Source organism: Sus scrofa, chromosome 15 (assembly GCF_000003025.6).
Source record: "Sus scrofa isolate TJ Tabasco breed Duroc chromosome 15, Sscrofa11.1, whole genome shotgun sequence".
Lineage (NCBI taxonomy): Eukaryota > Metazoa > Chordata > Mammalia > Artiodactyla > Suidae > Sus > Sus scrofa.
Window position 1 is genome coordinate 107,048,795 of NC_010457.5, and position 72,089 is coordinate 107,120,883.

The 72,089-nt window shown below is 40.6% G+C and overlaps 1 long non-coding RNA gene across 1 annotated transcript; it reads left to right on the plus strand.

The window, feature by feature from the left end:
- LOC106506328 lies at positions 2,673-17,793 on the plus strand. The gene is made up of 3 exons (XR_001301566.2): positions 2,673-2,768; positions 3,335-3,394; positions 17,332-17,793. It is a non-coding gene; the product is annotated as an uncharacterized LOC106506328 (long non-coding RNA).

A 72,089-nucleotide genomic window follows, 5' to 3' on the forward strand; every position in this document is an offset into this window, starting at 1 on the left:
TCTTTGGATTTTGGTATCCATGGGAATCCTGGAACCAATCCCTTGAGGATATTTAGGGGTGACTGTATTCATACTTACCTCCCCTATTCAACCTTTGACAGGTGAGGAATATGAACACACACACACAAAGATTCCTTTGGGCCCAAAAGTTGAGGTCAAGCTGTCCCAAAGTTAGGGGTATTGTGAGAACAAGAGAACTGAGAATGTAGGAGGGGATGATTAGTTCTTAAAAAGATGTAATATTGATTCTAGGTGGAGTGAGTGGCAAGTCCTGACTGGGACAGTGTTTGGTTCAGTTCAATGCAAACTTGGAGGAATTAGAGGCTGGAAGAAGTCGGAAAGTATCTCCTTTTAGAGGAGAAGCAAAGTGGATATCAATTACAAATTTTCATCCTCTGATGGTTAGTAGAAACAGAGTAACCATTAAAAAAATTTAAAGACTTTTTTTAGAGCAGTTTCAGGTTTACAGCAAAATTGAGTGGAAGAGACAGAGATTTCTTATACACCCCAGCCTCCCACATTCATAACCTCTCCCATTATCAACATAACCATTTGAATTTGAAAAAAGAAAAAAAAACCCTCAAAGTGTAACTACTTTTATAAATGCAAGACTGTGTTTCCTTTTGGAAACACAATGGATTAATTAATCCTTGCATAAGAATCTTACTGTAACAATTTGGGAAAGGAGAGCCTTTCTCTTCCTCTCATTGTGTTAGGTACAAAGTTATGGCACTAATACTCAGTTAAAAAAAAAGGGTGTGACCACAAAAGTACCTGTTTTGCAAAACATAGTCCTGAAGGATTTCAATTCTAGTGCTTTAATGACATGATATGTGTGTGATTATATTTTTAATAGCTTAGATGCTTTTTCTGATTATATAATGCAACTCATTGCTATCTGCTAGAGCCACTATCTTCTTTTCATTACTGATGATCACTGACAGAAGCATGGAAGCATCATTGGGATATTTGATGCTGAAGTGAGGTAAGTTCAGTGTGAGAGGGTGACTTCTGTCACCTGAGTGCCCAGCAATAGGAACCCTCCACAAAATTGTGGGTGAATAAAGCATCTTCCTCCTAAGACTAGAATAACAATGACAGTAATCATCAACTATTGAATGATGCTACAAGGTGAGCAAAAGAAGAAACAATGTCTCTGTTTGAGATTAAGCCACCAGGGCTTCATGTAATACCTTCCGTGATGGTATTTAGTGAACATCATCTCTATTTCTGAGATCACAAAGCAGTGGAGTGTCCCTGGTTTTTGAAGAGTGATTATTTCTGCACCTGGGTCGGTAGAGATTTCTACTTCTGCCAAAAAAACTTGAAAAGCAAAGAGCTCCTGTGAAAGTTGCTGAGGACACTCTATGCACGTTGATCACTTTTAGAGCCTGGAAATAGAACCTCATGTAAAATTACTAGATGGGACTTTTCCGTGATCTCAGGTTGAGATGCCAAAGCAGAGCATAATTGGAGACAAAAACCTCCACATTCTATGAAGAGGAGTTACACCAACAGCAGGGCTTGCTAAGAGGTATCCCAAACTGTTTCTAAGATCTGTGGTCCCTCATCCAATTCCAACAAGAGAATTCTTGGGAGAATTGTTTTTAATAAAAACTTTGAGAGATAATTCACATATCAAATTCACCCTTTCAAAGTATACAGTTCAGTGGTTTTTAGTGTATTCACAGTTATGTAACCATCCCAGCAATCTAATTTTGGAACTTTTTTTTTTTTATCACCACCAAAAGAAACCTGTACCGTTATCAGTCACACCCCATCTCTTCTGGCTCCTGGTAATCGCTAATCTGCTTCCTGTCACAATGAATTGCCTATTCTGGATATTTCATTTAAATGGCTTCATATAATATGTGGTTTTGGTGTCTGGCTTCTTTTGCTGAGCATGTTTGTAAGCTTCATTCATGATGTAGCATGTGTCAGAACGTCACTCCTTGTTATGGCAGAATACCTTTGCCTTGTACCACATTTTGTTTATCCATTCATCTATTGATGGACATCTGGGTTGTTTCCACTTTGGGGCTTTTAAGAATAAGGCTGATATCAACATTCACATACACATTTTTGTGTGGGGTCTTGGGAGAATTTGGCCTCTGTTCCTGGAGTTTGTGAGTGCAGAGTATGGAGTCTGCTCCTTGCTTAAGACAGGGGGCTCAGCTGGGGCTGTCCCCATAACAAAGAGAAGAGAGGAAGCAGCAGTGGAAGTAAGCTACAATTCCATAGTCAGCGAGGTAGGATTGGGTCTTATAAGGACTAGAGTAGACACTATAGGAGCTGTAATTATCTTAAAAGGACACTTCTAAGAACACAGTCCTTGTGGAATTACTGCCTGAGCTAAAGGAGAATCATGCATGGTCAGCAGGAGACTATAGTGTCCATTCATGGGAACAGGAAAGTGTCAGAGATTCCCAGTAGGGTTTTCTGAAGAACACATGAAAGTTCTCCACTTACTTGAGGGATTCATGTGGCATTTGAATATCTGTCTCACAGAGAATACCAATGTACAAATAAAATGGCACCAGCTAAATAATGAAAATCTTCTTACTTCTTTACTTGTCCTTTCTCCTTCATACTTCAACTGGGAAGGAACAACAAACAAGATTGGGGCATGTTTGGAATAAGGACTGTGCCCCACTTCTCTTTTGCAGGTTACTGAGACTTATGAAGTCCTTCCCTAGAGTATTGGGGAGGAAGATTTGAGGAAGAGAAAAGAGTGAAGTTTGGATAGAGAAGATTGTACAACTACAGAGGTGATAAATTCATTTGAGTAATAAAAAAATAAAAAAAGAGAAGATTGAGCCTGTAAAATGCCTTGAAATAAGACTGTTATAAAAGTAAAAAGCCACTGGAGAAGTTATATAGTTTGCTCAAGATCATGTCCATGATCAGAGAGAGATCTGCCATAGCAGATTTGATGTACAAGAATGGGAGGAAAATAAAGTAAAACTGCTTCCTGATTGTACTCTATAGAGTCCAGCCTGATTAGCAAACACGTTTTTGTCAGAGGACAGTTATCTCTGAAAGTAGTGGCTTAGGACTTCTTTGGATTCCAGAACTGTGCTAGAAGTGCATTGCTGTCCTGATGGTCCTCTCTAGTGGGGCTATCAATCAAAGGGCCTTGCCTCACCTATCTCAAAGGTAGGTGCATGGACATGCTGACAGTTGCAATTATCTGTTTCCAGGTGACTGTGATAGTCCAGAGGTGACTCAAATGGGACCAAGCAGAGTCCTTGTCTAGAGAAGGGTAGGATTATTGGAAGTCTCTCTTCTTCTGAGATCATGTACTGTAAACACCATGTGGATCTCTTGCTTCCAGGATCAACTTTCCTTCCATGTGGAGAGAGCTTGCTGGAGAATGAAGCTGATCCAGAGAGAGGTGAGTTGAAAGAAACTATCTGACTAATGATTACATTGTTTGAAGAAAAAAATTTTTAAAAATTCTTGGACAGTAGAACATACATCTTGGCATACATCACTATTGGTCTGTAAAGGATGCCTCTCATTTAAAAAGTCACTGTTCTCCTTCATCCCCCATTCCTCCTCCTGTTCTCCTTCCGTTAAAAGTATATACTTAGATGTGTTTCTATATATTTCAAAGGTACACACATATCAAAGAATATGCATTGGTATGGTTTTGTGTATTTGTGTTTTTAATATAAATAAATGGTATTATATTATAGACTTCACCAATTCCCCCACCCCCTTTTGGTTTGTTTTCAACTTGGCACTGTGTTTTTATTTTTATTTTTAAATTCTAACTGCCTTACTGTCTGAAACTCATTGATCTGACTTGGTTAGGGATCCTAGGTTGACAAAAGCTGCCCACTTCCATGAACAATGCTGAAATTGTTATCTTCATACATGTATGGGGATATACCTAGGAATGGAATTGCCGAAACTAATTTCTGGATGTTTCAGTTACCACATAAACCACATATGTTATCTTTTTTTGATTTAACCCAGTTGGCAGTAGGTTTGTGTGACTTGCAGCCAAAGTCTTCCTACCTAGTCCTTGCCTGTTGGAGATGAGGAGCCTCTTGTCTCACCTCTTTGGCCTCATCTAAGTCCCTTGGAGAGACCATGGATAAAGCGGCAGTTTTAATGTCCTATGAGCATTCTCCATTCCTGCTTTCAGACTCAGGAATAGGCCTCTTCTTTGGAAAAAGTCTCATCAATTCTGTTTCACATGATGGATGATGTGAATCTGTAGGTGTTGTTTTATTGGAAAAGTATTCTAATTAAAAAAAAGCCCCATGTTAAATGCTCAGAACATAGAAAAATATTTTCAAACTTTGGAACTGCAATTATATTTGTTAACTCTCTAGAAACGGAAATGTCTATTAAGGCTAAAAATACTCTGCTAGATCAATCATCTTAATAATAAAATCTTTTTAAAACAATATTTTCTCACCACAGGAATGCTAGTTATGAGACCTTGGTTAGGGAGATTTCCTTCTGCGGTACATAGATCTTTCTCCAAGTGTTTTTGTTTACCGAACGAACATTTTGGGACTTCTCAGAAGTCTTCTGGTTACACCCTGCTACAGAAACCCCATCCAAAACATTGAGCTCAGTTGAAGGATCTAGAGAATAATGAAACAGCATTCTCTTCCTTGACCATGAGCTGATGCAAATGAGATGAAATTCAACAGAGATAAATTCACTGGACATAAATGTAAAGGTATTCATTGATGTTAACCTTAACATTAAATGAATTCAGCAAAAGGTAGACCTGGATCGACAGCAGTTCATGTGAAAAAGACAGAGAGGTGTTAGGTGACCTTAACTTAAGGTTTGGTGACAGTCTCAAGAGGCTGTTAGAAGCACTAATACAATCTAGGCAGCAGTCGTTGAAGTGTTGTCTTGTGCTCAATCTGGGAGACAGGGGAGGAAGCACTTCTTTCTTCTTTGCTGGTTTTACCATCTCTGGGGTATGATTCTGAGCACCACACTTAAAAGACACAATGATAAATAAACTTCTAGATGAGATCATTGAGTATGGAAAAGAAATCTAGAAACTATTAGAGCAGCAAATACCAAGGGAATACCAGCTGTCTTCAAATATTTGGAAAGCTCACATGTGAATAACAGTAACACCTTTCATGGTATTTAGCACCTCACAATTTTCATAGCTCTTTCATGTGCATTATTCAACTTGATTCTTACATTGGCCTGTGAGGTAGACCAGGCAGATACTGCTCTCATTTTGTAAAGGAGGAAACTGAGATTCGAAGAGGTAAACTTGACTTGCTCGAAGTAGAAAAGCAGTTGAGTGGAGGTTCTGGGACTAGAAAGCAGGTCTCTTGACTGGAGTTTATGCCCTTTCAATGACCTTAGTAGTTGAAAACTTAAGGCTTCTATAGTCTATGCCCTTGTGGAAGGCAAACGTAGGACCAATGGGAGTCAGTGAACTAGAAGGTAGTAAATGAAACATAAAGAAGATTTTTTAAGAAACCAGTTAAGTGTTTTTCAACAGTGGAAGGGGTGCCCCCTCTCCCCAGAGTTGTGGTGAACTCTGTCATGCATCTTATTCCAGTGGAGATTTGATAAAAGTCCTACAGGAATATTGCGGAAAAGAGTCCAATGTGGACAAAGACATTGGACAATCTTCTCTTTTTCCATAAGTGTTATTTTGTTTGTATTGGGCTGAGCAGCAAACAAACATAAAAATATTCTGGCAACCTGCTATGTTTTCATCTGTCAGTTTGCTAACTAGAGCTGAGTGAGGTTTGAAAATAAAATTCCATTTGAAAAATATTATTCAGGCTGGCCCAGATTAATGACTCACTGATATATTTATGTCACTCTTATTTCTGTTTACCCACCGATCATGAGCACATTGGTACTGACGCCTCTTACACTTCAGCCATTTCCCTTAACACCAGTTATACACGGAGATGAAAGCATAAGAGAAGAATCATGAGAAATCAGGCTCCAGGAACTGAATTGCTGGGCTGAGGCCTAAGGCCACGTCACTTCAGAGGCTCATGAAATCCGTTGTTTATGCAGCCTCAAGTCTCTTTAGTTCTACTGTGTGTCTGCAGCTCATGACAGCAGCGAGGTTAGTAACTATGGAGACTGGTGACTTATTTACCATTGAGAAGGTTTAGCACTGACAGAACCAGAGCAGGCATCCTCATGCAAGCAGAGTGTCTGCTCTTCCTGTCTTAAGGGGATCTGCCCAGAAAAGATGGATTCATGCAACTGAGGAACCTGAGGCAATGCTTTAAATGAGGAGACAAGAGCAAAAGGCAAAAAGAAGGGACTGATGCTCCCTCTCACCTCCGAGTCTCTGCGTGGCCCCTTTTCTCCTTCTGGAATTTCCTGCCCTGTCAGGAATGGTGACCTTCTCCTAGCTTATCCCCCACCTCAAAGCCCACCTGTGACACAAAGGCTTCTGAATCAAACTAACCGACATCGAGTTCACACTTTTCTGACTGTGTCAGTGGTTTCTGTACTATGTCTGTTTGCCGTGGGTTACATCAAGCTGAACCTTTTTATTATTGTCCCCAGTGTTGTCCCTCATGTCGCGTGCATTTTGTGATCTTCTCAAGGAATTGCGGAGGGGCCGACATCCAGCCCATGCTCCTTTCTCCATGCCAAAGGGGTGCCTTTTCAGATTCTCTCATCAAATGTGCTTGTGGTGGTCCTGATTGTCCCCTAAGCATCACCCTTGAGCTCACCACATCTCCCAGTGAGCAGTTTACCCTTTGAGGGCAGGGGCCTGTCAGATCTACTTCTGCACTCGCCATAGGGCCTAGCCTTAGATAAATGCTCTTTTGCTGCAGGAAGGGGAATGCTTTCCAGGGCCTGAGAGTGGGCTCTTGTCTAATACCAGGAAATGAATTGTCCAAGGAAACACACCCATTGTACTGGGAAGGGGTGCCTGGGTGGAGAGCAGGAGGGTAAGGGAACCCAGGAGAACACTCTGCCACATGGCTCACAGTCTCAGGTTTTATGGGAATGGGGTCAACTTCTGGGTTGTCTCTGACCAGTCGTCTTGCTCAGCTCATACTTGGTCTGGCTGGGGGTCTCAGCCAAGATGGCTTCCTGCACCAAGGATCCTGGGAGGTTGGCTGTCTCCTCCCCACTACGGGCCCCTCCCAAATCCTCCTGGTTAGTCTTCAGGGTGGGACCAAGTTCCTTATGGGGCCTCCTGCTGTGAGACAACTCATACAGGCGGCTAGTATGGTGCCTGGCCAAGGTGGGTGGTTTTGGTCAAGGGTTCATTCCCTAACGCTTTCACTTGACTTAAACAGAGACAAGGAACTAGAAGAAGCCTTAATGCAGGACGTGAAGCACAGAGAAGATGGTTGACAAGACAGAGAGAAGGAAAGAAAGTGGCAGCAAGAATTTGCAAGTGTGGAGGCCATTTCTTGATCATGCTGTTTTCCTTGTGCTTTGAGGGCAAACCGATTTTCCAGGCATTTCTGGCTCCTAATTTCTAGTTCTGTCCAAGGGCTGATTAATGTACAAACAAGGGCTCCCACAGGTTGAGGTGCTAGGCGTGCCGGACTCTGGGCTCTCTTGGCCATGTCTGGGTCTTGCTGGTTGCCAGAGCAGGGCTGGGGTCTGAGTAATGAGATCAAGGTGCAGCCCAGATTTGAAGCTACAAAAGGGCTCCAGTGGAGAGCTGCGGGAGATAACCTGATGTATTTCCCTGGCCCCTGTGGGACAACCCCAAGAAAATCCTTCCCATCCTTAACAACATTGCTCTTCACTTTTCAGAAAGCGGCTGCCCTTTGTCATCACTCAGGCACATCTGTGTCCTCTGCCAGCCAGGTTTTCTCCCTGTCAGGCCTGGCCAATCTCTTCACATTTAATTTCACTCTTTTCAGAATCAGTGTAAATTGTGCGCATGACTTCAGAAGAATTCACAGACTGCTTCACTGCTTCTTCTTCCAAACTTCTCTTACCTCAAACTCCAAACCCCAAATACCATCAACTCATCACTCTTGAGGAAACAAGAAAACCCTGAGGAGAGGCTGCGGCCAAATACTACTTGGAAAAAGAAAAAAAGGAAAAAAACACTCATCAAAAATATGGAGATTTAGGAGTTGCTTTTTTTTTTTTTTTTTGCAGTTTTGTAAGAAAACTGGAATCACTTACTATATGCAAGTTTCATCAGCTGGGACGGGTTTCCGACGATCAGAGGAAGTAGAAAGGGCTGTCATTGTTCTGAGGAATAAAGGAACCCCCTCTCTGATTTAAGCACAGACCGCATTAGCTAATGTCTTTCGCATCTGAGAGAAGTAACAGAAATAAAAACCATGGTATAATGCAGCATGAAAAGACTGGATTTTTACTGAACGTTAAAAAAAGAAAAGCAAAACATGAAACTTCTGTATCCTGAAATAGACCTTTTTGTTTAAATCTTCCCTGATCTTCATACACAATAAAAATGAAGAGCCTTGAAGTAGATGTGGCAGAAACCATTTAATGTGTACTCATTAGAAACAACCCAATTTTTGCTTTGTGATATAGGATGGCAAAGGGGTTCTTTCAGCTTCATAGCTTTCCTCTTTGTAGATCTGAATAAATGAAATCTCTGGGACTTTGGACAAATCACTCAACGTCTCCACTCTTCAGTTGCATCATCTGTGAAATGAGAACTAAGGTGCTATCATATGGGGCTACTGTGAGGATTAAATGGGAAAGTCCATGTAAAACAGGGGGTTAGAGCCATGCTTGGGATACAAGGCTTAATAAACATTTGCTGTCACTAGGGTTTAGGCACAGTGGTTAAGCACATAGGCTCCAGTGTCTACACGTCTGCCTTTATTTCTTATTGGTTATACAGCCTTTGGCAAGGCTCTCAAATTTTCTGCTCCTGTTTTCTCAACTGAAAAATGGGGAAAAGACTATTAAGGTAGTTGGTCCAGGTAGGGTGATTGTCAAGGTTAAATAAAGTAAGCCCTTGGAACACTGCCAAGCACCATATAAACTATTGATGGTTTTCATGACTTTGTAAAGAGAATGTTGTTGACTAGATGCTTCTCCTACCTGTTCCCCACTCCCTACCCCCAATCTTGGAATTCTCAGAGTACATAGCTGATCCTTTATTTTTAAATTTGAGCTATAGAAAAGTCTCAGTTCCCAAAACCTGTGGCGCACCATCCCCTTTCTCTTGGGGACTTGAGCAGGAACACATCAGTGGCGAGAATGTGGTAGAACCAGAAACCCTAGCTGTGGGAAACCCTGAGGGCTCCTGCTTGCCCTTCTTCCAGGCTCAGCCTGGATTCTCTGGGATGGGCCCAAGGATCTGGTGGTGGGAAGGGGGGGTGCTCTGTTGAAATTCCAGTGCCTCAGCAGAGCCCAGGTTCTCAGGAAAGACTCAGAGGCTCAGAGAGGATTTCAGATTTTAGAGCAGAGCAAGGCTCCCAGTTCCATCTGCTAACCACCTTGACCTTAGGTGGATGTCAAATCCTTGGAGATCCAAGGCTTGGGAAGGTCACTCAAGGCTGGATGAATTGAAGATTTCCAGCCTGGAGTTTCATGCAGGCCTAGAGAGACTTTAGCCATTTCCTGGAAGTGGTAGCAGGGTGATAGTGTCTAGATTTTCTAAGCTAAATTGCATCATCACCAGACAGCTTCTCTCTGCTATTTCTTCCACACAGAAATCCAGTCTTAAAAACCTTTCGTTCTTTCTGTTAACGGTCTATAGGAAAGCCAGCACTAGCCAGGAGGGAGAATCCAGTGCAAGAAAAAAAGTCATTTCCAGGCAGTACTGTAAATGTGCAAGAAGGAAAATGATCCTTCATGAGAGTCTTTCATATATCAGTCAGTGTGCTTTATATGTATCTCTTTGAAGCATCTTAAGAGCCCTAGAGAGTAGGTACCATAATTATCCCTATTTTATGAATGGGGACTTTGAGTTTCAGAGAGGTTACAAAGGGTTACACTGATGATATTGGGATTGAGTCTGGAATCAAACCCCTTTCTGTTTGATTTCAAAGCCTGTGCAACTGGCTGAAAGTTTCCAGTCTTCTCTCTTTGATTCTCTTCCTTTTCAGGTATATTCTATTCCTTATTCTACCTTTTTCAAAACCTCCACTGCAAAAGGAATTTACCATCAACATTTAAGTCTGAGTGAATTTAAATCAACATGTCACAATTCCAAGGAGATAGTCTCTCTCTCTCTCTTTTTTTTTTTTTTTTTTTTTTTTTTTTTGTCTTTTTGCCATTTCTTGGGCTGCTCCTGTGGCATATGGAGGTTCCCAGGCTAGGGGTCGAATCGGAGCTGTAGCCACCAGCCACAGCCACAGCAACACGGGATCTGAGCTGCGTCTGCAAACTACATCACAGCTCACGGCAACACCAGATCCTTAACCCACTGAGCAAGGCCAGGGATTGAACCTGCAACCTCGTGGTTCCTAGTTGGATTCGTTAACCACTGAGCCATGACAGGAGCTCTGAGATAGTCTCATTTAAAGAGCCTTCATTGATTCTAAAATAGAAGACGTTATATCACCAAAGACATTAGGGCATTATCCAGTATTTTGGGAGCACTACTCCTAAAGTAATATAATTCTCACTCTAAGGTTGGCCTTTGTCATAATAATTGCAACAACAATTATAATAACAAGACTGCAACAACCATCAGAATGGCCTGTGCCAGGGTACAGTGTTCTTGCTGTGCCCTTTATGTAACTCATTTCATTCAATCCTCACTACAACATTTGCAGGTAGGTATAATTATAATTATAATATCAATTTATAAATGAAGAAACTGAGGACCAGGGAGGTTAAGTAACCCGCAACCTTGTGGTTCCTAGTCTGATTTGTTAACCACTGAGCCACGACGGGAACTCCTGGAGAAACCTAACCTTTGAGAGGACCTTTTTGCAACAGGTCAGAGGTCTTAACGTTTTTTCTTTCTGTGGCTTTTCCTGCCCTTCTTGCACAGATGGCCAGACACCTGAGATTAGGGGAAGCAGACACCTGAACTGAATGTCCATCTCACAGAAATAGCAATGGGATGATTCTCTTTCTCGCATCCCAGTGTGAGGATTGCCAAATTCTGTGATGACCAAAGCGCTAGCTTAGCCAGATTCTACACTGATAAGTCTATACCTTGTCTCAGTGGGGTGATGTTCCCAGGGTGCTTTTCTATCTACCTGGCTTTTTCATTCCAAGAGACTTTTCTGGGGAGATATTAGCATAGGGTCGCCTTTTGCACATTCTCAACTAAATGACTCCAAAATGGGGTTGACACAGTTCAGGGATTTTTTTATAGGATGAATCTTCCCTGTTTTAGGTCAAGCCCCCAAGATCAATGTAAAATGATTATTCATGCTCTCCTGGAAGTAGTCAAAGTTTGTAAAACATAAGGGAAGACCTAAAGACAATGCTGTGTACTTCACTGCCAGTTATGATGTGCCCTGGGGGTTCTGTTGAAAGGCACAAGAGAAAGTCCATATGTAATGTACATTTGCCACACTACTTGTACATCTGACATTTGATTCTGTATATTCAGTTCTGCTGTAGATGATAGAAAGTAAATGAAAAGGATAAAGCTCACAAGAAATATTCAGAATACGTAGAAATTAGGCTAGCATCTTATGAGATATTGATGAAACTCCTAGGATGTTATACATAAATTGTGAGTAGAAATAGCTTGTGAGGTAGCAGAATTCATAAGGGTTAAATATAGATATTAAGTTAGCAATCTGTAAACATGTTAAAGAAGGATGGAATAAATGAAATATAGGTAGGAAGAGACAAGCCTGTTGCTTATAAATAGAAAGGGATGAAGAGGTCAGGCCATTATCATGCTACCTCTGAGATGCAGATATGTCATCCCTAAATTGGCCACCTGTTGGTGATACCCATTCTGGTCCTGCATGTCCTCTGCCCAAGAAATGAACATAAAACCCAGAGCTCCTCAGCAGCTATTGGGAAGCTATAGCCATGGCCAGGCGAACCTGCTCCTGTGTCTCTCTGAGATAACAAGTGAGTGTCATCAGCCCAGGGTTACCTTCTGTCTGTGGGTCCCCTTGCTACCTCTTCATCTTTGGTCATCATAATCCCACCATTGATGGGGAATGTTGATGTATCAGAGAGAGAGAAAGAGAGAGAGAGAGAGAGAGAGAGAGAGAGAGAGATGAGTGTGGTCCTTCCATTCACTTGCATCTTTTTCTAAGTATATTCACTTACCCCATTTCTTTCCCTTAGCTTCTCCTGGTGTCATTTTAATTGGTTTACTAAACCATGCATTTTGAACAGATTCAATTTTGAGGCTTTGAGACTTTCAGTTCTTGTGGCCTCAGGCATGATTTGTCTGGGACTGTTCTCAGAGGCTTCCTTTGTATCAAGGTGAATTCCCATAAAACGTCTATGTTAGATTGTTTCTGTTTGGATCTTTTCACTTGTATTATCTGTTTCCTTGGATAAGACTCCAACAGTGGATACTTTTACTCCATCAGAGGACCTAGGAAGGAGCTATGCCAGCAGGGTTTGGGATGGAGGCAAAACTAATTTTGGAGGGCTCCAATGTGTGTTGAAAAAGATAGCAATAATAAATACATAAATAAATGTGTCATGTCATATCCTGAATATGGTCTCAGGCACTCTGCCAGGTAGTCTTTTTTTTTTTATGAATCAGATTTTTTTTCCCATTAGGAAAATTATTGACGTTCTGAATTAACCAGAGCAGCCCAAGCATGATAGTGTGGCTCTGTGTCATTCATTCAGGACACGGTTAGGAGGAAGGAAGAGCAATGGTTTGTAAAAATGTGTCCATAAATAATGAATGATTTTAATAACCTGAGTGACTTCGATATTCACATTGACCTTCTCAATATATTATTTATGCCTTTTGTATTTTTTTCTAATATAATGTATTTTTTCCCTCTGGCCACAGTCTTCTGTTGTCCATTTACTGTGTTTTAAACCACAAACTTCTTGCCGCTATCAGTCACATGGCTCTAAAGTGAAATATAGATTATAAAAGGAAACACTTCCCACACATTTATGCAATGGCTTCCAGCTGGTCTTAAAAGTGTCTTCGATTCCCTCTGGATGTAAGTGTTTATCTGCTAATGCTTAGCATTTGGGAGTTTCCTTGCTCAGTTTCAAAAGTGGGAACATAGAGATAAAGTCAGTGTTTAAGAGATTAGTATTTAAGAAACATAAAGTTGGATGAAATAAATATTGCCCATGTAGAAGAAGAAAGTTTTGATCATTACGTAGTGAAATTATTCCTTCCCCCAAAGAATAAATGACAACAAAATTCTCACTGTGACAGAGTACAGGGCTTGACCACTTTTGATCAAGAGGAATGAAATCGTGTATGAGAAAGGTTAGGCCTAATTGAAGCAATAGACCAATCACTGCAGAGGACCTCAGGTCACTGGATGGAATTTCTGTGGGAAATTGTTTGGCTAAGAGAAAAGGACCTATCACGTAGGCTAGGCCACGCCGGATGCCCATATGTGCTGTGTTAGTGGCTCCAAAGGTTTTTGTGGTGCTACTCTGGCCTTGGATATGGCTTCTTGGGGCCTGGCTAAGAGGAAAGGAGATAGGGAGTCATCACTTCCAGGCCACTGTAAAAAACAGGGAGATCTCTGTTGATCTCCCTGAATTTATAGGGTTAGGTAGATGTTAATTTTCCTTCCTCTAATACAACTTTTTCTTCCTGCTGAAGTCTTTTTCAGTCACAGGGTTCATTTAAGGTGCTCCAACTTTGGATTTCAACAAGACAAATGGTGCCATCTACTCATGACATGGTGAGGAGATAACCCTCAAAATGATAAAGCCCTGTGGTATAAAGTGATAAAGTCCAGAGACACTCTCCAAGCTATAACTTTGCTCCTAAAATGCCTCTGACTTGAATGCATCCTCTTCAATCCAAGGCCCATTTTCCCTTCATTTTAGCTTTCTCTGGCTAAAATAGGTGGAGTGAGGCTCCCCTGTTTTCTATTAATGGGCAAAGCAGCAAGATTTATGTCAGGAAATCTTGCCAAAAATAATGGAGTGTCCTTCCATAGCAATAATCTTCCAACTGAAATCAGGGTAGCACTTCCTAAACAGGATTCCCCAGAACACTAGTTGCTTGAAGTGCTGATTTTTTATTTTATTTCTTAACCATTGTGAATGGTTTAAAAAAAAAGGTGTGAAGAATCCTGGGTTGAACACATTTCAAGGAATTGTTTTTCCTGCGAGGCATTAAAAATATTTCATGTGCTAATAGGAATTGCATGTCTTGGAATTAACGGTTCACAGAACACAGTTTGCAAATATCGAACAAGGGAGAAGACCTGGGGAGAAGTGGCCTAGGCTACGTTGCATGATTGTGGGCATTATTGACTTCTTTATTGCCAATGGTTAATCAATGCCATTGGATGCCCCCAGTTGTGACTAGGGTATAGATATGAAGAAGGGAGGAAAGAAAGCAGGATAAAACAGCTGTAACGAGGTGGCAGAGTGATGCTAATTGACTTAGATTTCTGACCCCTATGTGTGTATAACTGGGGGCCCTTTTGGTTAAGAACCCTTCCCGCCTTCTTGCCATGCAGTGAAACTGACATGTGTCTCCTGGGGAAGATGGTGTGGAATGGTACAGCCGTCTGTATTTTTATCAGATTCAGGTTCCTTCTTCAAGCTGGTTGCTCTTTTTCCAGTTATTATACTATAAAAATGTATATGTGATAGAATCACCATATTTTATTTTGGTCATATTTTACTTGGCTACTAAGTTAACTTGAGGATAGCACATACAGTCATGGGTATTTGAATGTAAAATCCATAACAGAAACTCACTGAGAAGCTTTCTGTTTGGGTTCTATCATTGCTACCCATGTGGCATCCCTTTTAATGTGACCTCAGGCAGACAGATCTGCATCTGTTTCCTGATTTACATACACATTTCATCTATTGCATTATTTCTCAGACTAAACTCTATCCTGCTACCAGTCACTACAGCTTTCTCAAATGCGAGTCAAGTGTGAGTTAGGAGGGGGTGTTTTGTACTCTGAACTGCAGGAAGAACATACCAATCTTTTAAGTATTATTATTTTTTTCAATTTTGTTACTTCTTTTTTTCTTCCAGTTTTATTGAGATATAATTGACATACAACATTATATAAGTTAAGGTGTATGGCATAACGATTTGGTTTATATACATCATGAAATGATTACCACTGTAAGTTTAGTGAACAAAGTCATTTCATATAGATACAAAATTAAATAGAAAAAATTGTTTTCCTGGTGATGGGAACTCATAGGATTTACTCTCTTAACAACTTTCATGTATAACATACAGCAGTATTAATTGTATTTATCATGTTGTACATTACATCCCTAGAATTTAATCTTATAGCTGGTAGTTTGTACCTTTTGATTGCCTTCCTCTAATTCCCCCTCCTTCAACTCCCACTATACAAAGATATTATATAATTATTAACTATTTCCTCACATTGTACATTCATATCTGTGACTCACTTATTTTGCAACTGGAAGTTGGCACCTCTTAATCTCTCTCATTTATTTCTCTCTTCACCCTTCCCCTCCCCCTTGGCAAACACCTGTTATTCTCCATATCTATGACTCTGTATCTGTTTTGTTATGTTTAGTGAAAAGCTGAAAGCATTTCCTCTCAGATCAGGAATAAGATAAGAACGCCCACTCTCATCACTTTTATTCAACATAGTATTGGAGACCTAGCCATAGCAATCAGACAAGAAAAACAAATAAAAGGAATCAAATTGGAAAGGAAGATAGTTATATTTACATAGCATTGAGCATGTGCCAGGCCCTGTCTTAGCTATATTAACATGTATTAATTTACTTTAGACCTCACACCAACTCTTTGAAGAGGTCCTATTATTATTCCTGTTTTATAGATGAAGACTGTTAATTAACTTACTCAGCTAGTAAATGGCGCAGCTGAAAGTTGAATGCATGCCATCGGCTGCACTCCATGTATCTAACCATTGCATGGAAGCATCTCTTGCACTAAACAAAACACTAACTATTGAGATTGTCCTCAGAGGTTTTCTTCCATGAAGAAGATTGGAAACATTCTTAGAACTAACCTGATTTCCAGGGATGACAAACCTGAATGTGCAAAAGAGAATGGGAGAGTTGGGTGGGTACTTGAAGGTATCTGGCTTTGTTTCTCTTCCCTTTTATGGGGAAATGGAGCCCACAGCTTGAAACAAAATAGATGCTTAGCCATGTGTCATCCACACATATAATGACACAAATGCCTGCTCTCTGCATTTATGTTTTCTATCTCATTATTATCCCTAACTGCCATAGCAAGAGTATAAGCTGTATATTATCGCCTTTGTATTGTAAATGAGGAAGCTAAAATCTAGAGTAATTAAGGGTATCCTTTTGTCTAAGGCCATACAGCGTGTCAATCACAAATGCAGGTTTCAGAACACATTAGTCCCCTCTTTCATTCACCTAGTATTTGCCACTTACATCCCATGACCTGTCACAAGAGTAATGTTAAGTATCAGCTTATGCCTGTCCCCTTAAAATAGTCTACTGAAAAGGCAAAGCTAGTTTTTCTTATTTAGATTCATCAAATTCAGTCTTACTAATAAAATATTTCTTTGTGTCTCCAAAATGATTGTTCAGATCTTTTTCATTAAAATTAAATAAGAATAATTTCTCCATAATTCAGAACACTATTGGCTTTGTTAGAAAATCCCTATAATTGCATTTCTCTGACATGGTATCTTTTTAAATTAATTATTCCATTCTGTTATAGCCTTTTTTTTTTTTTTTTTGCACACAAGCCCCACAACTGTTCGGAACCTGGGAAAACCTTTCTTCCTCACGCCTCCTAAGGATGAGGATGTCTTGCTTCCAGCATCATAACAAAATATGCCCTGACCTGGAGTCAGAGGACCTGAGTCCAAGTGCTACCTTGCCCCCTCACTAGAGTAGGAAAGTGTTTTAACTTCTTTTGATTTAAATTTTCTCCCATGGAAAATGAAGAGATATGACAGGTCGAGGAAGTGTTAGGTGTGCCCAGGGAAGCCACCATTCATCTCCCCAGGAATTCTTCCTTGCTGACTCTCAGTGGAAATCCCCCAGCAGGTGCTATGGATCCATTGGTGGTGGCATCCAAGTTGTGAAAGTCGGCTGCTGCCTTTGATAATATGAACACTTAGCTCCCACACAGACTTACTCTTAACATTTGTGGCCTTGGAAAAGAGTACAAATGGAAACCGCATACTATTTGTCAAAATATCTAAAATTTATAAATCAAGCTAACAAACTGTTAAATGATATATATTTTACTTTCTTATCTTGAAAAAATATAGCTTTACTATAACCTGGCATTCTTCTACTCCTCAGGGTTCCATGTTGGAATGTGACAGCAAGAAGAGAAATGGTCATTGGCTGTGGCTTACCACTTTTCTTCTAATATCTGTAGTCATGTTATGAAGAACCTTGTGTGCAAGTATGTGCTCACCCCAAACTGCATATCCAAACTCTGCCCACAATACTGTAAACAGCTTCCCCTTGCTATCCCTTAGGTCTAGGTGTTAGCACCTCTGTGGTGCAGTCAACCTTGAAGGTTTGGGCAAGAGGACTGTAGAAGCTTTGGAAGTCTATCTGGGGAAGGTGTCCTAGGGTCCTTGTCTTGGGCTGGTTATGAAATTCAACAAGATACATCCTATAGGCCTTGCAGACTCATTACCCTGTGAGAAGGGGATGAAAGGGGGATAAAGTGGGCTGTCTAAAGTGTAAGATTCATCTGGCCAGATTGCTTCTGTAGACATCATCAAGGGTGACTTCATCCTTTTCACTACTGGTGAAAAGTCTTTATAATCCTCACTTCCAACCACACCATAAATAAATGACTATCTAAATGTCGATTACTTTTATGACCATCTAAATGTTGATTACTCCCAAATTTATATTTCCATAGAAATCAAGGGAGTAGAGATTTTCACAAAGTGGCCAACAGCTCCAAAAGGGCATTTGTTCTGATATCAAATGTATCAGAGAAGTCTAGTGAGCTAAGGGCTGGAAAGTGTCCAGTGGGTCTGGAAATATGTCATTGGTGGCATGAGATAGTACAGATTCCTTTGAAGAAAATTGAAAAGTGATGAGAGGTGAGGAAGTGGAGGTGAGGAGTATAAGGACTATTCCAAGAAGCTTAGCTGAGAGGGGAAAGCAAGAGAAAGAGCAGCATCTAGAATGGAATTAACAGCCAAATAATGGTCAAATTTTTAAGTGGAAGGCGTTAGAGAATGTTTATGGCTTGAGAGAAAGAGCTCCTGTAGAGGGAAAGGTGGGAGGTTTACAAGAGAAGGAATGTGATGATGAAAGTAGAGGATTGGGGTTAAGAGTGCAGGTGGAGGGATTGACCTTGAACCAGAGGTGGGATGAATCATTTTTCCAAAATCAGAGATAGTGGCAAATATGGGCAAGTTTGTAATTGTATGTGGAGGCAAATTGTGATTTAAAAAAATTTTTTTTTTCACTGAGGTGGTAAAGCTCTATGCTGAGAATGAGGGGAGAAAAGTGTAGCTTGGGGATTTAAGGAGTGTAGAAACTTTGGAGTAACTGCTTAGGAGAGAGAATGCAGGAGGTTGCTGATTAAGACAGTTAAAAAATTGTCCAGTGGTACAATGGCAAAGTTGAGTTTGTTTAACGTAAATGCTGAGTGGCAAAAGTGTATGAGGTCATGTGATTTTTTTTTTCTTCCCCAGAAAATGTTAACAGTCCAGGTCGTGAATAGAGGAGATAGTCTATGTAAATGACCTGGGGTAGGAATCGATGTGCTCATGTGCAAAATAGAAGAAACAGGTATGCAAGAGAGTGAGGGGGCAGTTAAGAGAATAGAGTAGGTGATCCACCATGGGCTATAGGTCTGGAGATTGGATATGGAAAGAAGTAATGCCAGCAAGGGGTTGACTCACTCTGATAAGTTGAAGTCAAGGAAGAGTGTATGGAACTGGAGGGCAAGTATGAGAAAACTAGATAATAAGAAGAATCCTGGAGATAGGTGCTGAAGATTTTGGAGACGAAGCAGCTGTAGGTGATGATAAGGTCCTGGTTGAGATCATTGGAGTAAGTGACTTGGCTGGAATGGAAACCCTGATTAGTCACGGAGATGATGGAAATTTGATGCCAAGGTTGACTAGATGACACATCGTGAGAAATTGAAAATAATTCAGTAATAGTAGGGAACTTTATCACCCCATTTAAATCAGTGGACAGGTCATCCAGACAGAAAATCAATAAGGCAGCAGTGGTCTTAAATGACACAATAGACCTGTTGGACTTAAGAGATATCTACAGGACATTCTATTAAAAATGCCAGAATTCACACTCTTTTCAGGTGCACATGGAACATTCTCTGGGATAGATTACATGCTAGGCCACAAAACAATTCTCGACAAATTTAGAAGGATAGAAATTATATCAAGCTCCCCTCCGCCTGCCCCTGCCCACCACAATAGTATGAAACTAGAAATCAATTGCAGTAAGAAAAATTGGAATAGCATGAACATGTGAAGACTAAACAACATGCTACTAGACTTTATACATTGTAATTAAAGAATAATATAGGACTTGAAGAAAAGGAAAAAACCTGACAATACTATATAAAATCTGCATCTTATTTAGGACATAAACCTTCTGGGCATGCTATTCACTCTTCTTTTCATTTCTTTTCACTTCTTTTCACTTACAGAAGATGTAGAACACCGTGGGGAGATAAGGATGTAAGGATGGAAAGGAGAGGGATGAATTGAGAGAATTACACTTTGTCTTCTGCCTGAGGCTGGCAGAGATGTATGTAGGTTCCAAAGGGTATGGTGTGCTTGGTGATACTGATCAGGACTTGGTCAGGCAGTGGAAGCCAGGCTGCCAGTTTCCATACATGTTCAGCAGCTTGGGAACTGGGGATGTTGAGATGAACAGGCTTGGAAGACTCAGGTTTATGCAGCTGACTCGAATTGGGACTGTGGTTGTGGGGGGTGGGAAATTGGTAGAGGAAAGAGGGAAGGGAATTCATGTTTATTAGGGCTCATTATGTACCTCACATACTTTCATTTAATTCTCATGATAATCTTGCAAAGGAATCACAATTATCCTCATTTTATAAATGATATGTCAACTTGTTTGTAACATGATTTGAATTTCTATAGGAATGCAGATTTTTCTTTCCAAATTCCAAAACTAGACAATGCATACATAGAAAGTCAAATAAGACAGAGAAATAAAAATGTAAGTCAATAAGCAATGTACTCTTCATAGCCACCTTCAGCTCCTAGACAATATTTTCTCATACCTTTCCTGTCTCCTCTATTTAATTTTGGCTCAGAGCCTATCGGTTTTATCATTTGACAGGATTCAAAGTACTATTTCTAACCTTCACCAGTAAAAATATTCAAATTGCATGCTTTAAAAAGCAATTCATTTCAGATCATCTCTCTCAGGGGAGACAGTTCTGATGAGCTGGAAATGCTGCATTGAGAATTAAAACCACGGATTCTGGTTCTGATCTTTGCTACTGACAAACTATGGGAACTTGGGAAAGATATTCAACTCCTTGAGTGTCCTACCTCTAAACAAGGATAATGATACCTGCACTGCTCACCTTACAGGATTGATGTGTAAGGTAACTGAGATGGTGTATATAAAAGGGCTATACAATGAATGCTATGCAGATGGCAAGGACTGGTGTTTTTAAGGCAGGGTAACTCAGAACAGCTTACTTTATGTTATACCTCAGACAGCATGGATTGAAACAGGAACACAGACTTTTGTCTGAAAAAGGCTGTGGCCAAATGTATGTCAGAAGGATGCAGCATTCTTCTGAATTTAGAAAGGAAAAACTGTGCCCATCTTGCATATTACTTATGGCCACAGAGGTCTAGGGCAGTATCCTATAATCTCACACATGGACATTTTTTAAATAGCAGACATGACTGCTCATATTAGGAGGGATAAATATAGTCATAAATGGCCTTTTTTTCATTTAGGTCAGTACAGTAGGCTGGATAATGGTCACTCAAAGATATTATGTCCCAATCCACAGAACCTGGTAATGTTACCTTGCAGAAAAAGAATATTTGTAGAGGTGATTGAGTTAAGGTTTTGACACATGAGATTAACCTAGATGATCTGGATGGGTCCTACATGTCATCAAATATATCCTTATAAGGGGAAGGCACAGGCAGATTTGATACACATGGAAGAGATGATGATGTGATCATGGAGGTAGAAACTGGAGTGATGCAGCCACAAGTCAAGGAGTGCTGGCAGCTACCAGAAGCCAGAAGAGGCAAGGGACACATTTTCCCCTAGAGACTCAGGAAGGAGTGCGGCCTTGCTGATAACTTGGCTTTGGCTCACTAAAACTGATTTTGGACTCTGGAACAGTGAGATAATACATTTCTGTTGCTTTAAGCCTCCAGGTCTGTGGTAATTTGTTACAACAGCCATAGAAAACTAATTGGTTTTGCTGCCAAATGAGCTATTAAAGAAACGAGTTGTCAGTTTTTTGCATTTGGGCGTTGCAAAGAGACTATTAACCGGTATTCACATTGGTACCTAAGTATCTTTCAAAGTGGCTCTTAGGATATTTTGCTCATGCACAGCTGGTCAGAATGGTGGGGAGGGGCCTGGAATTGCTATAGGCATTGCCCATTGTGCAGCAAGATTGACACTGAGGTATGCTGGGGGAGGAGGGCAGCGTGGGCCTATCCAATGGCAAAGTTTGAGCTGGGGGGGGCAAGGAGTTTTACCTAAGGGGCACAACAATTTGTAGTCATGAATTAGGCAAATGGCTGGCCCCTTTAAGAGATTATTAAGAGGCAGTATATCCCACATGCATGTGATTCTTAAGAGCCCACGTAACAGGCACAGGTGAGGGAGTCTGGGTATCAGGTAGCAGATGAAGTTCAGGTCGAGGGCTAGGGAGGAATCAATGGAAATGGGTTACTACAAGAGAAACTGAAGAAATAGGGACTGACACAGAAGCTTAGTTGTGTGTGTGTGTGTGTGTGTGTGTGTGTGTGTGTGTGTGTGACATTATCTAGCATACTTGCAGGAGAAAAGTTCTTTATTAGCGAATATTTGAGGTGGGTAGGAACGATGACTTGGGAAGAATATGAGCTCCGTCAGGATCCTGAGCCTGACTAGCAGCAACGGAAACATGAGTGAACCCCATAGAGTGTGACTTGGGGTGCAAAGCAGGAGCCTGGGTTAAGACTGAAGCTCTCATCACGGGCCAAGAATGACAGGGATACTTATCAATACTCAGCCCAAGGAGAGGGCTGTTGCCCCAGAGTACTTATTTATTCACCCCAAGATGACTAGGAAACTGGGTAAGTAGGCTATGAGGGGGCAAAATAGCGGGCCTAGTAATAGGGAGCCATAGGCCACTAAAGGGAAATCTTTGAGGTGGACACCCACCCATCCCATTGGGGGAGGTAGGGAGGCGGAGAGCATGACTGCTGATGCTATGCTGTCTTTGTCTTTTTCTGTTTTAAAATCAATTTCTGGATGGTAAAATGTGTCTTTGATGAAATCACTTAAAATCTCCATTTCAAAACTCACAGTACGTTTATCTGAAGTCAATTTAAAATGTTACAATCTAACTTAAACGGCTAACACAGGGCCCAGTTAAGTAAACTATGGGTATCTATGCAACCAAACATTTTATAGTCATTGGTATTATGTTGACAAAGAGATTCTACAGCCCTGGGAAAATATTTATGCTCTAATGCTGTGTGAAAAAGACAGGATACACAATTGTTTACAGAGGATGGAGAAACAAGCAAAATAAAGACTGCATGAAAAACAATCCAGTAGGAAATACATTGAAATATTAATACAAAGATAGCTTCTGGATAGTGGGGCTAAGAGTATTTTTTAAAAATCATCTTCCTAGTTTTTATTTTCCTACTTATCTGTGCATCCCCTTTCCTTTTAGTTATTTTACTGTTTTATACAGTGTGTTACTTTTGCAATAGGAAGGACCCAATAAACTCTCCTTTCTGAAAGAGCCTACACCTGACTTTCTTGAACTTGATCCAAAATATTTTGAGTTTCAAAGGGCAACAATATCCATAAAGAAAAATGGTAATGCACTGACATTTCCAATTGTATAAACTCTAGATACAGAAGGTAAAAAATAAACAAGGGGATTGATACCTCTGTGCAATAAGCCTAGTGAGAAGTGGACTTTTTTCTTTTTCTTTTCTCATAAAACCAACCAGCAAGAAACTTCAGGCTGTGGAAGAGGATTCGGAGAAGATCATATTATGGTGCAAACATGGCTTGAATGTGCCATTTAAACACTTTTGGTGCAGGAAGTGGTGGATGTGGAAGAGGAGAGGCTGCCTGCTGCACATATCCTCCAGGAAGCGAATGCTTCAAGGCTCTTCTCAGGCATTATCTCTTTCAGATGCCCTCCCTTAACCCTGGACTGGAGTAAGTGTGCTCCCTGCTCCCTCAAGACCCTGTGCTTGCCTCCATCACTGTCTGTATCACGTAACATCATCTCATCAATGAAGATGCATAAGAGCCCCAGTGAGGTGGAGACTGTTTCACTTGTGCTGGTCTTCACAACACCTAGCAGAGCCCCTGGCAGATGGTCAGTGCTGAATAAATATTTGTAAAATGAGCTGAGCAATTTTCCCAAAGAGTGAGAGATGCTGTATGAGATTCCTAGGGTTGCTATTACAAAGTACAATAAATTGGGTGGCTCAAAACGACAGGCATTTACTCTCTCACAGTCCTGAAACACAGAAGACTGAAATCAAGAAGGTGGTAAGGTTGGTTTCTTCTGGAGGGCTTGAGGGAGGTTCTGTTCTACAGCTTCTGATCGTTGCTGGCAATCCTGGGGATCCCTTGCCTCTCTCGTGCCACACAGTCTCCGTTTCCATCTCTACAATGGTGCTCTCCATCTACATGTGTTTCTTCCATGTGTCTGTGTCCCTGTGTCCAAAATTCCCTCTTCTTTATAAGGAGATTTGTCATATTGGCTTTGGTATGACCCTAAATCAATGCGATGTCATCTTAACTTGATTACCTCTGCCAAGGCTCTATTTCCAAATAAATCACACTTAGAAGTATGGAGGTTGGGACTTGAACATACCTTTTTCAGGGACACAATTCAACCCACAACAGAAACTCTTAAGGAATTTGAAACTGAGTGATGTGTCAATAGCCAGCCCATGTACCCAACATGATATAACGACCAGGCAGAGGGGGCACCTGAGAGACTATCAGCCATAGGTAGCCAGGAGCAGAGGGGCTGGGTCAGCACAACTGGGCGGGAACATGGAGAGCCAAGTAGGTGGGTACTAAGAACAAGAAAGGAAGATTATGAGTTTCAGTAAATCAGACCATGTTGCCAGGCACAGGGAGACGGGAATTTGGGGTTATTGAGGGAGAAGAGCAATTTGCTGAAGTTTATCAAACAACTTCCATCTTTATCACTTGCATGTCTGATGGTCTTTGGTTCATGTTATCTACTTAGCATCTGACCCCAGATACGCATTAAGGGTTCTGGCATGAAATAAGTGGATAGGGAAAAAAGTCAAGCATTTTTCTCCTAGGAGCCATAAAAGAAAAAAACGTACCATAGCAGGATCTGTGGGAAACACACTGAACTACACTCTCCAGTTGTCCTAATCATATATTTTCTGACACGCTTGGTCTGTTAGAATTGGTTGCATATTTGGCAGAGATTAAGCACTCATGAGGGGCTCTACATTAAATTTTTTATGCAAAGTATAGCTCTGGTGTTTGGAGAGCAAAAGAAGACATGTTATGGCTTCTCTTTGAAACTGAATTTTTTTTAAAAAAGTTATCATTCTCTGTAAGGAGCAATTAGTAATAACAATATTAGAAATTATCTCAGTAAATGAATACCCCAAAGTGGAATGGTTCCCATTCCTTTGGGAGACTCATTTTTACTGAAATCTCAAATGAACTGTTTCCTGTTTAACCTGAGAAGAATGTGGAACAGAGTCCTAACATTCCTATGATAAGAGACTTCAGCCCTTTTATGTTCGTGATCCCTTACAATCCATTTCTTAACCAAGAATATCCAAACTTCTGGAGATTTTCAGACTTGAATAATAGAAGGCGAAAGGGAAAATTAATGAGTTGAAATGCTCTAGCTTTGATTAGGACCATGTCATCCGAGTTTAGTTTTGCAGAAGTAAACACATGACAAATTGCGGGGGAAGACAAGGAGGAGGTTGTGTGTGGAATGCTAAACTGAAAGAAGGGGAGCCCTGGCATTCAGATCTCCCCAAATCTCAGGAAAGACTACTTACTTCCCAGTCTTCCAAACAGGAGATTGGGATTTACAAAGGCAAGAGAGATGAGACCTGGGCCCCGTCAAGTGCAACCATGGTTTTCAGACTTCATGCCTGCTTTGGGTCTGTTTTGATAACCAAGCATATATTTTGTAAGCCAGGCATAAAGGAAATGTTTGTCCTACTGAAGGAGCTAGGCTAGATTGTGAGATGGGCTCTGAGCATTCCAGCCTCAAAGATAATTAAGGCTCAAGAAGTTTTCTTCTGGAGCCAGAGTTAAAGAAGGATTTTAACAACTGGCTCCAACCAAAAGTTTCAGCAACCTTTTCTTTGAGGTATTAACTTACTTGACCCCTCGTTTGTATGTGCAAGTGGCTAAGGAAAGAGGGGGCAGCATGAAAACATATTTTGAAAATCTGGTTTTAGACTATGCCTGGTATGCTAAAATATTTGATTCTTCAAATCTTGGCATTTAGAAAGAGGATGATTTAAATAGAGGATGACCAGCTGGCTAATTACATGTTGCCAGCATCTCCCTCTGGCCGCTTGCTGGATGAGTCCTGTTTATGTCAAAAGCTGACTCTGTCCTTTATCCTCTCTCATGGCTGAGAAATGGAATGTCATGCATTTCACTCAACATGAAATGTTCTGGTGAATCCCAAGGCAACAAAGCTTGCTTCCCTCTCTTGGTGGGCCAGACAAGGCAGGTGGTGGCAGAGAAGTGATGGGGGAGAGGTTTTAGGACAGGCTGAAAATGGTGAACAACTGAGTCCAGTTTTCAACTTCTATGTCTCCTTTTAGAGAAGATAATTTCTTATCCTGAAGATATTGTGAAGCCAAAAGCTATTGATGGCATATTCAAGGCTATGTTTTTCATCATGAAAGCAGAAACTGACATCTTCAAGCCCCATCAGCCTAGCTGAGCCCAGAGGGTAAAGTGAGGGTTGAGTCAGTGGAGTTAATGAGTATAAAGTGGGGGTGGCCTTTACTCACTGCAAGATTTTTGAAAAAATGAGCCTCCAGGGATCTCTGCAGTAGATGGCACAGAAAAGGAACCAAGTATAAAATTGACAGAGCCTTGAAGAAATGATGTACAGAGGTAGAAGGGAAAGGAGGGTACGTGTGAAGGTCACATGCCAGATACATCACCCAAGTCCATCCATAAGAGACATACTGGTAGGAATTGCAGACTCAAATGCTTCCAGGCAGGGACTAGTAGATAATAAAAATGCTAGAGAGTGTAAGTCTAGGAAATCATGGAGACTGCATCAAAGTACAGCACACTTATCTCGTATAAAGGCATTTAAAAAAATTTAAGCACACCGTGCTAACCAAATAAAATATGTCTATGAGTTATATTTTACTCGAGGGTCATCAATACGTGACTGCTATCTAGCGAGTCCTCAACACTGAGGGTCTGAAATTTTGAGCTATATTACTTGTCGAAAGTGACTTGTAAAACTGCTTTATATAAGGGAAAGCTATTGTCCAAACTTCCTGTCATGATATAAGACTATGTAAAATTCCCCTTTTTCCTCCCCTCTTCTTTTTGTATTGTCATGAAGTGAAGAACACAGCCTTGGAAGGAAGATGTTCATCTTGGAAACTGTCAAGGGGCTGCCCTTCCCTTCCTCCATGAATAGCTAAGGGTAAACACTCAGAGACTTCCCCTCCATCACCCACTCAACCCCAGGGGTTATCAGCACACTACTCTAGGCCTCTCCTTAATTCCGGGCACATCTTGCCCCCTGTTATGTTCTCCCCAAGCCCCAGTGGTACCATAAAGGAAGCAAGCCATCATAGCAGTGAATTTTAAGTCAGTTTTGTGAATAGGGCGGAAGTTTTTATTGTATTACAAGGAGAGATTACTTTGTTGCTTTGTATAAATAAATCAAAATAAATTCTTCTTAAAGTGGGTGTCTGTATGGGGAGAAGCTTGAATGAATAAGACTTAGAGTTGGAATAATCATATTTATCCAAGGACACACTATGTCTTTTAATCCTCCAAGGCTCTAGGAATTGCTCACCTGGGAATTTCTCTTTAAAATCCGCATTAGGAATATTATTTAAAAAATAGCTTTAATAAGTGGGGTATACATTCCTTGAGCACATCCGAGGCTAAAAATCATGGTAGCTCCATGCTACCGGCCTTGGCTTACCCCTCTTTCTGTTGCTGAGTTTCCCAGCATCCACTGTGGTCAGAATGGACTTTCTGTGCAAACCTTTCCTCTGGTTAGACCACAGACTTCAGGATCTTCTGCCACAGTCAGACATAAACATCCATATCTCAGGTTGCCAGAGCAAAAATAGCACTAGCAAATAGTCACTAACTCCTTATTATGTAGATAGTAGTTGTGTATGGAAAGTGAAATAGAAATTTGTATCAGATGGGTGATACAAAGAAAAGGACCATCATTCTCCCTGGAGTAGAAGGCTGGAAAAGCAGATTGGAGGCCAGCTATAAGCAGTGTTTCTGGCTGGTCTGAGGAGTTAAGACATTTTCCTGATGTAGGGAGCCTTTGAAAGTTTTTGAGCAGGGAAGTAAAATGATGGGAAACTTTCTAGAAAGCTTTATATCTGCAAGGTAGTTCAGAGGATGGGGAGACTAGAGGCTTGGAAATCATTGATTATAAACCCCAGCATTAAACCATCTAGAGACTTTAGTGACAAAGGGATGCTGAGTTATAATGATGAATAGCCAACACTATCTGCATCTCTCCATGTGCCAACTATTTTTGTATGTGCTTCATAAGCATTACTTAATTTAACACTTGCAACAACATTCTTAACATTAAGCATCATTTAAATATCACCCTTTTCCAGACTAGGAAACCTTGCCTCAGAGCAATAAAGAGACTTTCTAAGTGTTACCTGGCTGGGAAGTATCAGAGCTAGGAGACGAAGTCCTGGAGCCTGGCTTCGGGCCCTCGCGTTTTACTATATGCTTCATCAGTGTGTAGCTGAGCATCTTGTTCCCTGGCCTTCCCTTGCCACTGCGGTGAGGCTGGGACCCAGCTTGGGACCATTGTTATCACTCCACCTTATTGTCTATTAGGTTTGGACGCAGACCTCTGGACATACTTGCCCAAGTGTTGATTTCAAGACATTCAAAACACTTGCCAATGCTAGTACCTAATTCAAAGGAGACCTGTGAACAAAGAAGAGGAAGACAAGGCAAAAATACCATAAACATATCGCCCAGGACTGCTCGTCACATTCTAGTAGAGGAAGGAAGGCAAAGTTGCTTTTCATTAGATGTTAATGATGTTACTTGCTGGCCTTGTTGGCCTTGGTTCAGTGGTTTTTGGATGCATTTACTTCCAAAATGGGAGATCTGGAACTCACCGGATAGTAAATTATTGAGTGTTTTACTGACTCCTTGAGTCACTGTCAGATGAGAAAAATTTATTGTGAATTCAAACTGACTGTATGTTTTTCTCAAAGCTGCTGTGTAAGATTCCCAAACATTTTGAGCCTGTAGATGATCGAGGCCCATCCAGTCCTCCAAGAACAAAACCAAGAACAGATGTTTGCCATTCAGGTATCTTTTAACACTCTTCATACAAATTATAAATTGGGTGTTAGATTCAACCAGAAGGTGGCCTAATTAGATCATGTTTAAATTAAGGTAATTCCATATAGGCTGTATAGAATAATTTTTAATTTTTCTCATTGCAAAACTTTTTTGTATAGAAGACAGCCATGATCTCAGAGAACATTAATTTTGGCTTGGGTTCTAGACTTATATATTTACTCTCTCTTTACATTGTTTAATAATAAATAGATAGTGTTAAAGGAATTCTGTTGTAGAAAAATGGATACTACCTTAACTGTAGACCTAAACTTTATAGGTTATTGTGATCATATCATACAATGGAGGAAGGTAACAAGTAGGTTTTAGACTCAACATCAGTTTCAACAAAACATTTATTGAGGATCTGTGTATGGTTTAATCCATATGATGCAGCTCCCCCCGCCCGCCCCCCTTTTCAGCCTCACCCACGGCATATGAAAGTTCCCAGGCAGGAATTGAATTGGCCAGGGTTGGAATCTCAGCCACATCTGATCTCTGTGCAACCTGTGCCACAGCTGCAGCAATGCCAGATCCTTAACCCACTGCGCTGGGCAGGGGATCAAACCCACAACACCACAGAGAAGAGCCAGATCATTAACCCACTGCTCCACAGCAGGAACTCCCCATGTGATGCAGTTTTAATGCTAGGTTGGATTCTCAGTATTGAATTACATCATGAATAAGTTGTTTACTGTTTTAACAGGATGCCCTCTGGTCAGGCATAGCTACACTCTACTGCATCAGCAGATCAACCTATTGATTAACTGTTGGGTCTATTTTTAAGTTTAAACTTTGGCCAGGCAGGGATTGAAATGAATTTATTTCTGTAAACAAGCAGATTATGGAGGCAAGCAGGCTTGGAGGGACTATTGAGAAATCTTAATACCATTTGTTTAGCAAGTTAAACAAATGTCTTTATTCCATAAAACAAATAACTTAATCTGCACAGTAGAGGTTCTCTAATGGTTGACATTTAAATGAGCATTAATAAATTTGTCAGTTTTCTATAAAAATACTGAGATATGTAAGGTTAAGATTATTAGAAAACTCTGGAAACTTGTTTGAAAACTTTAAAGTAATTCTTATTTGATTTAGTATGGGTACAGCTTTAGTCAGAATTGGTAATAAAAAGTAGGAAATTTTTTTTTTAACAGTAAAGAAAGTTCATCAATTCCTTGAGGAAAAAGTTTAACATTTGGGTCACTCTTCCTAATAATATTGGGTTTGTAGAATTGATATCGATCGAGCACTAAGAATTCTATTTCTCCTTAGGAGCTTTAAGAATTGATTTCAGAGAGCCAATTTTTAAAAGCCAACCATTCCTAAATCCACATTTCTTATTAAATTGTACTTTACTGTATTTTCTATAATATTTTGCTCATAGAATTGAGATTTTTTTCTATTAAATAATAAATTAAAAAAATGGATTTTGGGCAGATGCCATGTTAAAAATAAGTTAAACATTTTAAAGTCATATATATAATATGCAAACATCTTTAATGAAAGATTCGGATGATATTGTTTGAAAGCGTCCCCATAGCATCTCTAGAGGTAGTCCTGTGCATGGTTTCCAGAGGTTTCTCTATACACAGCTATACGGGTACATACAGACTCTTGAGTTTCCCCTGCACATTTCTATTTCATTTTCATCTAATTCATTTTGTCAATAAAGCAGTTACAGACTTAAAAGGACAAATAATGTTTATCTCCTCCAGTTAGTCTGTGGTAAATTAACAGCCAAAACAACCGATTAAACACCTGTGTCTCCTTAGGGACTCCTCCCTGGCCGCATTACTCCTGTCCACAGCTGGGTAATCCTTTGCTAGTGTCCAGGGGAATGCAGGCGATGTGCTACACTCTGTCAGGACCATTCAACAAGTTGTTTCTATCCCACATTATCACTTTTATGGCCAGAAAGAACAGGATGCCTAAAAGCCTTATTCGAGGGTCCCCTGAAACAGACTTGGATGGCTTTCAGCCATACCTCATCTTCTTTCCCTTCCTGTCGGCCCTTTGTTGTTACTTCCCCTGTCTTTCCTTTCTCTGTCAGTCAGGCACCCGTGATGGTGGGCCACAGCCACATGGCAGGGAGCGCTGATTTCCTGGCACTATGGCAGAGTGAATTTTATAGTCAGAGGGCTCCAAGTTTGAGGCGGGCACTCACTTGCTCTGTGGCTGTAGCAAATTACTCTATCGAGCTGACCTCAGGTTCCTCTTCCATAAAACCAGGGGTAATGAGATCTGCCTTATATGTGGCTATTGTGAGGAAATAATGAAATAACACATGTATGATTTCCTAACACAATCTCTCCCTAAATGGTGGTTATTATCACCATGGTTGACACTTGCCTTGTGGGTGGCATAGGGAAGACAGGCGAAAAACATTTTAAAAAGACTTATTGAGATTTTCCCTAAGAGTTTTGGCTTATACTATTTCCTAAACTATGAATGCTGGCTATTTCCCTCATCTGACCTAGACCTTCGAGCCCAGGGATCAAATGACCTCCTCAGTGTGGACCATTCTGTTAAGTTGGACTCCTCTCCTCATTTATTTATTTCTTTTTATTAATAGATTGATTTTTAGAATAGTTTTAAAGAAACATTGAGCAAGATAGTATGGAGGGTTCTTAGCCCCTGTGCACTTTTCCCTGGTATGAACCTCTTCTATTAGTGAGGTACATTTGTTTCAATTAACGAACCAATGTTAATATATTGATAGTAACCAAAATCCATATTTTATTTGGATTTTCTTTGTTTTTAATCTCATGTCATTTTTTCTTGTTCCAGGGTCCTACCTAACTCAAGGGTGTGGTCAAGGGCTCAGCTTCTGGGAAGGCACTTCCAGAATTTGCAAAATCTTTTGTAGAGACGCGGCGAAAGCAGGGATTAAATGGAAAGTGACACAGGCCATTCATGGGGCACGATATTTTGAATTAGGTAAAGTTCAAAGGGGTGAGTACAAAAAGTTCCCAGGACAAAGTCAAAATGCTGCCATGCGGGATGGGGAAAGGTGGACTTCAACCCAGTGGGGTGGCCCCAGGAGAACTAGTTAAATGAGGGCTGTTTATTTTTAAAGCCAGTAGGACAGCGGGATGCAGGGAAGGCAAAGGGCAGGAAGTGGCCTGCCAGCTTCTCCCAGCACCAGTCTGATCCCAACTGTGGCCACTTTGTGTCTCCCCTTTAAGGAGGATGTGGGGAACTGGCAGAACTCCAGAGAAGAGCAAAAATGTAATTAAGGCTTGGAAAATAAAGGGCTGAGAGGAAAGGCCACAAAGCTGTGGGGTTATTTAGCTTAGAGAATAAAGGTCTAACAGATTTGAAGGGTCATTATATGAAAGACATGGGTTGTTTCCCATCTCCACAAATAATAGGACAAGAGGAAAGAAGCTTACACTGCACTCTAGAAGGTTGGGGGCTATGAGAATTATTACCAAGGAGGCTGTCAAGGCTCATGCTGGCAACTGAAAAGGAAAAAAAAAAAAGATGTACAACTACGGGTGGACAACCCATTCACATTTACTTGCAAAGGAGGAAGGAGGGTGGTATTCAGATGCTAGCTTTTGGATTATTTTGAAAAGAAACCAGGTACCCTTCGCTTAAAATCATGTCCTTGTTTACTATTTACATGCAGCGATTAAGAAAAAAGTCAGTCTGAAGGTATAGCTGCTGCGAATTGGATAGGTTCAGGATTTCCTGAGACAAAGCCCTGTCCCATTTGACTGGTTTTAGCTAACACTGACTAAAATGCTCTCTGGGGCTAATGTTTTTTCATCACATCTTGGAAGAAACTTTATCTGTCCGTGACTTTTCAGAACAGTCTGACAAATGCCAGTGCTGGTGCCCATATCACTGCAGAGTAGGACTGTGCTGAAGGACCCTTTGTCTTTCATGCTTTTTGGATGAGGAAGGTGAGGCCCTGTCTTACGAGAAGTATCATGAGAAGCAGTCTCAGCTCTGGATGTGCTGGTGTCCAAGTCAGGGGGATACGCGTCCATTTACTCCAGCGATTATGTTGTTCTGTATGCTACCTGGTATCGTCCCATGTAGGTGGCTGGTGGCCAACTTCCTTTGGATGCTTCCTCTGCTATTAAATGAGGCCACACTAGGTGAGGATTTCAAAAACTCAAAGTAGCTTTACTCTTCGTATTGCTTTTTTCCTTTTGCATCTACCATTCTTTCTACGGTCACCACTGGTATTAGTTTTCAGTTACGCTGGTAACACAGACCCATGTATTTTGGGATCTATGGCCTCTTGTTTTAACTACGGCTTTTTATTCCTTGGTGTAGATATATTGTCATCTATTTTGCTATTGTTTAAAAATATTTAAGATTAGGGATAATGGTGGAAATCAGAATAACTCTTCCGTTTGGAGAGGTCATGACTTAGGGTAGCATGTTGGAATGTTGTGGGACCGGTAAATATTCTATATGAGTGCTGATTACATTGGTGTATATTCTTATAAACATTGTCTTGTCGGTACACTTTACATGCTTTATTGTAGGGAAATTATGCCTTACTTTTAAAAAGTTTAAAAGTGGTTAAAAGTCATACTTTAAAGATATGATAAAGTATTACATCCCATGTCTAATGAAATAGGACAGGGATCTAGGAAAGGAGAATTGAGAAGGAAGGGAGCTAACGTTTACTAAGTACCTTTTATCTTGTAAGCATGTGATATAATTTCTCATTTAATTATCAATAACTATGAAGTGGGTAGGATTCTTATTCCATTTTTTTTTTTTTTTTTTTTGTCTTTTTGCCTTTTCTAGGGCCACTTCCTGGCAGCATACAGAGGTTCCCAGGCTAGGGGTTGAATCGGAGCTGTAGCCGCAGGTCTACGCCACAGCCACGGCAACATGGGATCCGAGCCTCGTCTTTGACCTACACCACAGCTCACGGCAACGCCAGATCCTTAACCCACTGAGCAAGGGCAGGGATCGAACCCACAACCTCATGGTTCCTAGTCGGATTCGTTAACCACTGCGCCACGATGGGAAGTCCTTATTCCATTTTGTAGGTGGGGAATAGACTCAAACTTAATTGCTCAAATTCACCTATACTTGGTAAGGACCAGACTCAGGATTTGAAACAACAGCATTAAGGACTTTAAAGTTCTGAGTGGAATTCTGAAAAGGGAGGCTGTAAAGGTGCAGGTAGCCCAGAGCCCGAGTCTTACCAGGGGTCAGGGGCACCCATTGGTCTTCTAGCCCATTGCTTTTTTCTGCAACAAGTGAATGCCTCTCTCTTTAATTTTCAGAGTGTTGAACAAAATTATTCCTTTTTATATCCTGGAAGAAAATAGGTGAGGATTTACCAATAAAGAAACTTGTAGAAATTTCCTACTGTCAAAGATGCAGACATTTAAAATTTACAGAAGGGTGACCTAAATTACTTGAGCATCTGAGAACTTTCTTTTCACTTCAGATGGAACACTTGATAATTATATGTTTTTGAAGAAAATAATTTGGTTTATAACCTCAGAAATGTGTCTGAAGGTTAAGGATTTTCCTTGTTTTGGAATTGTGATATGTCATTTATATGAAGGTAGTAAGAATAGTTTCAATGACAAAGATGAGAATCTGAGACAACTTAGAAAAATTTATATAAAAGTTTAAATTGCATAAAACAATATTATTTTGGTGATAGACAGTTGTACTCTTTTTCTGGTTCTTTCCTCTCAATTTGATTCATTAGATTTTTTTAAAGCTCTTTTTTCAATACTTTTCATTCGTTTTTCTCCTTCCTTGATTTTTTTCTGCTTCTTGTTTCTGAGTTATGTTTTTGTTACATCTCAGCACATGGCATGATGTTTACATCAAATCCTCCAAACATATTTTAGAGATTGTTAATTGTGCTCTTAGTAATGACGACTGTAGCAAGAACACGTACTCCTCATATAACCAGTTTACTCCTGTAATTGGAATAAATTCTATCATGAAGTGTTTTCTATTGAGAACAATACAACTTTTAAACCCTCAAGAGCCCATTTACTAGAGCTGTAAATAATAGAATTTTAGAGTAATAGAATATTAGCCATGGAAGAGGAGTAATTTTGCATGGGAGAAAACAAAAGCCCAAGGATCTTTGTGCAAATTAGTTTCTTTCATCAGCCAGTAATCTGAGTTGTAAAACCTAAAGTAAATGATGTTTTTTCTTTCTTTCTTTCTTTTTTTTTGGCTGTGCCCACAGCATGTGTATGTTTCCAGGCCACGGATAAACCCTTGCCACAGCAGAGACAACACAAGATCTTGAGTGCTAGGCCACCAGGGAATTCCAGTGATGTCCTTTCTTTATAGAATTGATTAAATGAGTCTGTAATGCCTGCTTCCTTAGTTGATTTGGCTTTGGAGGTGTGCATTATAATGCATGCAAAGTTGGGAATGCCTTTTAGACCCTCTTGTCCTTTAGTTTATAAACATGGAATCACTAGTAAAGAAAGAAGAACAAATTAAGCGTACAGCATGTTTCTTCCAGGTACTTGGGCTCTTTGGCATGAAGCCAGATTACAAGTCAGCAGAATTGTCTTAGAAATGCCCTCAAAGTCAGTGATATTTTATTCCTTGTTGCCTCTAGAGTGGACATAAATAAAAAGCATAGATCTTCGTTTTCCCTGCTAGAATGTCCTTTAAAAGGTGAATGAAATCTTTGGCTCTTTTTGACTGTCTCTGTGTTGAAGAACAAGAAAACCAAGTCCAACCCCACCCACATCCATTGTCTTTGACATGGTTATAGGTTTCTGATGAGGACAAGTCCACAAAGCAAATTCAGATCTAGGATCTGACAGAGAAAAGATTTAGTTCAAAGTGAGTTATGATTACTTCAATAGAAATATATTTTGAAATGTGATTTCTGAAATGTGTCATTTTATGATATGCAAGTCTAGAAGGAAATATTATTCTCCTTCCCCCAAATAAGGTCATATTTCTTTTTTTTTAAATTACAAAAATAATAGGTTGATGCAGAAAATCCAAGCAGAGTATGTAGGGTATTAAAAAAATACTTAAATGTATTTAAAAATAAAGTCATCCTAATACCCGAGAAATATTAACATTTTGCTAAACATTCCTCTTGTCATCCCTCTATGTATTTATTTGGCCCATCTCTGTTGGTATGTGTGTATTTATATAAATGACATAATATTTTTTGTACTTTGTTTTTTACTCAACAATCTGTTATGGAGATTTTCTTTCCTTTAATAAGTATCAAAATTCCTTTTAACAGCTACAGAGCTGCCCATTGTGTGGATCTACCAGAATTTAACTAATCCCCAAGTAATGGACATTAGATTGTTTCCAATTTATGATTATAATAAGCAAGGGCTGAGTTAACATTCATATTCATGTATCTTTATCTGTATCTGAAGAACTGGCCAGTAAAGTAGATAAGTTCCTAAAAGTCTGCTCCATGTCACTTGTTTGCTTTCCCAAAACTTTTCCTTCTAAATTTTACCCATTTTCATTGCTACCAACAGCATCAGAAACTATGGAAGCGGATCTTTCAGTTCAGTAACTTGAAAGTCTTTGAATATGCAGTATTAATATACATGAATTTGGCAAAGGGTGTGAAATGTTCTCACTGAATAGACTGAAACAGATGTGATATTAATGATTAGCAGGCAAAACAAGTCTTTCCAACTGTTTGCCAAGCTGTCAGAAAAAATTTTCTTCTTCCTCCACACTGTTACATGCAATACTTTGTATACACCTCTATTGCAACATATCATTTTGCCTTCTATCTTAGGTGTTTTTCTAATTAAAATGTGAGCTCCTTGAAGGCAGGCTCTGTTTTGTAAGGGTGCTAGGATCTGATAAACTGTGTCTGTCCCTCAGTAAACTCTGTGGATGGATAAACAAGCACAACATTTTCTATTTGCTTCTTTCTCATTTGGCGGCTTCCATCTCCCTCTTTTCTTTTGGCTTTTGAAAGAGAAGAGTAATATTTGCCCAGGGCAAACAGACTTGGAGTTTGGGAGGCAGCATTGTGTAATCGATGTTAAATCAGCCTCCTTTAACTTTTGGCTTTCTGATTTGTAGCTCTATAACCCTGGGCAAATTGTGAAACTCCTCTAAATCCTAATTTCCTTCTCTGTAAAATGAAGATAATAGGTTCAACTTCAAAAAGTAGAGATTAAAGGAGATCATGTTTTAAAACCTCTAGGATGGTGCCTGGTGTAACACTTGGTAAATAGTAGCTGTAATTATTATTTCCTCAAAGGAACAGATATACTAAAACAAAACAAAACAAAACAAAAACCCTATCTGTCAAACAAAATAAGATGTCATTGGCTATTTCGCCTTCCCCTCTAGTGGGCACACCAACTTCTAAACTGGAGGCAACCAGAAGCTAAACATTAATAGAGATTAGGTCTGAGACTCTTAGCAAAATCAGTCTGTCACATGTCTGTAGATAAAAATTGGGGGTTTTATTTTCAAAACTGAAAGAGGTGCTCAGAGTATTGAAATAAGAGAAGAATAGGATTGGGCCATGTAGGAATAACCAGAGAGTATTTTATTAGGTCTCTTGCCTAAAGTACCACATTATCCAACTACTGGGAATTTTTTTTTTTTTTTAATGTTAGAGTTGAACTATCGTGATCTTTGTTCTTTCCTAACCAGCAAATGACCTGTTGTAATGACAACCTTTGGTTTTCAGCAGGCTTGCCTAGTTACTATACTTGAGCATATATGCCTGAGCTAATTTTCCATTTAACTGCTGAGGCTTTAAAATGTGGAAACGCCTCGTGGGCCTCTTCATTAAAGTGTTGGCCTGGTTTCTGCTGCTGGAGACAGCTGAGAAAAATTCAGCATGTGTCATATTTTCAAGACTTTCTTCCCTCCACCTAAATTTCTTGTATATTAAGATGGGTGTAAACAATGAGTGCTCTTCTATAAATCAGTGGCAACAAAGATGGCAACATCTTCTGCACATAGTGAGTGTTGCAATTTTGGGTCAGAGACAACTCCCTTTGAAAAGGCAGAATTAAAAAAAAAAAAAAAAAGATGAGCAAAATATATACTTCAGGAGACCAAATGGAATATCCTCTTCTGTGGATGCAGAGATACACTCTCCCTCTTCCCCTAAGGAAGCCAGATCCTGCATCATTTTTTTCTGCTCACGACTCAGCAGAAACACAATGCTTCATTTTATAGAGGCTGATTACAACACAATGACAGCACTATAATTTCCTTCAGGGTGAAATACTTCACTTGGCTTTAGGCCAGCTGAGCTCAGTGTCACTTAGCACTTCTGCAACTTCTGACACAGGCAAATACCTTCACGTGGGTGCATGCTGTATTCCTTTAGGAAGCATTTTTTAAAACATTGTCACAGCAACTCATTCGAATCAGCAGTTGGGGTTTTGCACGTGACCAGATTTCTTTTCCCTGATGCGGACATTGGAATAGCCCATAAACCACTGAAAGTGACTGTGCCACCCACTTCTTCTGAGGCCAAAGCGGTCATGAAATGAGTTTGGTGTGCAGAGGACCTTTTGGTTCTTTCGTCAGAGGAAACCTATAATTGTAAAATTCCTCCTTGGTTCCATCGTTCACATAGACCTAAGGAGTGTTCCCTTGTCTTTTTCTGATTATGTGGGATGTGGTCAGTCTTGATGTTGTGTTGAAGAAGTTATAGACAGTTAAGTAAACATCTTAAGGAAAAAGCTAAGATCTAAAGCTAGGAACACTTCACATATTTGTCTATTAAGAAAAAAAAGATACTCCCCCCCTCCCCCGACAAAAAAAAGCCTCTTTCCTACCCCACCCCCAACACCTGTCTCCTTGTTATCACTGTGACTTTGCCCCAGGACACTGTCTCTACATAAAAGTTGGGTAATTCTTACTTCCTGAACGGGACCTACCTAACTGCTGGCACGTAATAGTCATCTCCCACATGGACAGGCCCAGTGGCTGCTGTGTGACGGGAGGGGACATATGAGAAGGGTGAGGGAAGGACAGCTGTGGAGCAGGTCTTTGATCCAACAGCAAAGCTAAGACCAGCCAATTAGACATCACATTCTCCTTTGGCAATCTGACCTGACAAGCGTGCCACAACTACTTCCAAAGACTTCCCTCTTTTTGGCTTAGATTGGGGGTGGGATGAGGATAGAAAATGAGAAGTCCAAAGGGGAAAATGACGTATTTGTTTCTTCACCTATTTATTGACTCCAAACAACAAACACTTACTACATGGTCTTTAGGGGATCAGGTGCTGTGCTCAGTGTTTCACATGCAATTTCTCTTAATTCTCACAATCCCATCAAGGAGATGAGTTTCAATCTTCATTTAGCAATGGAGAAAACTAAGCCTTTGGAGAGGTTGAGAAACTTGCCCAAGGTCACACAGATAAGAAGCAAAGCTGGGACAGTATCCTGCTCTGGGGACAAGCCTGTGCTCTTCACCACTGTGCTACACTGCCTCCCTGTGTTAGAACATCTTTAATCTTTTCTCCCCAGGATGGAGGAAGCTAAGCAGAAAAGAAACCTGTTAATTGGTAGATGTTTGGAAGGATGATTTCTTTGTCATTATATTGATGCTATAGTATTTATAGTAGAGTATGTCGAATTGTTACGTTTATATGAAACAGCGAGGAAACTTAAAGAGGCTTGAACAAAGTAATTCAAGCTGTTTGATTCTAACATGTGATTATAATGATCTCTTTCTGTTGGCCTCTGTCTGTCTGGCTTTCTGAAGTGATCTTTTGTTTTGCAGGAACAGTTGTTACTGAGCAATACCAGCTGCAAGGGAACAATTCCTGACATTACCTCCTCCCTGCTCTCCTCTTTCTTCCCTCCCCACAACCTCCGGTCCTGGCAAGTGCTATTATTTTGAATGGATATGATTGGCAGGGACGGGAAGCTCTCACATTTATTTCTGTGATACAACTTATTGAAGCAAAAGCTTACTCCAAAAGAGGCCCCAGCCCTGTATCAGGTTCAGACACAAACCTTCAGGGGAGAAAAGGGCTGCCAATACGATTTAGTTGGAAGATGGAAAACAGAGGGAAGAGGAACACTTTGGGAAATTTTGAGCTCTCTGATGTTCACAGTCTCCTCTTTTTGGCATCCTGAGAGATAGTTATGTCGCAGAGCACAAGCTGCAATAAAGAGAGTATCTAGGATCATATAATGTCTTCTGATGGAGATGTTAGATTTAGGGTTGGTCTAATTTACTTTGACTTTATTTCTGAAAATTGCCTCTGGGATGCAGAATCTGTCCTTAAATTAAAGCGTTCGCTTAATTTCATATTTCCTCTGAAGGAGTAGGTTCACATAACCAAAATCAGATAATCATAGATAACCCAAATCTGTATGTATCCCCAGGTCTTTTACAAAAGTATAAAGCCTTCTGTTGTATTGAAGGTTCTCAATCTTCTGTGTTTGTAGCATACTTTCAAGTGCTGGAATTGTTGGAAACACAAATGAAGGGCTTCAAAGAATCAAAACTATGCCACCATCTCAAGTATGATAAAACCGATCTCATGGTGTCCATAAAAATAACTAGAGCAGAGCACAGCTTGTGTGATTGCTTTTCGGTGCTCTGTCTAGGTTCAAGGACAGCTGTTTACTGCCCTGAACTTGATGTCTGATATGTTTGTGGAACAAACTGTTTACATGTTTCAGAAAATATACCGTCTTTCTTTGTGGCTGGTCCTGCTATTACTCTTTGCAAGATGAATCCTGGCATCTCAGTAACAGTATGTGTACTCAGTGGCAGCAGATATGATTTTTTTTCAAAATTTGGTAAAGTGTTCAGATTCTGGGGTGCCATAGCATCCAGTTTGAAAACCATTGCCTTATGTACTTGCAAGGTAAATCAGGATAAAAGGAAGAGCAGATGGAGAAAAGAGAAATGCATCTGAGGGAACTGCCCAAATGGCCCTCCCCTAGCAGATTAAAGCAAATATTTAGGCTTCTCTGGGTGGGTGACAATGCTTTTCATGTTAGTGACATTCAGGGTTGGCTGCTTGGGCGGGGGTGGGGAGCACTTAGACATGACGTAGCTTGGTAAAGTCTGGATAATTAATCAAGAATTCCAGTGGATTTTATAGTTTGATTATTTAGATGTGGATATGTGGAAAATATTAAATATGTATACTTCAAAGTTGTCAGTTGTTGGGTATTAAAGGAAGGATCCAGTTGGCAAGTGCCTGGCATGCATTTAGAGAAGCTTGTGGCATTATCACTCTATGTTCAAAGCTACCCAAGTGATTTGAAGGTGATTAGGCAGGTTTATTTTATTCATATGCACATGAATTTAGGAATTTGGATGGGAAACTTTCTTTCTTTCTTTTTTTTTTTAAAGCATATGTTTGAAGTTGATCCCAAATACTGCAGAATTCATTCCTCAACTTTCTTAGTATGATTAGCAAATGTAAGTCTGAGTAGTTTTGAGAAATGGGCCAGAAGGGGAAGGGATAAATAAAACCCAACATATTTCGGAGTTAGCCTGTGCCTAATGCTTACATGCAGTGTGGTTGGGATAAAACTACCTGGTTCAAACATTTGTTGATAGTCTACCACATACCAAATCTAAATCCTAGGCTCCGGGAATAAAATAGCAAATAAGACAGATATGTTCCCATTGTCACTGATCTTAAATTTTAGTGGGGGAGCCAAATAATAAACAAGTATACAAATAAATATATGACATGGCAAATGGGGAGGAATAGAGAGTCACAGGGTGAGAAGGAGCCACCAGTGCTAATTCCTAATGGGCAGGTAGGGAAGGACAGCTGACAAGGTGAAGTTTGAACAGAGAACTGGTGAGCCATATGGGTGTGGCAACTCTGTTCCAGGATGAAGAACATCAAAGGCAATGAACCTGACCGAGGTGGCAGAATGATCGGCAAGCTCAATAGCAATAAGAAGACCACTGTGACTGTATCAGAGTGAGACAAGATGGCACTGGTACTTGATAAGATGAAGGGTTTGGGGAGAATCATGTTGGTCCTTGCAGATCACTGTGAGAGGAATCCACTGGAGAGTTTTGAGCAGAGGAGGGACATGCCCAGGCTTCTATTTTGGTTGCTGTGTGGGAGACATGGGGGCAGGGAGTGTGGTTAGGAGGCTGTTTTCTATAATCCAGGTGAGGAATGGTGGTGGCTTGGACCAGGGTAGCAGTGGTGGCTGTGCTGAGACGTGGTCAGATTCTGGATGAATTTTAAAGATAGAGCTGACGTGATTTGCTGCTGGATTGAATACGGAATGTGAAAGAAAAAGAGGAGGCAAAGATGGCTGTAAGGTATTTGCCACTTGGCACCCAGGGAAAGGCTACTCTCCTGTGCAGGACTTCTAGATGTGCACTGTGAATGGAACTGTTGGGGACAGGGATGAGGGCACAAGGAGGCAGGCTATGCCCAGAATGGGGATTTAGGTGGCTTGTTTCTCAGTGCTTCATTATAAATGACTCTGGCTCAATTTATCCATTTGGTATCCAGAGTCTGTAATAGTTGGGAAACCTCAAACCCAAACCAAAGTATTTTTCCCTGGAATCCTGAAGGCACTTCTAGTTACTCCTCCCAAGATTGAGAGAAGGGTACAGAGAGAACACTGTTTAAACAGCTGGAGGGCAGGCTGAAAAGTTTGAAATATTTCCTCTAGAAGAGTAAGGGTCACTTTGAAATTTGCAAAATTAGGAAGAGCATGAGGAAAAAACCCACAGTTGTTTTTTGTTTTGTTTTGTTTTTGCCATTCCTTTTAACATTGGAATTTTCCTGGCTAAGCTTGAAGGAGATGGTACTTAGGCAATGAAGATTGCACAGCAGATAATAAATATATAGAACCATGGACTCCAAGGATGATATAGATTAAAATATAAATAGATTTAAAAAGAGTTTAGGAAATTCAGGGATGGTGTATATGAAATAAATTATGAAAAGTAGTGATTCAGTTGTACCTGACCAAAATTTTTTGAGTGTATATTTGTGTATATAATTATACTGCTATTGGTGATAGAGTAATGAATAAAATACAATCTCTAGACTCAAGATTTCAGAATCGGTAGGAATGGTGACATGTGTCTAAATACAAACACTCAAACTCCTTTATAGGGCGCTATGGTAGATTGATTGCATTAATGGCTCATCCCAATGTCCAGCCTTTGCTCCCTATCTTTGTAATAACCTCCAGTTGGACTCTGGGTACGTCCGTGTGACTTGTACTGGTCCCTGGAATGTTAGCAAACATGATGGCAAGCAGAGGCTGGAAAAACATGTGTGTTTTCTCTTGTCTCTTGCACGACTGGGTGTATTCTCTTTCTCATCTCTCTTTTGTCATGAACATGCCCAGGCTAACCTTGTGCAGATGCTGGAAACAAGTAGAAAAGAGCCAAGGCTCTATTAAGCCAGCTGACTGCCAGCCAACTCCAAACATGTGAGAACACTCAGCCAAGATCAGTGGAAGGGCTTCCCCAGGGTACACTTCTGCCTGTAGACATGTGAGTGACACCACGTGAGACCAGAAGAGCACCCCAGCTGAACTATAGGCTTGTGAGCAATAATAAATGGCTGTTGTTTTAAGCCACAGGGCTTGCAGATGATTTGTTATGCAGCGTCATCATGGCAATAGATAACTGCTATAGGCACTCAAGGTTCTTTGCAACCTAGTCCCCGCCTACCTCTGGAGCTTCTTGCCTCACCATTCCAACACACTTTATGTCCCTCCAGGCAACTGATTTACCTGAATTCCTAAAATGGAACATGGTCTCTCATGCCTTTCTCTATGATGTTTTCTATTTCTGGAACATACTTCATGCCCATCTTTTCCTCCATAGCTATCCTTCTGTCCAAGCTCAGCTCAGGCGTTGCTCTTCTGGAAAGTCATCCTGTTGCCCCAGGCTGGGTTAAGTGCTCCTTTCCCTGTTGCCTGTGGGAGCAGCTCCAGCACAAAACACACACTCATGACTACAACCTGGTATGCTAAGTGTGCTCTCTCCCTCATTAGCAGAAGCTTCCTGAAGGCAGGGACGGTATCCTTTAGATCCTGAATACAGTGTTTGGCACAAAACAGAATCTCCACGCACACTTGTAAGCCTATTAAAACATGTCCTTACCTCAGTGTAACAGAGTTCTAAGTCCCATAAAGAAGGGAAATACTAAGAGAACAGAGAAGTCTTCATAGAAGAGGCAGAAATTGAAATGTTCCTTACATTTAATGGATGGAGAGGATTTGGGAAGTGGAAAACACTTCAGGCAGAAGTCACAGCCATGAGCCATGACAAAGTGGTACTTCTGTGGTTGAATTGTCCAGTATCACTGTAGGGGAGGATGCATGCGCTGTTACAATGAGACAGGGCCATTTTATAGGGGCTTGAATAGAACATTAAGGTATTTGCTTCATGTTGTAGGGGAGTGATTCCATAAGAACCTTATTTTGATAGGTAACTTTGGAAGCAGTGTATAGGGTATATTGGGGGTCAGAAGAGAAAGAGACTGGATAGGGCAACCACCTCTGAGCTTTTGGAACAATTCAAAGGAAGTGGTGATAGTAGGAATGTGTAAGAATCTATAGGACACAGTAACTAAATGTGCAAGTTTGGAAAGAGGAAATAATTGACGATGACTCAATTTCTCTCCTAGTGTCTGGGAAAGAGGAGCAGGCTTGGCAGAACATTAAGTTTAGTCTGGACACACTGGGTGTGAGATCAATGTAGGTGTGCTCTTAAGCAAGAAGTGAGAAGTGTGGACCTGGAGCCCTGCTCAGAGCTGGCACACTTGGGAATTTTTTGTCTATAAAGGATCATCAGATGAACGAAGTGCAGGAAGATGAGAGGCTTAGGGCAGATCCATGCATAATGCCTTTATTTGTAGGACAAGAAGAGAGCGTGGATTCTGCAGAGGAGACAAGAGACAGGAGAAACCAGAGCCAGATGGGAGAAGATAGTAAAGAATGCAAAGAGGGAACCTAGACTGGGATGGTACCAGTTTCACATGGGAAGAGGAGCCGATAGGAATGAGGACTAAGAAGCAGCTGGTGGTACTGATTGTTAGGATGTTGGTGTCCTTGAGTAAAGAGTGTTCCGGTTTGTAACTATGGGGTTTGAAGTCAAATTGCAATGCTTGATTTGGGATAAATGAGGAAGTGGAGGCAGAGAGTATAGATTCCAAGACATCTGATGAAGAGGGATTAAACAATTGCTGAGGGTTGAAAGAAGACATTTGTAAGATTTGGGCTGTGGTGTAGGTAAATGGCTGGGGGTGGGATGGGGTTGGGGTAAGGGATGGCTCAAAAGCTCCCAGAAGAAATGGGAAAAAGTAGAATCAAGATCACATAAGAGGAGGTTTGCCTTTAGTAGGGGAACTGCACCTCTTTCTGAGACAGAAAATAGAAGAAGAGCATTTACCCTACACCATTATGGCTTCACAGAGTCCATATCTCCTGTACTTACAGAGACAAAATGTCACACTAGATGATCAGTCATTTGATGTTGTCTGGCAGTTGTCACTTCTTAACTTCTCTTAGAGATCAAAAGCATGAAAAGATTAAATGTGAGTATATTAGTATCTCCAGTAACCCACCTTTTTATGTGCTAGGAGATGTCAAACTGTTGAAGTATCGCTTATATCCGGAATCTAATATATGGCACAAATGAACCTTTCCACAGAAAAGAAAATCATGGACTTGGAGAATAGACTTGTGGTTGCCAAGGGCGAGGGGGAGGGAGTGGGGTGGATGGGGTGCTTGGGGTTAATAGATGCAGACTGTTGCCTTTGGAATGGATTAATGATGACAGGTGGGGATACTCAGCACTATACTAATGAGGATGGCTGGATTAGCATGAGATCCTGCTATGTAGCACTGGGAACTATGTCTGGTCACTTATGATGGAGCATGATAATGTGAGAAAAAAATGTATACATGTACATATGTGTAACTGGGTCACCATGCTGTACAGTGGAAAATTGATAGAACATTGTAAACCGGCTATAATGGAGAAAAATAAAAATCATATTATTGTGAAAAAAAAAAGCACATGGTTTTCTTAAAGGGTAGGAACTCACAGAGATGATATTTATCAAATGCCTATTTATTCTTAACAATCAGCTTTGCTTATGTCTCCAAAATTTGAGGGTAATGAAAATGGATGTAATTTTGGTGTAATATTAGATACAATATTTATATGCTCTTTGAGATGATCATTCCTTCATTTGGCTTTTGTATTTGGTAAAATAGAAGAATGTTTTCACAGGTAGCTCAAAAAATAGACCCATAACTGTGTTTATGAACATTTATTTGCTTATATAATTAAGCAAACACACCCATGAAAATATTTGTGTTAAAGTGGTAGAAATTTGTAGATAATGTGATTAATGCTTTTATGACCACCTCCACCAAAATGTCAAGACTTGTTCTTTGAACCAAGTTTTTACATGAGGAGTGGTTGAGGTGAGGTTCCTCATTGCTATGTTGGTTTGGTTTACAGAGGTTCCAATACTCTGAGTCTGCTCTTAGAAGATCCCAGTGACCTTTTTTTCCACTGGGGGTGCCAAGATATGGATGAAAAAAAGACTAAGAGCAAACAAGGCTGTTGCAGGTGGGTGGACATTCTCTTGAGCTGCTTTCATGTCATTTGAGAGGAAGTGAAATGGCCATTCCCCACCCCACCCCTCATCTCCATTCCTTCTGCCCTCGCACAGACTCTTGATGTTGTTCTGTAGGGTCAGGATAGGGAGTGGAAGGGTCCCTCAGAAAGAAGGCTGCTTTGATTTCTGCAGGACCTATAAGCAACCCTGATCTCTTGGGTCCTGTCTCTCTTTTTGTGGGGAGGGGTGTCATGTCTCTTTTTGAGGATTCCCAGTTTGTGGTGGTGTCTGCACAAGGAAGAAATACCATCCCTGCACTTTTGACTGTGGGGCGTTGACTGCATGTCCTAGTTCAGATTCTAATACACCCTGTTGAGGAGGGAGCCTTACAAGTCTGAACTTTGGCTTAGGCAATGGAGAATGAAAGCATTTTTCTTTTGAACCATTTGTACTTTATAAAATACCTCAAGGGAAACAATTTTAATACTGGAGCCCTAATAGAGAACATAGGAAAATGTGGTTTCTTTGATGAAGAGAAACCTTGATGTATAAAACAGATGATACAAGGAATCTGTCTCCCTAAATAATGTTTCTTAACCTGTATTTAATATATTTAGAATTCTTTGGAGATAAAGCATAATGTAAGTGAAAATAGGAGAGTAAGGAAAATGATAGTTTTTTTCCCATTACTGTTTATAGATCCCAAGATATGGAAATTCTTCCTGGAGTGTCCATAATCCTTAATAAAATTCCAAGAAAATCTACTTTAAAGAAATAGTGCACACAAAGCTGAAGAGGGGGAAGATTCTACTTTGTGGGAATTCTCAGGGGTAGACATCTTAATGGAGCGTCACTTAGGTGTTGAAGGAAAAATTGGTGTGTCACTCAAATTTAGTTCTCCTGCTCCTATTTTCCTTAACTCTTTTTAAAAGTTGACACTGAAACTAAGGGAGGGCTTCCATTTTCTTTTCTGATGGTTCCCAGGCCAAGTCTTTATTTCCTCCTAGTGGCCCTTCTCTCTTCTGCAGGCAACTAAGGATACTTTCATGTATCTCTGTTCCCATGTACGGGGAGGTAAGACCTCAATTATAAGCAACGTGTTCCCATCCTCAGATAGGATATGATAGCTAATAATCTAAAATCCTAGTGGCTTAGTTTTAGACTTGAAGTTCTATTGGTTTTGCGGGATTCATTCTTTTTTTTGGCTGTGCCCGCAGCTTGCAGGAGTTCCTGGGCCAGGGATTGAACCTGTGCCACAACAGTGACCTAAGCTGCTGCAGTGAGGATGCTGGATCCCCAACCCACTGTGCCACAAGAGAACTCCTTGGGGGGGGGGATTCATTCTTGATATTTTGAATTTATTTTGTGTAACTGTTTATGTATATATGCTATCTATTTGAATACTTTTCACTCTCTTAAATACCCTAGTGAATATCCATTGTCCTCAGATAAAGCCCAAGCTCTTCTGAATTCCTGAAATCTCCTTTCCCTCATTCTTTGGTAGACTCTTCCTCTTTTTGTGGGTTTGACTCAGCAGTCATCAGTTATAGGCAACATCTTGGGCTCAGGATGTGTGCAGGTACCCCATCTTTGCTCCTGTATCACTTAGCACATTATAATAGTCATTTACTGATTCACTGGTTCAGCAAATATTTATTGAGCATTTATTCTTCTTTTTTTTTTAATTTTCCCACTGTACAGCAAGGGGGTCAGGTTATCCTTACATGTATACATTACAATTACATTTTTTCCCCCACCCTTTCTTCTGTTGCAACATGAGTATCTAGACAAAGTTCTCAAGAGCATTTATTCTTCTTAGCTTAGCACTACAAGCTCCACCAGGTCAGGATTGTTTGTGGTAGACTTTGATAAATATTTGTTCAACCAAAATGGATATCTATTATTTTTAGTTTTAAAAAAGGTTTAATTCATCACTCACGAATGAAATTGCCATTAGAGAGGCAATGTGATACGGTTAAAAAAAAAGACACCCCCCCCCCACCCCCACCTCTGGAGTTACAGGCAGAATAGCTCTACAGTGTCATATTAATTAATTTTTTTTTTTTTTTTGGTATTTCTACAGCTGCACCTGTGGCATATGGAAGTTCCCAGACTAGGGGTCGAATCAGAGCTGCAGCCTGTTGGCCCACACCACAGCCACAGCAACGTGGGATCTGAGCTGCGCCCGAAACCCATGCAGTGCCTTGTGGCAATGCTGTATCCCTAACGCACTGATCGAGGCCAGGGGTGGAGCCTGCATCCTCAAGGATACTAGTTGGGTTCTTAACGTGCTGAGATGCAACAAGAAAGCCGTATTTATTTAGTTTCTTTATTCACATTATTAATTTGCTCAATTTCATCCTTGATTGTACTGCTTCTCAAATTTTACTGTACATACAAATTGCTTGGAGATTTTGTTAAAGGGCAGTCTGATTCAGTAGTAGGTCTGGGGTGGGGCCCAAGATTCTGCAGTTCTAACATGCTCCTGGGGATGCTGATGCACTAGTCCGCAGACCAGACTTTGCTCTAGTTTAGAGCAGTGGTTCTCAAACTTTACTGTGTATTACAATCTCCTGAGGGGCTTGTTAGTACATGACTCCTTATCTCAGCTGCAGAGTTTCTGCTTCAGGAGGTCTTAGGTGGGGCTTGATAATTTACATTTGTAACCAGTTCCTAGGTGATGCTGATGCTGTTGCTCTGGGAACATCATATTTGGAGAACCACTGATTCAGAAAACAGAAGATTGTTTTACTTGGAGAGTAAATTACTCTGCTATGCTACAGAAAACAGGGGTTGGAGACTTGAGACTTAGACTCTGACTCTTATTCTGGTGCCTACACACATTTAGCATCATTTTAAAACAATAATTGACACTAATGTGTCCTTATAGATTTGTATTGTCTAAGGCTTGCTATAGCTGTAGCTGTAATAATCTAATACCAACCTAGGACCCCTGACAAGGAGAGCCAATGAGATTTTGGGTCCTGATCAAATGACATCTTTCTCAGATGAAGGTGGAAAAGAGAGGAAAATATTCCAGTAAGGTTCTCCTTAGGTGTTGTGAACACTGGCCCATGTTTTGATAGCCTTTCCTGTAGGAAATGAATCACTAAGATAATGGATTCTCTTCATGGACTTAATGGGAGGGTTGATGCATTCGGAGGACAGGCTGGGTTTATATGACTCTCCAAGGATTTATTCCTAGCAAATCATTAACAAAGAGGCGGGGGTACTGGTCAAACCTGTTTCTAATGAGAGGCAATATCAAAATAGACTCAACTAAATCATTCTATGTTTGTTAGTACTCTAGCTCTTTTGAGTGGAGATAACTTTAGGTAGGTGCATGTTTTGGAAGATCAGTTGTCCTCTTATGTCATCCTGGTACTGTTGGGTCAAGCAACCTCTTTAGTTTAATGGGAGAAAAAGATTATGTATACATGTATGTGTAACTGGATCCCCATGCTGTACAGTGCAGAAAAAAAGTGTGTTGGGGGAAATAACAATAAAAAAAAAAGGAGAAAATAAAATGCCCATAAAACAAAATCTTGGTTCCTTATCCTGAAAACAGACCAACTATCTATTGTCCATATTCATTGTCCTTGCTTTTATACAGAATAGTGTGCTACATGCTGGTAGTTGAGTCGAGAGTTGTTCTTGTCCCCATGAAGTTTATAACCTTAATAGAGATGAGGTTTTATTTAAACAGTTAAACTATAAGTAGACTAGAATACCTGATATTATTAACCATACTACCAAAGCAGAGAGGGACTGAAGAGGAAATGAAGATATATTCTGCTTGAGAAAATTGGGGGAGTCTTCAGGAGGATTCAGCATGAAACTTTAAAAATTAAAAGCAGTTGGGTAGATGAAGGCCTCTTGAGGAGCTTATGGCTACATACTTACTATACTGTGCCTAGAACTAAAGTTTCCACTTATTGCTGTGCTTTAACAAACATTGTAAGGGTTATTTTCCTCAAGTCTGTGAAGTATATAATGCAGAAAAACAGAAGTGAACTTTACCAAAGGAAATGTGTGCTACATTTTGATACATGAAAGGTCAGTGGTTGCTTAGATATTTTTTAGATTTCTGTGCCCTGGCTGCCACATGAGCCAATGAGATTTTGGTCGTTGACTGTTTTTTTTTCTGTTGGCACAACTGTAAAAGAGAGTTCAAGGCTGACTGTAGTTTAAAGACTGACAACTTCCTAAGACACACTTCAGTTTTTGAGGACATAATGGTGAATTAGTTCTTCACATCTTACAGGGCCCTATAAATTATTTATAGAAAGTTGGACAAGAAAAAAAAAACTAATGGTCCATTTAGATCCGAATTTTAATTGGATAGAAACCAAACTTGTTTATTTGCTCTCAGTGCCATCACACTTGATTTGGGACCACACTGGATTATGATTTCCTTGACTGTTTTATTCCCTTAACTGTTACATTTTCTCCCTATCAGCAGCCCTCTGACATTATTTCCTTATGGACCAATGTAGACTTTGTAATCTCTCCCTTTGACCACTGTCACCCTTTATTTTACTTTCTTGACTCTTTGTCCTTTCATTGTGCTCACTCACCAAATCTGCAACTCTATATCAGTCCAACATCTGGCTAGAGGTCTTTATTTTTTTTTTTGCTTTAAACAACAAAAATGTTTAGGTGTATTTCTTGAAGACACCTGTTAGCCTGCATTTTGTTTTGCTTTTGACCCAATCTGAAAATACCTATTGTTAAATTGGTGAATTTAACTTGTTTATATGTATTGTGATTACTGACTTTTGGGGGGCATATTGATATCACCCTTTTGGGGAAAATTTATAAAATTATAATGCTTTTTATAGTTTCCTCACATTTTTTAGCATCAATTAATTTTTCTTTAGAAATAGTCTCCTCCTTTATGTTACAAATTTGTATCCTTTTTGGGAGGGATGGACTGAGGATTTGGGATTGGCGAATGGACACTGTGGCATAGGATTTGACTGGCCAAGGGGACCTGCTGTGTAGTACAGGGAACTCTACTCAATATTCTGTGGTAATCTGTATGGAAAAAGAACCTGAAAAAGAATGGGTGTATGTATATGTTTAACTGAATCACTTTTCTGTACAGCTGGAATTACCGCATTGTAAATCAACTGTAAGTCAATAAAACTTTAAAAAAGAAAAAAATTTATATCCTTTTTTCATTCTTGAATGAGACTTTTTAATCCTTACATTTTTAACAGGTCTACTTAACAAAGTCTAACATTAATAAGTATTTCTGTTCTTTCTAAAAAAAATATAGCACCACAGCATGTTGGAATCGGACAGTCTTATCTTATACTCCATGTTATTGATGTCTAGAATTTTAGTTCTACTTCGTTTTTAATCCCCTCAATTATTGTTATTTAAATAAAAATTTTTTATATGAACTTTGTATAATTTTTAACATATAAAGGTAAAAAATAAATATGTATATATCTATATACACCAAGTACACAAATAATAACTATATAACTTGATACAGTTTCACAAAGGAAACATAATTCATGTAACAACCACCCAGATCAAGAAATAAAATGTTACTAGAACTGTGGTAGCCCCACTTATGCCCCTTCTCAGTCATAAAAGTAATCATTGTCCTAACTTCTATCATCATTGATTAGTTTTATTTGTTTTGAACTTTATATGGACTCTTATGTTTGGCTTCTTTCCCTCAACTTTATTTTGTGAGATCGATGCATGTTGTTGGGTGCAGTATGTAATTTGTTCCCATTGCTATAAAATATTCCACTGTATAAATATATCTATCTTACTTATCCATTCTTTTATTGATGAATATACACAGATTGTCTTTAGTTTGTCTACTACAAATAGTTTACTATGAATACCTTTTGTGTGACTTTTATAGCCATTTCTGGTTACATGCTCTGGGTATATGTTCATATGTACTCATTTCTTTGGAGTATACCTAAGGAGTGGAATTTCTGGGTCATAATTTATGTAACTTAGACTTTCTCTGATAGTATATGAGAGTTCCAGTTGCTTCACATTCTTTGCAATACTTGACATTGTTAGTCTTTTTAGCCTTTCTGATGGTTAGGAATGCTATCTCACAGATTTCCTTTTCATTTTTCATTTAATAGTTATTTCCTGATGACTAATAAAGTTGATTACTGTTTTTTAAGTTTATTGGTGATTTGGATATCTGTTTTTGTGAAACCTTTTAAATTATGTTTGTGGTTTATACTTGCTGATTACAAGCTCATTTTTAGATCAAACTGCTTTTTCCTGCAGCATCTTGTGTATCTTTGGTTGTTGAATATGATCTATGAAGTGATTTGTAGATGTATGTTATTGAGATATTCTGCACTTGCTCGGATTCCATGTGTTAGGTTTTTGGCTTGGGATTCCAGAATGTGTGTATAGTACAAATTTGGACCTCTCACCTGGAAGGGGCATATACTTGGCTGTATCAGTTTCTCATAAGGAGAGTTCTTCTGCCTTTATCCAAAGATTGAGGCAGACAGCCTATTGCCTTGCTGCTTCTTTGGGATGGTAGTCAGAGGTTTTCTAGATTAGCACTGTCCAACAAAACCTCTGGTGAAGATGGAAGAGTTTTATATTTGTGTCTTCCAACATGGTAGCCATAGGTAGTTATTGGGTACTTGAAATGTGTGACTGGGGAATTTAATTTTGAATTTTATTTAATTAATTACATTTAAATATCATACAGTTGATAGCTACCCTATTGAATAGTGTGATTCTAAATCAATTTTCATTAAGGCTAAGCAGCCCGTTAAGGATCTGGGATCTATGCAGGGGTCTCAGTTCCAATTCTTCTCTTTATGCAGACCCTAGGCCGTGTTTCTGGTCCTCCCTTCCTGACCCCAGTCCCAGCATCTGGGCTCTGAACCCTTGGATCACCATAGCACCAATTGGAGTTGGCCCTACTTTCCTTCTCTGATAAAGCTCAGCTATGTATTGCATATTTTTGCAGTAAATTCATGGGAATGTTCATAATGGAGAGAGAATAAATGTTAGCTTAAAGTGCAGCTCCAGCTCTTCCAATGGCCACTTGCTATTTATCTGCTACCACCACCCTATGGAAAATTCTGTTGCTAATAGCAGCCTCATAGTATTAAATTTACTGACTTAATCCTATCCTATGTGACTTGTAGAAAGCTTTGACTTTGTTGACCACTGATTCCTTAATGCAATCTCTCCCCGTGGCACCATGGTTTTCTCACTACCTATATTGATTCTCCTTTTCAGTCTTCTAGGATTTCTTTTCTTTTCTTTTTCTTTTTTGTCTTTTTGTCTTTTTAGGGCCACACCCATGGGCATATGGAGGTTCCCAGGACAGGGGTTGAATTGGAACTGTAGCCGCTGGCCCATGCCACAGCAACACACAGCAACGTGGGATCCAAGCTGCGTCTGTGACCTACACCACAGCTCTTGGCAACGCTGGATCCTTAACCCACTGAGTGAGGCCAGGGATCTAACCTTCCTTCTCATGGATCGTAGTTGGGTTTGTTAACTGCTGAGCCATGATGGGAACTCCCTTCTAGGATTTCTTATGCTCACTTCTTTCCCATTATCAGCCCTACTCCAAGTATCAGAGTTTTCTAGACTCAGAGTCTTGGGAGGAAGTGACAAGACTCCAGTGAGGAAATAACTGCATAGTGTATCTGCGCAGACAGGGCTTGGACACTTGAATCAGTGTTCCCCTGATTTATCTGCAAAATAATTGTGGGGTACTGGAATGAGGAGGAATCTTAGAGATATTATTCACTTGTAAAACTGACCGAAGAATAAGTAGCAGAACTAGTACTAGAGCCCACCATCCAGAGATGCTTTACCTGCTGCCATCTCAGGACCTAATAAAGTGCTACTCCTCTTGTAAATCTGAGTTAGTTTAACTTAAGGAAAGCAAGAGAAATACCTGTTTCCAGGTGGAATAATAACTAATAGATGACCCCAGGAGATTTCAGTTATATTAGTTGTTACAACTGGTGTATAATAATACAACATCTCATTTGTTGCAACATTTTAATACATATATATACACACATACTTTAAAAATCATCATACTTTCTTTTAGTAATTGTTTTAATTGTGTGTGTGTGTGTGTGTGTGAAAAAGATACTATTAAGAGAAACTTTGAGAATGAAATAACGCCATGGCAGCAACAAGGGTAGACCTAGAAATTATAGTAGGTAAAATAAGTCAGACAGAGAAAGACAAATATCACATGATATTACTTATTTGTGGTGTCTAATAAAAATGATACAAAAGAACTTATTTATCAACAGAAAAAAAACCTCACAGATTTTGAAATTAAACTTACAGTTAAGAGAAACTGTTTTGGGGGGATAAATTGGGGGGGAATGGGATTAATATTTATACAATACTTTGCATAAAACAGATAACTGAGAAGGACCTACTGTGTAGCACAGGGAAATCTACTCAATATTCTATAATAACCTGCATGGGCTGTACACCTGAAACTAATGCAACATTGTATGTCAACTCTATTCCAATAAAATTTAATAAAAATGAGAAACTTTGAAACTTTAATATATATCTACTTTTAGCCAGTATTTATGGGAGCCAACATTATCCCTTTTTGGTAACTGTATTTCCCTATTTCCTCCAAGGGTCATGTGAAAGGCTGTCTATAATTCAGAAGAGACATTTCTCCGCTGAGAAAAAAAAGCACCTCATATTTAAATCAATTCAAATCTCTTCCTGACATCTAGTTTGTATCTAGGACACATCTGGACATTTGGAAACATCCAAATTTGACTGAGTTTTCCAGTTTTCAGCAGAACATTAGAAAAGAAAAGAACAAGGAACTTGCACTCATCGTTTTTTTTCAAGGCAACAGCCTTTCAATGGGCCTAAATCCCTAGCACACAGTCTTTATTTCTGGCCATACGTCAGGCTTGCCCCACGTTAATGGAGGAGGCTGACATCCAAAGGGTGTGGTTTTTGAGGTTGCCACATGGCCTTGCCATGACTTAAAATATCTCTCTCTGGTTGCCAGATGGCCTGGGGAAGCACCAAACACAAGATTCATTGACCTCAGAACTAGAACTAGGTGTCTTAGGACTGAAAGCTCTTTCAGGGTACTTCCTAAGTTTCTGTTTTTAAATATCTGGAGCACATCAAGTCTTAAATTAGGATCTCGCTCCTCTTCTCCTCCTACCTTTGGTAAAAGCAGAGGGAGAAAATTCACTTTCTGGGGGACAGAAAGTGAATGCTGGCCTTTCACCATTCTCCTGAGAACATTAGTCTTTCACTACTTGCCAGAAGAAAGTCTCCCTTCTTCAGTCTAAATCTTTTGGAAATTGGGTGAATAAGAGGTGTGGAGAAGCCCCATGGGGAGCCTATTCTGAGAGTCTACAAATAGGCCCAGGCCTTAAGGTACCTGACAGGAGTAGAGGAAGCAGTCTCAGCTATATTCTTCAGGACCAATTCCCCACTGTGTATAGATGCAGAAAGTGCAATTTACTTCCAGTTATGTGATAATGTCTTGAAGATGAGAAAAACAACCATCTTGAAGGAACAGACCAAGAGCATTATTTAGGGAGGGGAATTACTTTTTCTGTTTATAGGATGGAAAAATGAGATAAATTGGTTTGAAAAGAGAAAAATAAGTATATTGTAAGGAAGACTTTATTCATTAAACATTTGCGGAACACCTGCTAGATGCCAGAGATAGTTCTAAGCTCTGGATATATAATAGTCAACGGACTAGCAGACATGGTCTCTGGTCTCATGGGCTTCCATTCTGCTGGAAGGAATGGCAGATCTAACCCAGTCTCTCTCTGTCTCTCTCTCTCTCTCTGTGGAGGGATCAGAGGTGATTTCCTCTACAGAAGTGATGTTTAAGACAAACTTGAATGAGGTTAAATGGACAAAGTCCTCAATTTAGTTTGGCTTTATTTTCAATGATCCTTTTAGAAAACAAAATAAAAACTCAGCTCTAAATCTTTTATTTTTCCTACTCTTTGAGGGTTGCCTGCCAGAGATGCAATTCTGATTTCAATGGGAGACAATTGAATTACTCTCTCTTTCTCTATCTTTTGCGTAGATATCTATTATTTTTTTGTATCTCACTCTATTATGATTACTTGGTTTACATATCTATTTCCCCCTCTAGACCATGAGTCCTTTAAGGTCAGGATGAAAGGATGATGCCTTTTTTTTTTTTTTTTTTGAACTGTGCCCACAGCATGTGGAAGTTTCTGGGCCAGGGATTGAACCCATGCCATAGCACCGGAGCCACCACAGTGACAACACTGGATCCTCAACCTGCTGAGTCACAGAGCACCTCCAGGGATGGTCTTAATAGCCTCTGTTCAGACACAACAAAGCTCTAGATGAGTAAATAAAGACATCAAGATGGATGAAGAAAAAATAGTTGTTTTCGCAGCATCATCTTGCATTGAGAAAATATATCAAAATAGCCATTTTCCTATCCAGTTTACTCAATCTTTAACAAATTTAATGACAGTCTACCACCTGCAGTGCCTCTGTTTGTCATGGAGATACAATGATGAGAAAATAGACATTGTACTTGTTCTTGTGGAATGCATAGTTAGATGGAGGAAGATAAACTTCATATAAATAGTCACTTGGGTATCTAATTCCTAAGTCCATCAAAAGAGACAGTGTAGGTAAAAGCACCAAAATAAAAGATTTTAGCAGAATATAGCAGGAAAATTTAAAGTGTTATTCAATTTTTGGATGCAACTCATGTTTTCTTCCTCTCTTTCCCCCTCCTCCTGCAATAATTAAGTATTTAGGTGTGAGATTTCTATAGCAAAAATAGAATAAATTGTCATTTATTTTAGTTTTTTATTGCTTGGCTTGGCTCAATGGCTAATGACAAAACCCATTTTAGGGTAAACACCAGTCTGATTTTCCCCAAAGTTGTTTCCTAATGGTCCTGATGTTTAGTGAGTCAGAAGCCCATTTTTGCACAGAAGTTTTAGAGCTCAAAAAAAATAAACATCCATAATCAGATGTGTATATTCTTGCACATTAATAATATAATAGAAATTGATACATTATAAACCACTTGTACTTTAATAAAAAAATTAACAAGAGAATATGAGAGGATAAATGGATACAGAGGTAGAAAATACAAATAATGGTTATCTGTACTGCTGTCCAAATATCAGGAAGACTACTCTTGGAAGCTTATAAAATAATCATACATAGCACAACATGCTTTTTTTTTTTTCTGGCTCCAGAGAAGAAACTAACAATAACTTCTTAGTATTAGAGAGTGGACATTGGAGGGCCAAACTGATTTCTTTAAGATAGCAAGACCACACAGTACTCTTCAGCTGATATTTTATAATCCCATTGAAATTTGTGGATATAAATTAGAAAAAAAATCTCAGAACTCTCTTCTATTTTTTATTTGCCTTTCTTTTCTTTTTTCTTTTTTTTTAATTAAAATTTTTTTGGGGGCCACACTTGTGGCATACGAAAGTTCCTGGGCCAGGGATCAAACCTGAGCCACCGCAGACAATGTCAAGTCCTTAACCCCTTGTGCCACAGCGGGAACACCTCTTTCTTTTCTTTCCGTTTTCTTTCTATTTTTCTTGTTTTTCCTTTCTCTTTTCTTTTCTCCTGAATGGTGTCATATGGGCTTCTGAACTGTGTTGCTAATAGTCATGATACATATGCTGTTGACAGTAAACAAGCAAGTATGCGGATGAGAGGGCACGTCGAATGTTGTGAGGATACTGGAGAATACTTTTCACAGATATTTTATTCCTCAGGTCAAGGAAACCACTAATAATCTGAAAAGGAAAGGCTTATTTACTACCGTTGTTTAATGTCATGCTCTTCTTGATGAAAATATGATCTTTAGTCCCCGTCTATGGTGGAATTGTGTACGATTTTAAGAAAACTATTGGAGCTGAGTTGGTAAGAATAAGCATACAAGTAAGAAAGGTGGAATAAAATTAATGAAAAAATAAAAGTGTGAAATACCACTGACATCTTCACCATGAAAATAGATGCTTCCCCAAATCAATGTTCCACTTCTGTTTACCTTCCCAGCACAGATAGCAGCTAGATTAAGAACTGTATCAAGAAGCAGAGAGGGCGTTCCTGTCGTGGCACAGAGGAAACAAATTCAACTAGGAACCATGAGGTTGTGAGTTTGATCCCTGGCCTCGCTCAGTGGGTTAAGGATCTGGCGTTGCCGTGAACTGTGGTGTAGGTCGCAGACATGGTTCGGATCTGGCATTGCTGAGGCTGAGGCATAGGCCAGTGGCTACAGCTCTGATTAGACCCCTAGCCTGGGAACCTCCATATGCTGTGGGTGTGGCCCTCAAAAAAAGATAAAACCAAAAAAAAAAAAAAAAAAAAAGCAGAGAGGAGAACAGTTGTTATATGGGGTGGGGGGGGCGGAGGAAGTGGGGAGATGTTGGTCAAAGTATTCAAAGCTGCCAGTATGTAAGATGAATAATTCTACACATCCCATGCACAGCATGAGGGTTGTAGCTGACCGTATTGTATTGAATACTGAACATTTGCTAAGAGAACAGATTTAGGTGCTCTTACCACCTGAGCACAAAGGGTAACACCATGCAAAGATATGTTCATTAGCCTGATAATAGTAATCATTCCACTATGTCTGTGTGTATCAAATCATGTTGCGTGCCTCAGATAGAAATGTAACTTTTTATTTAAAAATCATGTACAAGATGCCTGTCATATGCTCTAAATCTTGCATTCTCAGCAGGGTGATATCATCCCCAAGGGGGTGACAATTGGTTTATATACAGTATATCTATCATATTAACATTTCATGGAGGAGGGGGATTTTTAAAAAATAGCCAAAAATGTCCTTTGGGGAAAGGCAATAAGGAAAACAAATGGTTGAGAAACACTGCCCTGAGTGGTATCTTTGTGCTGTGTTGAGGAGATAATTTGCTTCTGGTGAAATTACTCAAATCTTAAAGAATTAGGTCTTTATGTTCAAGCATCAACTAAGAAATGGCCATGATGGGGTAAAGTCAAAATAGTAGCATAGCTAATAAATGACTGACGAGCTTGAAGCAAATTGATAGGCTTCTGATAGCCTTACACTACATATAACAAACCAGGTCCCAAACAGACTTTGCTGGCAATAAAAAGTGGTAGGAGGTAAATCCTTTTCTGCTTATCTACAGAATCTATAGTTTTCATGTGTGCATGTACAGTAGCCATTCTCTTAACAACCCTGACCTAACTAACTTGCCAGATTTTTTGGATGTTCTCTGTATGCTCTGTACTACATCCTGGCAGAGGTCCATGGCACTTGGAAAACTCCAGGCAGGTAGGGTACTCTCTATTGCAGCCCATGCTTCTCTTCTCCCAGTTGAGTTATATGCTCATCAAGAGTCAGCTTGGTTTGTTCCCAAACCTGTTCCAAACACATTTGCCTGTGTTACTATACTTAATTATTGCTCAATAAAATGGCAGATGAGCCTAAGAAAGCAAAAAGAAAGTGGATGTATTCTTTCTACAAACACCAAGTTGAATACTTTAGGAAGGATCAATAAAAAGATGAATGTAAACTGAGAACCAAGTGGTTATATGCTTGTCCCCCGCTGTGTTGAAGTTCAGGTACAAAAAAGGTAAAACTTCTGGGTGTTGAAGGGTCAAATTTGGAGGGACAGAGGGGAGAGGGAAAGGTGTTTCAGGTTGTGGGTCATGGAATAAGCAAAGGCCAAATGGCAGGTATTTTAAAAAAAATGTTGTTTTTAGAGCTGCACCTGTGGCATAGGCATAGGGAAGTTCCCAGGCTAGGGGCTGAATTGGAGCTGGAGCTGCCAGCCTACACCACAGATACAGCAACATGGGATCCAAGCCTCATCTGCAGCTTACACCACAGCTCACAGCAATGTTGGATCCTTAACCCACTGAGTGAGGCCAGGGATCGAACCTGAATCCTCATGGATACTAGTCAGGTTTATAACCTGCTGACCCACAATGGGAACTACCTTAAAAATTTTTTTTATTTATAATAGTTGATTTACCATGTACTGTCAATTTCTGCTGTACAGAAAAGTGACCCAGTTATTTATATATATAAACACATATTCATTCTTTTTCTTACATTAACCTCCATCATGCTCCATCACAAGAGACTGGATATAGTTCCCTGTGCTATACAGCAGGATCTCATTGCTTATCCACTCCAAATGCAATAGTTTGCATCTACAAACCCAAACTCCAAGTCCATCCCCACTCCCGCCCACTCCCCCTTGGCAACCACAAGTCTGTTCTCTAGCACAGCCTATTTTTGAGGTCAGTGAGTTTACCCAGTGTGGCAGCTTCAGATTGTGAAAGGCTTGGAATACTGGACTGAGGATTTTTGTTTTTGTGCTTTTCACTTTTCCTGTAGGAAAGTAATTATTGTTTGGTGGCTGCCTTTTCAAATTCTCTCAAAGCGCTAATCTTTACTGATGTTATCCTGTGAGTCAGACTCATTCTCGCATTGAAGTGTGGAGGCTGTGAGAAATTGCCTACATTCATAAACAAAGGTAAATAGTCAAACACATTAAAATATAAAATGACAGGTGGAAATAGATTAGAAAACAAAAATTTAGTGTGCACCCAAGAGGCTACATTTTCAGAAGCTTGTGTCTGGTAAACCTCAGTCTTTATCTTTGAGCCCTGATCTTAGAGCTCTTTCCCCTAGAATGCCACCCCTTCACATTGGTATTTTTTTTCCATAGAACTAAAAGTAAACTAATTATGCCATTTCCACTTCCCTTTGGCTTTCCATTCACTATTTTTACAAAACACAATAACAATTTACTGATTAGAGAAGAGATATTGAGCTTTCATGAGAACTCACATAGAGGGACGATCTGATCAGGGTCTTCTGCTTCTTTAGCTAGAATGATATGGAGAGCCAAGTAACCAGAAAGCTCCTCGTTGAGATGTAATCAGAATAAGGGTAATTTGGGGGGGATAAGACAAATGTTTAATGACATCAGGCTATGTGTACCCAATGTGTCCATCTCCAAAAGGGTCTTCTTGTTACTCATCATCACCTATTTCAACTAGCATCTTGGGAGAAAAGAGATGGAACACTAAAATGTTTCATAGAAAAGACTTTACCAAAGGGACCCTTTACAGTGGTGTGGGGAGGGTTCAGCGAACTAACAAAGATGCCCAAGCCCCTAGGGGACCAGCAGTGTTGGGATGCTGTTAACTGCGCCTCGGCCTGAAGGGTCAAGGAGAACGAGTGGTGTCAGAAAGCCCAGCACAAGCTGTTGCCAAGGGAGAGGAGCACCCAGCAGGTGCTGTGGCCCTAAGCAGAGGAACGCACCACTGCCAAAGCCTCGCCAGTCAGGGGAGGAGCAGGCAGAACAACTACCCTGGTCTTTGTCTCTCCTATCACCCTCCAGCCTCATCCAGTTGGTGGAACCCAACTGGAAGCCAGAACTCAAGAGAACCCAGATGATGCAGTCAAAGGGGTCAACCTTTAGGGGTACAGCAGGAAAGAGAAAAGCCAAGGATAGATCTGGAAGGGGAAAACAGAGCAACCAGCCCCTTACTTTTTCAACTCTTCAATTAAATATGAAAACATTTTTTTGTTCTTAACCCACTGATGGGGTTTAGAAGTGGGCTCCAAACAAAAAGCATTCTGGGGAATCATTCAAATGAATGGCAGGTAGAAGTCAAACTACCATGTTTGTGATTGGCCAAGCAAGGCTGAAGAAAACAGCCTGGCGGGAGGACCTCACAATCCACCAACTGCGCCCAGAAGTCATCAGTCTTCACCACCCAGTCTCAGATGGCACCAAACCATGTGGGAGAGAAAGTAGAAAACATATGCTTTCTGTGGGCAATTTGCCTCCCTTTCCCAAAGAAAGATGAGGAGGAAAGGACCAGGCCCACCCACCAGGGCAAAGCTGGAAGCATAAAGCCCGGCATATGTCCTTTGAGGGCAGTTCATGTCCAGGAGGAAGATGGGGAGTCTGGACCTCACATGTCTAGTTACTCTTCCCAAACACTTCAGTCAGGGAAGTCTCTCCACTGCTTTGGAGAAGCATGAAGGAAGAGCATTGGAAGGGACGGCCTTTTCTCCACCAGTTTCTCACCCATTGGCTCATTCAACTTAGATGCTTTCAGGAGTTAGGCGTCCTATAGGTGTTGGGAATTCCAAGATGAATAGGCTACGATTTATCCCTAGATGGTAATAAGAACAGCTAACAGTTACTGAGGATGTTCCTTAAGGCAGAATGGGTTTTTCATTCTTTTGTCATGAAATATTCGCAGCTACCATGTTAGACAGATACTATTACTAACTTTATTTTACAGTTGAAGGAACGGAGGCTTAGCAGTGAAGGTACCTTAACTTCGTAAGTTGAGGGACTTGCTGAAGTCACAAATGAGTGGCAGGGCTAGGGTTCAAATCCTGCAGTTTGGCTCCAGAGCAAGTATTCTTTACTCCTTCCCATGTCACAGGCCTGTGCTGGGAACAGGCTTGCAAACAAATAACTACAGTTCAATGAATGAGATAAGTACTAATGGTGGGATGTACAGCATGTTAAGGGAGCAGAGGAGGGAGTGACTGAACAGGTCTATGTGTGTGTGACATTTGTGCAATTTCCCTTGTCCATTGCCAGAGATGAACATAGTGGCAACTTTATTATTACTATACATGGAGGCAGATACAGAGCTCAATTCATGTTGCCCTGCCTCCCCTCCCAAGCATAACAGCACTTAAAATAATTTCTTCCTGACATCTTGGACCCCTTCCAAGAGTTCTGTTCCAGCTTTTGGACAAGGCAGAAACAGGAAGAGGATGTCCTAATGTTCCCTGACCAGAGACCCAAGTTGAAATTTGGAATAGTTTTGTGATTAAAAGCATTGTGAAGATTCTATTGTCCCATAAAATGTATATGCATGTGTGTGTCAACTGTTTCATGTAACAGCTGTGATATATGTCCTACCAAAAATCTCTAAAATCAGCTCTGAGATTGGTTAAATTTCTTACTTCTCTCTCTAGAGGTCTTAGGTCAAATGAAGATGATTTTCTCTTTATAAAGTGGAATTTTCTCACCTCACAAAATTCTATTTTGTTATGAATTTATTATCATTTAGAAGTAATATATCACAACTTCTGCTAATAACATGAGACAACTTCACTTTTCTGTTTCTTATCTCTGGGTAGAAACTCTTTCCACTTGGTCTCCTTTAATGAGTCAGCTCACAGCTCATCTTTGAGACAGTGAACATCCCTACCTTTGGTCTTTATATCACTTGATCCTAGAGGAGGTACCATTAGGTTTGTATAAGCGCACTGGATACTGTAAACAGGTGCTGTCTGCTGCTGCCAAGTGATGGCCCATTCATGCCAGGATATTAAGCACATCCTGCAGTTCGGCGTAAACACCAGGTGGGATTTTAATCCATTCAGAGCAGAGTCCCTTACTCTTTCCTCCTTAATGAATGAAAACCTCTGGGAAGTCCCTACTTAGAAATTCTCTAAAACTTTTCAAGTCAGTGAATCTCACTCTAAAAGGACCCAAGAAGAGGGCTGGATCACTGACACCCAAGCTGCTCCCATTTACCGAATAGTTCTTGGAGTGACCGCAAAAAGTCATAGGAAAGTTTCAAGGTAACATGTATCCCCCTCTTTGTATTAGGTTACATAGGATTTCAGGAGTTCGGGGTTAGAGAAATCCTCCCTCCTTTCCAAAGCTGAAATTTGCTGGGAGTTTTGCACCCCTGACTCATTACTATTTTATTCTCTTTATAGGACTAGAGAGAAAGCAAAATGAGACAAGCTAATCCTCACCAAAATGGGGTAACCTCTGGATCTTGAGGTGAACAAAGCAGTGTTGTTAGTCTAGAGAAGAAATGGTGACACTGCTCAGACCCACCCAGAGCCATCATCAGGGAAATTTCCCAGGAAAGGGCACAGCCCAGCTTACTGATCCTGCCAGATGTCAGCACACAAAGGTTCATGGACACTGTAGTTCTTCTCTCATGGCCTTTTCTTCCTTAAGCACCCCAGTATATCATACAGGCATTTAGTAGGCTGATAAGCGGGATAATTTTGGAGGGGGGCAAGTGCAATAGCTTTGCAGGGAAAGAGACTGTCTTCTGACAACTTTCCATCATCAAAGGAGTAATCTGAAAATTGACCGTTGTGGCCAACCACTGGCTAAATCACAATACTGAGTCTCCTTTTTTTTCTCTAGTAATAGAATCGCCCATATGTAGCTGGAACCAACTTTGACATTCGTTGGTCATATGACTTAGTTTTGGCCAATGGAATATAAGCAGAAATGATATCATTTCTGAGCTGTATCCTTAAAGGTAAGAGGCAGCCCCTCCCTTTCTCCATCTTAACCTTCTTGTTGGCTGGGATGTGAGAGTGATTCATCCTGGATCACGTGGGTCCAAGGATGGTGAAGCTACATGACAGAGGCACCTCGTCTCTGCACCTCTAGCTGCCATACCAGCCCTGAACCACGTACCCCCAGACTGTTAGATGAGAAAGGAAAAAGCATCTGTGGTGTTTAAAGTACTATTATTTTTGGTTTCAGGACTCTCCTAAGTTGATGACTTTGGATTTCAGTGGAATAGAGTCAATTTTAGTTGAGATTATAGCCTTGTTAATTCAACTCATGTGTTTCAACAGGCAGCATTACTCTCCTGAGCTTTGTATCTTCCAATTAGGGTGCTACCTTTTGGGGGAATACACAGAGAAAGAAAAGGCTGTGAATTAGGCCACAGATAATACGCAGTAGAGATCTAGCCTTTTCACTCAGACCCCCAAATCCTGTCTACAACAAACTGTCACTTATTCCTAACGTGGCCATATTTCTCTGACACACCCCATGACTGACGTCAGTAAGGGCAGAAGTACCTTCTCAGACATGACTAGAGTGTTTGAGCTTGTTGCTAGGACATTTATGAAATTTCCATATTCTATCCCAGGAAAAGCAATTCAATTTTTCATTGATGCCACAATCTTTTTAGCCAGAAATACAAGAAAGCTACTGTTGGCTGTGGCTTTTTGGCAGAACTCTGAAGTGTGGCCTGGATCTGAGAACCCACAATCCAAGAATAAGGTACCCTTTACATATAAAATTGTTGAATTTGGGTGGAAACTAGTCCAGCTATGCTCATGAAGCCACTGTCTTGCAGGGTCAAAAAAGAGCTTATTTTTCAAGTAAGTGTGTTTCACTGTTTACTGGCGACTACCAAAATAATTATTTCCTGTGTGGGTCACTGGGAGTGAGGTAATCCCAAGGAAAATGTTCCATTGTGCTTACTGGGCTGGACAGTGCAGCAGCTCTAGACATTCCCTTAAAGGAACAGTCATTGTGCTGAATGAAAGTCTGATTCATATGCTTGGAGTGAGATTCATTTTCTACATGATACTTTCAGGCTCTTATGAGAGATGGCAAATATGACTGTACACATTAACATGTCTGTGGGTTCCCTTATTGTGTTGATTCACTTATTTTTTTGGTCTTTTTTTCTTTTTATGGCTGTTCCTGCAGTATATCATATGGGAGTTCCTGGGCTTAGGGATCAAATTGGGACTGCAGCTGAGGCCTACACCACAGCCACAGTAACACTGGATCTGAGGCACATCTGTGACCTATGCCGAAGCTTGCGGCAATGCTGGATCCTTAACCCACTCAGTGAGACCAAGTTTTGAACCCACATCCTCACGGATGCTATGTTGGGTTCTTAACCTGCTGAGCCACAATGGGAACTCCTGTGTTGGTTCATCTAAATGGTTTTATATGTGTGTCAGAAGGAGAATGCCTATATGAATCAAGATAATGCTCTCTGCCTCTATCAACTCAAAAGCAGAAACTTTCTTTGTACACTTGTCTGTCTTGAGCCACCTGAGAACATGCTTCATTTGACTTTGTCTTGCCGGTCCATACTAATGGCCCATCACTGAACACAATGCTCATTAACCATCTGTGGATAGCTTGCAAAAGAAGTGACTTCCAGGAGTTCCCATCGTGGCGCAGTGGTTAATGAATCCGACTAGGAACCATGAGGTTGCAGGTTTGGTCCCTGCCCTTGCTCAGTGGGTTGACGATCCGGCGTTGCCGTGAGCTGTGGTGTAGGTTGCAGACGCAGCTCGGATCCCATGTTGCTGTGGCTGTGGTGTAGGCTGGTGGCTACAGCTCTGATTAGACCCCTAGCCTGGGAACCTCCATATGCTGTGGGAGCGGCCTAAGAAATGTCAAAAAGACAAAAAAAAAAAAAAAAAAAAAAAAAAAAAGAAGTGACTTCCAGCGAGGGATCTGCTCCTCCAAAACTGAGATGAGAGAAGTGCCAGAAGGCGTGCCTGGCCGGCTAAGACTAGTGCCTCCTGAGCTGTCAAACTACATGGTTCCAGAGATTAAACAGTTCTCTGCTTCCAAACTATTCCCTGGAGTAGTAGGTCCAGAACCTTCCATACAAATGTGTTTGATACTGGTACAGCCAGTAGAATGAACTGTGGCATCTGGATCACAGGTGACAGGCAATCAAATGAGGCCAAATGGGATACCTCTGGTTCTAAAGCAGAAGAAAGCTTTTAATACACACTACCTGCTGCCTCACCCTGCCATACCTTCCAGTGCTGCTCTGGTTTAGGAGCTTAACATGTACATTACAGATTATAGAGCTGCATATTATAAATGGCAGTGTTTGTTACTGATTAATCCACTCACCGATTTTTTTTATTGAGTGCTTGCTTTGTGTTAGGCATTGTATTAGTGCTGGGGTTTAGAGGTGAACAAGCCAGATGTGGTCCCTGCCCTTAAGAAGTTTAGCCTCTAGTAGAAGAGATAAACACACCCGCACACAAAATTAAAAAAAAATTTACAAACATTGGCAATCTAAGAAAAATAAACTGGATGTTGAGGTAAGGAATTAAAGAAGTACTCAATTTACATAAAGTGGTTGGAAATAACTGTCAGGAGGAGCGAACCCTGGGAAGAATGAAGAGAAAGAACTTTCCAGGCAGAGGAAAGAGCTCGTATTAAGGACGTGACAAAGAAATGGGCGTTTCAGAGGATAAAAAAATAATGCTTGGGTTTGCAGCGGAATGAGTGACAGGGGAGTGTGCCCTAACTGGCAGAAGTCCTCCAAGGATTTTTGGATCTACTGTCCAGGACAGGATATCAAGTGGGGTGTGTGGAGCAGTTACAGAGCAATGAGGGGCCTAGACATTGTTATCCAGAGCAAGAGGTCCGAGCTTGAATGTGGTCCTTCCACTAAGCATTCAAAGTCTTGTCTCAGCTACTGTGTGTCCCATCCTTTTGGGTACTGGTGAGCAGAATGGAAAGTTGGAATTCATCTAAGATGCAGGAGGAAAGCTAGTATAGATGGAATTGTAGAGCTTATGATTCTGGCTGAGTTTCAGGCCAAATGAGCAAACCATAGTTGGGAGTGGTTATCCACCTGAGGTCAAAGTTTGGAATGAGGCGGCTAAAGAGAATACTGACATTGAGGTCTACATTGATTTTATACCTTCAGCTCCTTGGTCTGCCAGTAGAGAGACATCTGGAGAAGTGTCCTTTATGGTGTCATTATTTGCTGACAGATTCCAATACTGAGATTATAGGGCCTGTGGTGCTTGGCGCGTGTGTGTGTGTGTGTGTGTGTGTGTGTGTGTGTGTGTTCCACGTGTAGATTGATGAGATGCTTGTGGCAGCTGGATATACTGACTTCTGCAGGGGTTCTTGACCTGTGGTCTGATGTGACCTTGGGTAGGAATTCCTGCTGTGCCTTAGTGGGTTAAGAATCCAACTGCAGTGGCTTGGGTTGCTGCGGAGGCATGGGTTTGATCCCCAGGCCAGTGCAGTGGGTTAAAGGATCCAGCATTCCACAGCGGCTGGGTTGGTTGCAGCTGAGGCTTGGAATCACTCCTTGGCCAGGGAACTTCCATATGCTGTGGGTGTGGCCATAAAAAAATTACATCTTTATTTTCACTAACCTCTCTAATTGAAATTTAGCATTTCAATACCATATTTAGGCAACAAACTATAGTAATTTTAGCAGTACTTGTGAGTTTGCCATTGGTAGAAGTCAGAGATATTTTTATATCACATGGTTGTCACAGGCAGCTCAAAACATCATTTATGCTTATTGCTACTTCAAAATTACAATAGTTATCACACAATAGCTAGATCTTGTCATTTAATGTATTAATAAGAGACATTTTTACTATATCATGTTTTTTAAAAGATATAAAAACTCCATTTAAATACTTCTGGTTTTCTTTGCAATCCTCTGCGTGTGTGTGTGTTTACATTTCTAAATAGGATTGTGAGACAGGGTTTTTAGGCTCTCAGACTGCTCAAGGGGTCCCTGACACAAAAAAAGATTAAGAACTCCCGGACTTATCAGACAGAGTCTTGCCAGTTGGACGATGTGATAGGAATGTTGGGGACAAAATAGCCATATGCCCACTCTCATATGAGGCATTTTTTGCATTTGGACTGAGTGGAAAAGGGAAAAAGATAATAAGTACTTGCTAACTCCATGTCTATGCAGAAACACACACATGTTTTTATGCAACTGGTAGACCAATTCAGAGATGGAATTTCCAAGAAACAAAGAGAGTGATAGATCCAGGGAGGCTAGAGATAGATCTGAGGGAACATGTCCACCAGCCTGGCCACCAAGGGTGTGTTTCCACAAAACTTTCCTAAATAGAGATCTGGGAAAAGAAAAGACATCATTTTCATGAAACTCTGACCTCCCAATCAGCCCGAGCCTCCCCCATTCCCCTGGGCTCAGGTCCTCAAGAGATGCTCGGGGCCAGTCCATTGCAAATTGGGAGCCAGCAGCCACCTCCCACTGCTCTGCCACCTGATGGAGGCTATTTTTAGGAAGTCTAATTTCTCAGCAGAGACATAGCACCAGCAGCAAAGCCCTGAGAAGTCAGCCTGGTTTGCCACACATCTGAGGTGGCATCTAGAGAGATTAAAATTCTCCTGCTGAAATGACAGGCTTCAACTTAGGCATCTTGAAGGGAGGGAGGGGCGAGAGGGACGAAGAGAGGTTTGTTCACTTCTTCAGAGATTTTAGAAATTGAATTGAGGAGTTCCCGTCGTGGCGCAGTGGTTAACGAATCCGACTAGGAACCATGAGGTTGCGGGTTCGGTCCCTGCCCTTGCTCAGTGGGTTAACGATCCGGCGTTGCCGTGAGCTGTGGTGTAGGTTGCAGACGCGGCTCGGATCTTGCGTTGCTGTGGCTCTGGCGTAGGCTGGTGGCTACAGCTCCGATTCGACCCCTAGCCTGGGAACCTCCATATGCCGCGGAAGCGGCCCAAGAAATAGCAACAACAACAACAAAAGACAAAAAAAAAAAAAAAAAAAAAAAAAAAAAAAAAAAAAAAAAAAAAAAAAAAAAAAAAGAAATTGAATTGAAAGCTTAAGAGGGTATTCAGTCACTCTGACCCTCCACTCTCCACCACACAAACTGAACGGTAATTTCTCAAGTTGCCTCTCCTGCCGGTTCATCTGGTCTAGTGGAAGCTGGTTCTACAGTGGTGGTTTAATGGTGAAGAGCAAGGAGTCAGACTCAAGGAATTTGTTACCTTTCTCAAGATCACAACCTCAGAGCTGGAAAAAGTGTGTATCAGTCCTTTTCTGTTACTTACCAGGTCTTCTCATCCATAAAGTGGAACAACAATAATGGCTCCTAGGCAGGGTTTTTGTGAGATAATAATGTGCATCTATTGAATTAAGCCCAGTCCATGTGAATCTCTAACTCCTGTAGCTTCCATTTTCCTGGACAAGTGTGTCTCAAAGTAGCTTCCCCCTTATTCGTTAATCCTAAGGTATTAACTTACATCCTGGGCCTATGTCCTATCATCTCCTCCATCTCCCCCCCACCCCCCAACGCCTCTGTCTTCAGTCCTTCGGTGATGTCTTCAGTGCCTGCGTGTGAAAACACCCTTACTTCTGTCTCTCCCCTCAAGTATACCCTTCCTGACCTCTCATCTCCCTCTGGCTCCTGCTGCCTCTCTCTCCCACCTTTCAGACCTGCCTTTCTGCAGGGAGCGAGTATCCTGCTCTGGGGCCCTGTGGTGGCTGAATGGTGGTAAAGACTCTGCCCCTGTGGGTGGGGCCTGTGGTTTCCTAGTGATGCCCATGAGTGGTGGTAAGTCTGCCTGAGTGCAGGGTGCTGGCTGTGGCTGCACGCTTAGCCACATTCTCCGGTAGTACTGTATCAGTGACACTCACATCGCCAGCATCGTGACCCCTTTGTCTTTCCGAGTCTCTCTTGTTTGAAGAGGAACTGAAGTAGCAAGTAGAAGGATGTCATTGGTTAGCCTCCTCAAACCCCAACAATGGACAAGTGCCCAGATTTAAGGGACAGGTGGGGAAGAGCCACCTGCCATCTGATCTGTGGCCATGGCTTTATTATAAGCCTGGTCAGGAAGTCAGAGTGCCTTTCCTGTCCCTTCCTGTGTCCTTCCCCTGCTCCCATCCATCTGGCATGGGGTCTCAGAAATCCCTTTCAACTGTGGTTCAGGCAGTGGGATCAGTCAGTTGGAGTTAATGTGAGAGATGAAACCTATTTGAAAGCCTGGATCCAATGTGCTGACGCCTCCTCAATCGAGCACCCCTGACCCGCATCTGAATCATGTTGTGAGGGTCCCTCACTGGTCCCAGTACAGAGAGCAAACTTCTTACCACGGCCCGACCCCTGACCCCTCCACGCCCCCATACACACACAGCCTGTCGCCCCCTTTGTCTTTCCTCAGTGTTCTTCCAGACTTGAGTTCCCTGGGGACAAGGGTACCACTTTCATCTCCCCTGACTCCTCAGGGTGTAGAACAAGTCCTTCCCTATGAGGGACCCCAGAATCCAGGTTTCTTGGATGAATAAGTGCATTTTTCCGGGTCGCTGTAGACTTTCCTACTCTTACCTTTGCCTACTCTGTTCTGCTTTGAAGCCCACTAAACAATTCTAATTTTTCTAGTAGAGTCCTTTATAATGATTTGGCAAAGCTGGAAAATTTCATTCAGTAAGCAGTGGCATGAAAAATCAGAGTGGATTAGATTCCTGAGGTGGAAGAGATTTCCCTGTGTTCCTAATGTCAATTCTGGTTCCTCAATGAAGAGAATGACAGGTTGGGTTTTGGTCACTCCAATTCTGAGCAGCCTATAACATAACAGAAGCTAAATGCTGGGAGAACAAATTCAATCTGGAGTTTTCCTTATGGTCATGTATAAATGACATCATATGCACTGTGGTGTTAATTGACATTTCTGGATGGAACCTTGCCTTGGGCCATAGCCTCTGTATTCTTGCTCTTTACTCTTACACCTGGGCTTCTTGTAACATTTCAGTTACTGCTTCTCCTCCCCCCCCAACTCCCATTTTTTCCCTCTAGTATTTCTAGAAAAAAAACATAAAATCTTCAATTTTATTGCCTGTACACACAGGAGGTTAGGAAAAATTTTTAGTCTGTGCATATATTAAGATGTGTGTATATATGAAGGTGTGGAAGTATAGTGACCTAGAAAGAAAAGTAGCGCTTTTTTCGCTTAAAAGAAAAATTAAAGCTGAAAACCTTGGGATGTTTCTGGCTTTGGGCTATCTGGCATGTAGCAACTGCTTAATATATTTTAGCTACAATTCTACTTGTAATTATTAATATTAATAGTAATAGGACCCCATACTTGAAAGCAGGTTGTTTTTAATACCAAAGCAAGTGTGAAGAATATTCCCTCCTGGC